General features: G+C 35.3%; 1 protein-coding gene across 1 annotated transcript; it reads left to right on the top strand.

Annotated features, from left to right (window-relative positions):
• Positions 1-30384: 30384 nt before the first annotated feature.
• LOC138338367 (uncharacterized) lies at positions 30385-31080 on the top strand. The gene has a single exon (XM_069289324.1). The coding sequence runs from the start codon at positions 30385-30387 to the stop codon at positions 31078-31080; it is 696 nt and encodes a 231-aa protein (XP_069145425.1).
• Positions 31081-72089: the final 41009 nt, after the last annotated feature.

Below are 72089 nucleotides of genomic sequence, written 5' to 3'. Positions count from 1 at the left end.
TAATTTAGCTCAAGCCTTGACTACTCATGTGAATAGAGGTATTGAACCTAGAGTGAATATTGTAGAAAGCACTATGACATCTAGATTGGGAGATTTTGTGAGGATGAATCATCCTATCTTTGTTGGATCTAAAGTGGGAGAGTATACCCATGAGTTTTTAGATTGTGTGTATAAGGTGTTAAGTGTCATGGGGGTGACTTCTAAGGAGAAGGTGGAGTTGGTTTCGTACCTATTAGGGAAGTTTCTTAAGTGTGGTGTACTCAATGGAAAGATAATAGGTCAGTTGAGTTAGGTCCTATTGAGTTGGAAGAGTTTAAGGAGGCTTTATTAGGAATGTACTTTCCCCGTGAGAGGTGGGACCTAAAGGTTTAGGAGTTCATTAATCTCAAGCAAGGAAATATAAGTGTTGCGGAGTATTCCTTGAAGTTCACTAGGTTGTCTAGGTATGCTCAATCCTTGGTGTCTAACCCTAGGGATGACAGAAGTAGGTTTTTGACAAGTTTTGCTCACCATGTGAAAGAAGAATGTTGTACGGCCATGTTCCCTGATGATATTATTCTATCTAGCCTTATGGTTTATGATCAAGCCATATAGAAGTCCAAACTTAAAGGGATCCATAGAAACTGAAAGAGAAGTACACCAAGTGAGCAAAACGAACCTATGATAAATAAGAGGGCTCATACTCAAGATGAACCTACAAATCTGAAGGTCAAATTTGATAAGGGAAGTGGTTCTCAAAATGGTAAGCCTACTTATTCTACTTGTTGGAAGTAGCACTATGGAGAGTGTCTAAAGGGTACTACTAATTGCTTTGGTTTTGGTAAGGGTGGACATAATGTGAGGGATATTCCTCGTATTTCTTCTAGAGAAAAAGAAGGTAATAAAGTTACTTAAAGTGTTCCGGGTAATGATGCTAAAAAAAAGAATTATTTCTATGCACTTCGGGCAAGAGGAGCAAAGTGGGATGATGATAAGAATGTTGATAAGTAATTGTTCTTTATTTTAGTTGATATGAGTTCCTCATAAGTGGGGGAGTATGGTGAGTAGTGGAGTTTTGATTTATTGTCTCATCTCTTCTATTCAACAAAAGATTGAGAGTCGAAAGTCATATTAGCATGTTGCATGTGAATTGTGTTTGGGAGTCTTGTTGAAATTGAATTTCATTGATTACTTGAATTGTGCATTTCATGAGGTTATTATTTTGTTATAAAATGAGTTTATATGTTTATATATCTTATATTAAAAAGTCTCGATCACTAATTGCCTAAAAGTTGCATGTGTGAAAATTGTTGCTTAGTTCACTGTGAAATATTTTAAAATTGGATAATTCGTTATTTGGTGAAAAATTGTTGTATTGTGTATAGAACTGATGTATATGAGAATTATAATGAATATAAAAATAATTCGTGCTATTTGGAATAAAGGATGTGAGTCTTATAGCATATGAGTTATAGATTAGTTCTAGTTTCATGTTGTGTTGTCAGTCTCTTGATTGTATGAAATTGATGTTTCTTCTAGATGATTATATTGTATAATGGATTATGTGGTATGGTTATGCGCTCTTAATCTAAGTCTCTCCTATTGGAAGTTTTTTGGAGAGTGGCAAGTACCATTCGAGGACGAATATTGTCAAACTAGGGGGGATTGTAATACTTCTAAAACGACTTAGGTGAAAGTAGAACCTAACAAGGTCGTAATAAAGTTCTAAGGTCCTATAATGGTTTATAATGTTGTAGGTAGTGTCTAAAGATTTAGGTGATTTTTAAGTGAAACATCAAGGGACGACAAAGTCACCTATAGATTCCTTATGTGTTTTTATGTGCTTATGTGTGTTTCATGAGCTTATGAGATCTTTATAAAAGAAATAATAGTGTTTATAGGCCGGCTGTCAAGTTTCATGATGTTTGGAACGTCCATAACGTTCGAAAGATTTGCCTTGAAATGACCTTGTGTGTTTTATTATGTTTCTCGTGTTTTGTGTGTTCATTATTTATAAAATTGATGTGAGAGGTCGTAAAATCGTAGGAAATATTAGGGTTGGGAAATTCTGGGACAACATCCCCAAGGACCAACAAGCGTCCTTGAGGAAGGACCTATCATGGTGGCAAAAATTGCCTAAGGTTGTCCCACCAATGGATGGAAATCGACAGCTAGTAGCCTTGTTGACGCCCCACAGGTGGAGGGAGTAGGTCATGAATTAGGCGTGGGAGGAAGATCTTCCAAGGAAAAGCCTCCTAACAAAACCAGAGACCAGAAGGATGGTCCGCTTGTTGAGAGATGGACCGCTGATGGCTATGCATCGATGGTCTTTGTCCCCTTCGAACCTTTACTGTAAAATGCAAGCGTGAATTAGTAAATTCACCCAACGTTCAATTAATATTATTGGAGGTTTCCTAATGGTATTCTAGGTATTTTTTAAGGCTTATAAGTCCTAAACACCTAGATGAATTCATAATTCTAAATAAAAACCCCAAACCTCTAAAGAGATCTCTAGAACTCCACTGTAGCTTGAAGGAATATTGAATCTTGAAGGTTGATTTCTCCACCAATTTCTCTCAAATTTTGTTGATTGAAATCATTTAAGTTTTTTTCTTCATCCTTGAAACTTCTTTTATCATATAGCCTATCTTCAAAATGTTTTTGAAAGACTTCTAAAAACATAAGTTTTTTAAATGTAAATATATCCATAGGGTCTTGCATTTAAGGTTTTGAATCATTGAATATTGATTTCATTGTGGTGAATTAGATGATTTTAAGAAAACATCATCATGAACACGTGCAAAAACCTAAGTTCTTCAAATTGTCTACATTATGGGTAGTATGATCATGACTCAATGTTGAAGAATTCCAGTGTAGTTTACGTTGGGTTATTGAATAATGTAAGAATTGTATTAGATAGATGTATTAGATTGATAAATCTTTACTGAATTTACTTGGATTCTTTGAAAATTATAATTTTTGTATTGAATTGTTGATCATGGCCATGGGTAAAGGACTTTTGGTATTGTATTGGATTATATAGCTATGGATTGAAGTGGTGAGAATTGTTTTGTGGTAGGCTGCCCTAATTCTCCTTATACTATGAAAATTAGTTCTTGAGTATTATTGTAATTGGTATGGTTTACATTTGGTGGCGGTCCTATGTGTTTTACCTGTGAATAATGTGGCCTCCTCGGTGTATATGTAATCTAATGATCATGTCCTTGTCATAAATACTTGATATATTATGATGATTTGTGTAATTATTTATGTGAATTATGATCCTATCCATCTACTTGCGGGTAAAGTGAAAGTATGTGTTCCTTCTATTGACATTAGGTGATCCTGTTAAACTAGGACTATGTCCTTAGGTGTGTGTAGTCTTAGAGTGAACGCATGACTTTTTGTAATTGGCTATGTGATTCTTGTGATTTTTATGTTGATGATTCTATGGTAGTATCAAGGGTAACTTATAGTTTACTTGGTCGTTCTTATGTGCTACTTGGAAGAGATGCTATATGTTATATGTGAAGTATGAGGTGACCTATTTTTGTAGACTTGTGTCCCTTACTTGAAACATGTAATATGAGAATATGAGTTATTGACTGAAGATCCTTTATGTGGAGCCTTCAACCTAGTTTTAAGGTTATGATATCCTTGAAGTCGAAAAGTTAATGGTATCCATTTGTGTAAATGGTGGACTTAGGGATTAATTTGCTTGAAAGACATGAAATCATCCTGAGGAAAGTCACTAAGATATCCTATAGACCATTATAAGTGAACCCTAGGGGACCTCTTTGGTAAGGTGAATATGATTCAGTTACGAACTAGATATGGAACCTCTTTATGTAGTCCTTTATCTAATTAGTCTATTAAAACAAAGGATAGTTCCGAATTAGTATGGTTAGGGGAATTGATATATTTGAATCATGATCATAAGGCCAGACATTCCGTATTCGCGATGCTAAGCCATGGGAGTGATTGGAGAACATGACCTCCGCACCTTTTTGAATTACGAAGATATTTTTGTAGAATGACATGTAATTATGTTTCTTTCGAAAATCGATGGTAGACTGGAATGTAAGTCCTCAAATGACTTAGGTGAACTGGAGACTACAATGTTTATCATGATGGCATAATTTTCTTAATTGATATATAATTTTGTATTAAGGCAGTGCCTAAGAGTTTAGGTGATTTTGAAACAAAACGTAAAGGGATGGCCAAGACGTTCGATGACTAAGTCAATTATGTGTCTCATATGTGGTTCTAAGTGTTTATGTGGGATTAATGAGGTTATAAGGTCTTTAAATTGGTTACTATAGCATACATAGGCAGTGTGTCATTTTTTTTGTAGTTTGGAGGTCAAACGTCCAAGAACGTCTATGACGTTTGAAAGTGTTGCCTTGAAACTACCTTGTGTGTCTAGGCATGTTTCATCAAGTTTTACATGTTCATTTTGAATGAAATTCATGGGAGAGATCCTAAACTCGTTTAAAATCATGTTTGGGTTGGAAACACTCAGACCAACATTCCCAAGTACCATCCAAGTGTCCTCGAGGAAGGACCCAAAACTTGGTGCCAAGACTGTCCAAGGCAGCCCCAAACAACTGAGGCTATTAACGGATCGTGGTCTACTCAAAGTCACGTCCATGGGTTTTATTGGTGGATACTTAGTATTGGGATATAAGAAACCAATTTCTAGTCTTTGAACCCAACGATTGAAGGATAGGATTTTCCGTGGACTGCCAACTATCGATGGGGTCTATCTCTTGCACAGGTTCACTGCCAAGTGAGGGGTGAACTTGTAATTTAATGCACTTTCAAATAAGAGGTTTGGAGGTTCCTAAGGGGTATTTTGGGTATTTTGAACATGAATATAAGTCTTTAACACATAGAAAAATTGATTTTTCCAAATGAAAACCCCAAATCTCCTAGAAATTCCTGTGAACTTTATTGGAGTTAAAACTCAAGGTAGGGATTGGATTAAAGAACTTTGGAGATCCTTCATCAAATTTAAGAATTAAATTCATTGATGTATGGTTTTTGATACTTAAAATTATCTTCATCAAGGAGCTCAACTTTTAATGATGGTTTCTAAACATTGAATAATGTTAAAATTGTTATTGTATTGATGATTTCAAATAACCTATGAATCCATGAATTTGATGAATCATTATTTTTTACTAAGTTATGGGTTACTTGACATTGACCTAATGTTGAGGATTTCTAATGTAGTTTTATGTAGGCTATTGATTGATATAATAAATGTAGAAAATTGATATACATATTGTATTAGATTGATCAAAATGTAGTATTTTGACCTAGTTTCTTGAATATTGTTATAATTATGTTGAATGTTGGCTATAGCCATGGGTAAGGGCCTTGTGATATCGAATATGGTGATTTGACATTGGATTGAGGTGTTGAGGATAATGTGGTTGTAATTTTCCCTATTTCCTTTATTTTATGTTTATTAGACTTTAATTATGTTGTAATTTGTATGGTCCACTTGTGGTGGAAGTGTTATGTGCTTTCCTTGCAATTGATGTGGCCTTGTTGGTGTTATTTTATGCAATATGATGATTATGACCTTGTCTACAAACTACTTAAAGTAATGTGATTATTTGTGCAGTTGATTATGTGAAGTATGATAACTTCTATCTATAGAAAAACTAATGTGAAGGCATATGTGTTCTTATATTGATGTTATTTGGGAAATCATGTTAGTCTATGACTATGGATTTGTGTGTATAGTCTTAGGGGTGTCTTATCTTGGTTGACTTGTGTCCCTTGATTTATATATATATATATATATATATATATATATATATATATATATATATATATATATGAATATGTGATATCTTAGATTAGGATTCTCAAGTCTCTTAGTGTTGAATGTATGAATGACATGTGACCTTAAAAGAAGTTAGGAGGATCTCTCATGTGAAACCTTAAACCTAGTTGTAAGGTTATGAATGTTGAAGTCTTAAACCATTATAGTATCCTTCAAAGTAATGGAATGAAAAACATATGGTTAATTTGATGGAAGGATATCTTATTTAATCCTTAGAAAAGTCATGATTAGATTCTTGTAGCCATTGTGAGGTAGACCTAGTGGACCTTTCTTTGGTAAGGTAAATGTGATTGTGTTATGAACTTTATACGGAACCCTTTTATATGAACCTTAGTTGTAAATTATTCTATGAGAAAGAAGTCTATAACCTAGTGAGTATGGTAAGAGAAGTACTTGTAGTTAAAGAATAAGACTACATTACAAAGCATGCTATTCATATTTCTTAACCATGTTCCTAGATGAGATGTGCCAAAGTTCTACCATTGGCAAGTAGAAGACCCTCATTAGAGTAGGTTAGAACTTTTGATTCCATGTTTTTCTATCATGGTGTAGCTCGGTTGTTTCCTATTTTCATCATATGGATTACATATTAGCATTAGAGATGTTCTATGAAGTTTAGGTGGTGGTATGAGACGCTATGAAGGCATTGCACATTAGGTTTTGAAGGTTTTCATTGGAGTTCGTAGATATTGTCAAAGACCACTACATTAATGTCCTTTATGATTTAATGTCCTCTAAATGATCTAATGAATGTAATGAGTTAATTTAAGAAGGTATGGTAATGGAATAACTACTTATGTAGTAGTTAAGGGTTATCTAGTGAAGCTGTGAAGGGGGCATTGGAATGGTCACTTGGTATCTTGCCTAGATGAGTCTTAACAATGACTCTAGTTGGGGAAGACGTTAATTATGTGGACATGATCTAAACTTAGAAGTCTTAAGGCTTATTGAGGTATTCTTGAAGGGGTCAATCATGGATGTTATCTTCTTGATTTACTTAACTAAGTCTTTTAATAACCTTTGGTAATCTAATGTCATAATATCTATATGTTGATGTGTTTGATTTCTTGTAAAGTATGTATTTTAATTATTATAAGTACTCTCGAGGATTATTTACTTTTTCTTAGGGAGGTTGTATGGGCGGTCGCTCTTTGTGTTGATTAAGTGTGTCTTAGGATAGATTTTAGGGGGATGATTACATGATATAAAGTGTCTAAGGAAGAAGTAAGTAACTTTATTGTAATAGTGAATTTCTTCATTATACATTGAGTTGAGCTCACTGTTAAGTTGGTCGAAAAATGTGACGAATCTCTTAAAGGTTATCTTATGTTTTTCTATGTTGATAAATATTGTTGTTATAATTATAATATGATTTCTAAATGAAAAGATTCATATTTCTAATAAATGTCTATTTTCATTATTTTTATGCATTATGTCATACTTAGTATATGTGATTGAACTAATCTATGATTTTATCTATCTGTATTGTTGTTACTTTGTGAGAAGCATTTCAAAAGTAAAGAATTGGATCATACAATCATTCAAGTGAAGTAGATGTATGTCCACATTTGATTAGAGAACATAGATATCTTTTATGTTTCTTATTGATGTATTATAATATACTAAGTATTTCTAATTAGTAATATGTCTGGGTCGTATCCCAAAAGTAATCTCGTGTCTTAAGTGTTATGAGATTGAGACTTAATATTTCCTATGACTTTATATGAAAGAGTTTTTTAAATATTATGAAATTTTTTGTTAAAATTTTTAATTTTGCACTACTTTTCTTTTTGTATATGCGACGAATGATATACAAGGGATTGTACAAGACCTCCAACAGGTAAATTACACCGGGCGCAATACAAGATTTACCCTTACTTCTAAGGTGTGGTTTCAGGATCTAACAAACTTGGTATTAGAGCATAGGTTATGAAAGTAGTATTATGTGGTGGCGGTGATGATATCCTAGAGTTGACTAATAGGGATATTAGAGAGGCTTTGCTTGCTTAAGCTCGAGCCGTGACTACTCAAGTGAATTTGAGTATGGTGACTAGGGTGAATGTTGCGGAGAGAACCAAGAGATCTAGGTTGAGAGATATTATTAGAAGGAATCCTTCTATCTTTCTTTGCTCTATGGTAGGAGAGGATCCCCAAGAGTTCGTAGATGGAGTGTACATGGTGTTGAGTGCTATGGGGGTTATATGTAGGGAGATGGCGGAGTTGTCTTCCTACCAATTGAGAGATGTTTGTATCATATGGTACACTCAATGGAAGGTTAATAAGACTGAGGAGTCAGGTTCTATTGAGTGGGAATAATTTAAAGAAGATTTTCTTTGTAAGTACTTTCCCCGTGAGAGGATGGAAGTTAAGATAGAGGAGTTTATCAATCTCAAGCAAGGCAATATGAGTGTTGAGGAATACTCTTTGAAGTTCTCAATGTTATCTAGATATTCCCCATATCTTGTGTCTAATCCAAGAGATGAAATGAGTCATTTTGTGATCAGTGTGGCCGATCTCGTGAGGGAGGAATGTCATATGGCAATGCTACATGATGATATGATCCTAGATAGACTCATGGTGTATCCCCAATCGATTGAAGATTCCAAATTTAAGAGGATGTGTAGAAACTTGAAAAGGAGTGGTTCTAGTGACCAAGAGCAATCTAAGTTTATGAAGAGGGCTAAAACTCAAGCAGAACCTAGAAGAGTTAAGGCAAAAATTTAAAAATGAGGTCGTTATCAAAATATAAAATATGTATGTGTCACTTGTGGAAAAAGGCATTATGGTGAGTGTTTAAGGGGTACCGATAGTTGTTATGGTTGTGGGAAAGAAGGAAATAGAGTGAGATATTGTCCTAACATTGTTTCTAGATAAAAAAAAAGGATAAGCACGTTGCTCCTAGTGTTCCAAAGGATGATGCTTCATCAAAAAGATGTTTCTATGTTCTCTAGACTAGAGGAGAGAGGTCGTGTGGTGATGGTGATGAGGGTAAGTATTTGCATTTATTTTTAGTGATATGATTTCCTTCAAAGTGGAGGAGTATATTTAGTAGAAGCGATAGAAATTCATAGAAGCATGTTGCATGTGCATGATGTTTAGGAGTTTTGTTGAAATTGAATTTCATTAGCTTATTGCATTCTGCATTTTAGGAAGCCATGATTATGATGTAAAGTGTGTTTATATGATCCTACTTTGCATATTACTATGTTTCTATCATGAATTGCCAAAAAGTTGTATTTTATAAAAATTTGCTCAAAATCACTGTAGCATTGAAAATGCTCAATGTAAAATTTATGGATATTTGGCTAATTGATTCTATTGTATGAATTTGTTTCAATATTGTTAGAACTGATGTATATGAGTATAATATTGAAGATAAAATGAGTTTTCGTTACTTGTAATGGAGCATGTGACTTTTATACAATAATAAGTTATAGAATGATTTCAAGTTTCTTTTTGTGTTGTGAACCTATTGAATATGTCAAATTGATGTTTTATTTTTGATAATTTGTTGTATAGTATTGTAATGAGCTTCTAGTTGAATCTCTATTATTAGAAGTATTTCAGAGAGTGGCAAGTGCCATTTGAGAACGAATGTTGTCCAAGTGGGAGAGAATATATAACCTCAAAAATTCTAAGGTGAAAGAGATCCTAACATCATTATCATGATGGTATAAGGTCCTAAATTGATCTAAAATGTGGTATTAAAGAAGTTTCTAAGAGTTTAGGTGATTTGGAAGTAAAACCTTAAGGGACGATCAAGACGTTCGATGACTAACTTACCTATGTGTCTCATATGTGGTTCTACGTGAATCATAAGATTATAAAGTAATTGAATGATATATTATCGCATACATGTGCAGTGTGTCGACTTTCGTGATGAGTTGAGGTCAAACGTCCACGACGATCGTAAGTGTTGCCTTGAACAACCTAGTGTGCCTAAGCATGTTACATCGAGTTTTATGTGTTCGTTTTGGATGAAATTTGAGTGAGAGGTCCTAAACTCGTATAGTAGTAATTTTGGGTTTTAAAATATAACCAAACATCCCCAAGGACGATCAAAGGGTCCTTGAGGAAGGACAACAAAGTTGGGACCAAGACAGTCCAAGGTAGCCCAAAACAACCGAGGCAATCGACGACTTATGGGCCAGTCGACACCCCATCAATGGGTGCCGTTGATCCAGAATTAGGATTGGGAGAGGGACCACTGTTGAGTCTCTGAACCCAACGACGGAAGCACAAGACGTTCTATTTGTGGAAAAACAGTTTGTCGACTGCCAACCGTCAATGGGGTCTTTCTCCTGCACAAGTTAACGTCCAAGTGAGGGGTGAACTTGTAATTTTACCCCACTTCCAAATAACAGGTTTGGAGGTTCCTAAGAGGTCTTTTAGGTATTTTAAACATTTATATAAGTCTTAAACACTTAGAAGATTTCATTCTTCCAAATAAAATCGCCAAATCTCTTTGAAATTCCCTGAAACCCCATTGGAGTCCAAACACAAGGAAGGGTTTGGATTGAAGAACTTTGTGGAGATTCTTCATCAAATTTAAGAATAAGCCTCATTGAGGTACTTTTTTTTATCCTTCAAACACTCTTCATCAAGGATCCCAACTTTCAAAGATGTTTTCAAAAGTTTTGAATGTTTAATTGTCCAATTTTATAATCTATTTTATAGGTTCTTGCATTAATAGTTTCTAAACATTGAATATTGTTTGAATCGTTATTGTATTGATGATTTCAAACTAAAATTACCGACCCATGAATTTCGGATGAACCCTAGTTTTTTACTAGACTATGGGTTACTTGATACTAATCTAATGTTGAGGAATTTTAATGTAGTTTTATGTAGGCTATAGATTGATGTTTAATTGTAGTAAATTAAGATATATTTTGTATTATATGGATGAATATGTAGTAATTTGACCTAGTTTCATGAATATTGTTATAATTATGTTGAATTGTTGACTATGGTCATGGGTAACGGCCTTGTAATATCGAATGTGGTTATTTTACATTGGATTGAGGTGATGAGGGTGAAGTGGTGGTAAGATGACTATTTATTTTATTTTATGTTAATAAAACTTCAATTATGTTGTGATTGGTATGGTCCACTTACGGTGGTGGTGTTATGTGCTTTACTTGAAATTGATGTGGACTTGTCGATGTTATTTTAAGTAATATGATGATCATGGCCTTGTCAGCAAACTACTTGAAGCAATCTAATTATTTGTGCAGTTGACTATGTGAAGTATGATAATATTTATCTATTGGATAAGTAAGGTAAAAGTATAATTGTTCTTCTATTGATGTTATTTTGGAAATCATGTTAGTCTATGAATATGGCTTTATGTGTATAGTCTTAGGGTTGATGTATGTTATTCCTACTTGACTTTATAAGTCTATGATGGTCATATTTATTTTGATATGATAGTATATAGGACGACTTAAAAGATGATAATTTGTTGTTTCTTTGTGTTTCATGAATGACAAGTATTATCAGTTAAAGTGGAGTATGTGGTGTCTTGTCTTGGTTGAATTGTGTCCCTTGCTTGACGTATGTATGAAAGAAAATATTTGATGTCGTGACTTAGTATTCTAATGTCTCTTTGTATTGAATTTATTAATGACATGTGACCTTAAATTAACTTAAGAAGGTATCTTATGTGAAACCTTGAACCTAGTGGTAAGGTTATTAATGTTGGAGTCGTATTTTGTAATGATATCCTTCAAAGTGAAGGAATGATAGAATTAAAGTTAATTTTCCAGAGCAGCATCATATCAATCCTTGTGAGAGTCATGATGATCTTTTTATCACCATTGTGAGGTAGCCCTAGTGGACCTTTCTTTTGCAGGGTGAATGTGATTGGATTTTGAACTAGATATGGAACCTTTTTATATGTACCTTAGGTGTAAATTAATTTCAGAGAAAGAAGGATATTACCGAGTTAGTATTGTAAAGGAAGTAGTTCTAGTTAAAGAATGAGACTAGATTACAATGCATGCCCTTCATATTCCTTAACCATGTGCCTACATTTAATGTGTCTAAGTTCTACAATTGACAAGTAGAACACCCTCATTGTTGTAGGTAAGACTTTCGGATTCCATGTTTTTCTATCATGGTCTATATCTTTTATTTCCTATTCTCATCATATGGAATACCTATCAGCCTTAGAGAAGTTCTATGAAGTATAGGTGTGGGTATGAGACGCTATCTTGACATTGTACAATAATCTTTGAAGGTATTACTTGGATTTACTAAGTCTTGACCATTACTTGAATGTCCTTAATGTGTTGAATGTCTTCAAAATAAACTAATGAATGTAATGACTTACGTTAAGCAAGTAGGTTAATTGAATAAGTATCCAGAGTAGTTAAGGTTTGTCTATTTAAGGTGTGAAGGGGACATATGAATGGCTACTTCGTGCTTTACCTAGATGATTCTTAAGAATGACTCTAGTAAGGGAAGATGTTGATTATGTGGTAATGATCTAAACATAGGAAGTCTTAACGATTATTTATGTAGTCTTAAAGAGGTCAATCATGGATGTTATCTTCTTGATTTACTTAAGTAAGTCTTTTGATAGACTTTTGTAAGAGAATGTCATAGTATCTATATGTTGATGTGTTTGATGTCTTGTTAAGTATGTATCTGTCTTATAATAAGTATTCTTGAGGACCATTTAGGTATGCTTAGGGAGGTTGTATGAGCGGTCTCTCTTTGTGTTGGTTAAGTGAGTTTTAGGAAAGCTTTCAATGGGATGAATACATGATATAAACTGTCTAAGCAATAAGTAGGCAACTTTACTATAACAATGAATTCCTTCACTGTCCAGTGAGTTGAGCTCACTCTTTAGTTGGTCAAAAAATTTGATTAATCTCTTAAATGTTATTTTATGTGTTTCTTAGTTGATAAATGTTATTCTTATGATTATAATATGATTTCTAAATGAAAAGATGCATATTTCTAATAAATGTCCATTTTTATTATTTTTATGAATTATTCCATACATAGTTCATGTTGTTGTACTAATCAATGTTTTTATCTATCTCTATAGTTGTTTGTAGGTGAGGAGCATTTGGAAAGTGAAGACTTTGATCATAGAATCAGTCAAGGGAAGTCGAAGTCTGTCAACATTTGATTCGAGGAATAAATGTCTTTTATGTTTCTTATTGAAGTATTGCAATATACTAAGTATTTTTATATTAGTATTGTGTATGGGCCACGTCCCAAAGGAATTTTCGCGTCTTAAGATTTATTAGACTGAGACTTAGTATTTCCTATGACATTATATAAAAGAGTTTTTAAAGAGTATGAAATATTTTGTGAAATTTTTTAATTCCGCACTACTTTTTATTATGTATAAGCGATGAATGATATGTAAGAGCTTGTACAAGTCCTTCGAGAGGTCAAATCTGCCAGTTGCATTCCGAGATTGACCCTAACTTTTGTGGTGTGCTTTTGGGATGTGACATGGAAGAGGTCCAAGACACACCAATTTGCAATTTTAAATTCTTTACCTTTCTAAAATTCCCTTGTGATGTTTATAATGAAAAAATTGCTCTATGACAACGCCAAAGTTTTAACTTGTTTTTCCAGTTGAACAGAAGCCTCTTCTATCAAAACTTGTACATATTACTTATTTACTATATTTATTTTTCTAACTTTGTTTTTTTATGATTTCGATAATATTAATCTAAAAACTATCATTATCATGTCATGTACGAGCCCAAATACCAAATTGAGGCAGGTGAAGATTTAAAAATGGAAAATGAGGTACCAAAAAATGTTGTTGAGGACTTTTGATAAATTTAGAATCAGCATAAGCCAAATTTTGAAGAAGCTAAGACTGTAAATCTAGGAGAGGGGTAGTGCTTCAAAGAAGTCAAAATCAGTGTCCATTTGACAAAAGTTCAAAGAAGGGACCCAATTGTTTGCTTAGTGAGTACATTGATATATTTGTTTGGGTTTACGACGATATTCTAGGGTTGAATACAATAGTAGTGTCCTATAAATTGCTGATAAATCCTTGTTCCAGTCCAGTAAAACAGAAAACTCAGAAGTTAAAGCCAGAGTTGAACATAAAGATTAATTAAGAGATCACCAAGTAAATCAATTCTCAATTAGTGAAAGTCACGCAATATCAAACTTGGATGGCCGACGTTGTTCGATTTTCAAAGATATATGGGAAAGATCTGAATTTTTGTTGACCATAGAGATCTCAACAAAGCAAACCTAAAAGATAATTTTCCTTCGCTAAAAATTAACATTAATATCGATAACTTTGCTAAGCATGAAATGCAGTCCTTTATGGATTGTTATGTATGTGATTACAATAATTCTGATGGATTAAAAGCATATAGAAAAGACAACCTTCAATACCATTTGGGGTGTATATCATTATAGGGTGATGCCATTTGGTCTCAAAAATACATGTGCTACGTTTATGAGGTCTATGACAACATTCTTTCATGAAATAATTCATAAAGGGATTGAGGTGTATGTAGATGACTTCATAATAAAGTCCCACGAGAGTTCTTACCACTTGACTCAGTTATGAAAGTTCTTTGATCATTTTCCCAAATACATCTTGAAGTTAAATCTCGCAAAATATGCTTTACGGGTGCCAACTGGCAAGCTATTTGTATTTATAGACAACAAAGGGTGATTGACCTTGAACCTTCCAAGATCAAGACAATTAAGGAGTTACTTCCACCGAAGACAAAGAAAGAAGTTATTAGTTTCTTTGGAAGGTTGAAATACATTAGTCGGTTCACCTCTCAATCCACCATTCTGTTTGAGCCTATATTCAAGTTGTTGAAGAAACATAATTTGACAATGTGGACCAAAGAATGTCAGAATACTTTTGATGCCATCAAGAACTATTTTTCAACACATAATTTGTATTCCTCTACCAGAAGGAAGTCAATTGCTGCTGCTTTTGTCTATCTCATATAACTTGTTTGGATGTGTGCTTGGTCAACATGACGAGACAGGGAAGAAAGAGTGAAATATTTACTAACTTAGTAAAAAATTCACTCCATACAAGGCTTATTATACTCTTTTGGATAGAATGTGTTGTGATTTGACTCGAATTGCTTCAACGTTGAGACATTATTTGTGTTGTTATACGACATACCTCATTTCTAGAATGGACCAATTGAAGCATATTTTTCAGAAGGCGATGCCAACCGGAAATTTGGCTAAATGGTAAATAATCTTGAGTGAATTTAATATTGTGTATCTGTCTCAGAAGGTTATAACAGCACAAGCCTTAGCTGACCATCTTGTAGAAAATATAGTTGATGAAGAATATGAACCTCTCAAGACTTATTTCCTAGATGAAGATGTATTACTTGTCGGTGAAGCTATTTCTGAAACATACCTTGGTTGGATAGTATTATTTTATGGAGAAAAAATCACCAAGGGAAATGTATTGAAGCAGTCTTAGTGTCAGAATCAGGTTACAACTATCTTATGGTGGATAAACTCCGATTTGATTGCACTAATACTATGGTTGAATCTGAAGCATGCATTATTGGTTTGAAGATGGCCATTGACATGAACGTCAATATATACGGAAGTGAAGAACTGAAATATTACATTGTACGTGCCATATATACGGAAGTTGTGCAAGACATTTTGCATGATTGAGTTTAGACACTCCCAAAAGACAAAATGAGTTCAGTCTTAAACCCAAAAGACATAATGAGTTTGCAGATACTCTTGCCACCATCGCCTCAATGATTAAACATCCAGATACTGATTATATCAAATCTATGGATATACAAGTAAACGAGAAACCAAACCCTTGTTCACATGTTGAATTGAAATGAGACGGTTTGCCATAGTATCTTTATATTAAGGAGTATTTAGTGACAAGGACTTATCCTGAGAATGCAATATTAAACAAGAAGAAGTCGATACGTAGTATGACCCTCAACTTCTTTCTAAGTGGGGAAATTCTTTATAGGAGGACTCAACATTTATATATTCTCAAATTCATTGATGTTGCCGAAGATGCAAAAGATTCTTGAACAAAAACATGCTTGAATTTAAGGTACTCATATGAATGGACTCACTCTAGAAAGGAAGATCTTTAGAGCAGTTTATTTCTCGATTACTATGGAGCATGATTGTTGCAAATTTTTACAGAAATGTCATAAATGTAAAGTGTATGGTGTTTTTAATCCGACTACCGCCTCTCGAACTCAATGATATGAATTCTCCTTGGCCATCTGTAGTGTGGTAAAGGGATATTATTTATCCAATAGAGCTAGACAATTTTAACAGACACAAATTTATTTTATTTTCCATTGACTACTTCACCATGTGGGGTGCAGTAGCTTTTTACAAGTCAGTCACAAAGAAAGTTGTAATTGATTTTGTTCGCAACAATCTAATATGAAGGTTGAGCTTAGGAGAATCTATCATTACTTATAATGGTGTGAATCTCAGTAGTTACTTGATGAGAGATATTTGTGAGCAGTTTAAGGTTACTCACAAAAACTGAACCTCTTATCATCTTCAAATGAATGGAGTCGTAGAGGTCGTCATTAATAACAGCATGAGATTTTGAGAAATATGATTGAGAATCACCGTGTTTGGCATGAGATATTTTAATATGATTTGTTGGGTTATCAAACAAATGTCAGGACGTCGATAGGGGCTACTCCATACTTTGTAGTATATGGAACAACAAAAGTCATACCTGCTGATGTTGAAATATTGTCCTTTGAATCAACCATGAAGAAAATATAAGTAATCTAGAGCAGGTCTGCAGGATAATTAAGCAGTAAACATTCATTGATAAAAAGACAATGGTTCTTGTTTTTCATCGCAATTATTATCGATACAGAATTATTTGCACTTTCCACAATAGAGTGAGAGCTAGAATTTATGAAATTTGTCAATTGTTCCTTCAACACATTTTTCCTCATTTCGATGAGTACAAAGGTAAATTTCCATAAAATTTCAAGGGCCTTACATGCTTCGCAAAGTATTTTTTTGAGGTTTTTTGGTCCTATCACATATGGATGGCACCAAATGATTCAAACTAATTAACTCATATGCTTTCAAAGGTAATATGTGTTAATTTTCAGTTTGTATATATGTTATTTAATTGTAATTGTTCCATTGTTCTTGTAATCGTTCAACATTAAAGTCCTATCTCTCTTGTAACGAATAACGTCTGACTTGCACTTTAAAAAATGATATATGTAGGCGGCCTATGTCGGACTTGGTCACACAATTTTTCCATTTTAATGTTTCTTTTTATTTGAACTATGTTTTACATGAATTCTCAAGAATGAGATATGTAGGTCGCCTATGTCAGCCACAGTCAGTTTTTTTATAAATTTCATATTGTTGTTAACCTTTGAGGGGAAGTTATGTTTCACCTGATTCGTCCCTCAACGGGATACGTATGTGCTACAACGGTTTGGTCATATCTCCTTTAAGTTTTATATTTCATTTCAAAGTAGAAAATGAGACATAATTTTTTTTGAAAGACTCAAAACTTCTCGAGAAGAAAAGTTTTTCTTCAACAAGTTATGACTGAAGTTATTTTGAGAGATTTCCATCTGGGATAGAAATTTCGAGAGTATCGCAAAAATTTTGTGATTTGCTGACCGATAGTTTAAGATAATCCAAGACAGTTAACTAGGATAGAAGTTTTGAGGATAGCCTCCAAATTTCAACATAGTTCATCGATAGTTTAGAGTAACCTGAATGCTTCCCTATAACAATTCAAAAATATAAGACGTGTTCTAGAGCCTAGCATAAAACTAAATAAGTTTACACACTACTTAAGGGTCTATAAAAATGAATGCAAGTCATTTATGAAGTCTAGAAACCAAAACATCCAAGAACGTCGATGCACTAGTTCGATGAGGTACTAGTGTGAGCCTATTTGACTAGATTTTTGGAGTTGAAAAATAATGAAAATTGGTGGAATGGTGTCTAACACATATTAAAGTTAGTTCATAGTCAAAACGTCAAAGCATGACTTCCCTAGGATCAACCAAGGGCCCTTGAGGTGAACCCTTTAAATTTGAGGTCAACAGACTTCCTAAAGTACTGTGCATAGACGAGTTCCATCGACGGGGAATGTGACCATCGATGCGGCGTTGATATCCACCATAGGTGGTAACTTAGAAAAATTTGGAAGGGACATTTTGAAAACTCTAAGAACTTACAAAAAATTGTGCAGCACGGAAGGGGGACTGGTCGTCGATTGACCGACCATCCGTCGATCGTGGTGTCATTTGTGAGGACTGATATTCACTGCACATTTCCACCTAGGTTAATAAATTAATTGTTTTATTTAGGAAGTTAATTAGGGGTTAGGAGATATGTAATTAAGTTAGTTAACCCCTATATAAATCCCTAACCTAATTAGCCTAACCAAAACTCTCATAATATCTAAACCCAAAACTCTCTTCCTTCTCTTTTCTTTTTCTCTCCCATAAAAACCACCATTGAAGACCAAGATAGAGGAGTTTCAAGGGCTGAAAAAGGTCAATTTCCTCTATAAATGTGCATTAATTAGTAAGGTATAGGATCTCTTTCACCTTTAAGACCTCTTTACTCAGAGGGTTCAATCAAATTGATTTGAAAAGTTGGTTTTCAAGTTGGTTTTATCCAATCTCGAAATTTATATTATGAAATTTATTTGTTTATGATTTATTTTGGATATTATAAATATATTAACAGGTATTTTAACTCAATTATGTTATATCTTGATAAATTCGTCTAAATTGTAGAAGATGATGTATTACCCTTAACCCTAGGTTATGATGTTGATGTGATAGGAGTAATCTCGGTTCAATTTAATTGGTTATTTGTTGGATTACTATCGTATGATGTTGTTGTATCAATTAAGACTAAATTAGGATGAATTATAGTCCTATTATTCTAGATCTTCAGAAGTTCATCTAGCTTATGAAGTATGTTGTGAATTAACCTATATTCCATATCTTACGCTATGAACTAGTATTAGATTGTGATGTAGTGATTCTATTAGACTTATTATCATGTTGATTATGGTTATATGAGGATACTATATGCTAACTAATTTGAGTTATGTATTGATGGTAATACCTTGATGATGAATTGTTAAGGAGACTTGGTAAGTCTTTTGATCCCCTATTCTTTACATAAATTATGATTAATTGTTATTAACTCATGATGTTTTATTTGAGTATACCTTTTAATATGATTTATTAGGTTAGTGTGATGTTGAATTGAAATGTCTTGACTATGGTTTGTGAGGTGTTGGCTAAGTTATACATGTTATAAGGATAACGAATGATTTACCAATGTGCGTTAACATGAACTGATATGTAAATGTAGTAACCCCTTTAAGTTATGATGATTCTAAAGATGTCTATACAAGGGTTAAACCCTATGACCTACATTAAGGTATGATGATTAACAAAGAAACTAATGTTATTTTGAAATGGACTTATCTTAGCACCGAGTGAGCTGGACAATGGGAGTTGATGACTTTCCATAGAGGAAGATTAACCCTATTTTTCAACATTAGGTGTTTACTCCCCTATGAGGGATACTCATCCATTGGATTCCCATGAGAGGAGGCCCCAATTTCCAAGTGATATGTCGAAGGATTACATATTCATCTCAGTTCTTGAACTATCTTTCCCCCATAAGAAGACTAGCTAGTGGATCCACCTAGAAAGCTATATTTATGTTTGGTTTTACTTTTGCCGGTAGACTACCTTCCTAAAGTGGAATGTTTTACCACACCGATTTCCACACTTATCTCTTGTGGTCTATGTTGGTTAACGAAAGTTTTCCTATACTTAAATAAAGTAATGAAGTACAAACTTATAAGGGTGACTTGAGAGATTGACTGACCCTAGGTAGGGCTATAAGACTCAACCTATGCCTTGCATTAGTTTGTGTTGAAGGAAGACTTAGGAGGTTGTTATTATAAATGTGTATGCTTATAAAGGTTAATGATATGTATATGATGATCTTACATGTTAATGACACCATGTTATGTTAATTGCTTTTATGAATATGTATTTGGTCTATATTGCTAAAGTATGAAATTATGTAATCCTCATGTTATGATAATGTGATTATGGATAGTCGTTTTTTTTTCTTGATAGGTTTACTTTATTGGGTAAGGTTATGGGGATTTGCAAATCTACTGCACAAGTGGACTTAAGAGGTTCATGATTGATGGTCTTACTTTTGTTATGTTTAATTGAACTCATATTCATCCTTGTTGTTATTATCACTTGATGATAAAGTTACTAGACTATGTATCAAATCATATGATATACATGTTGACTTGACTGATGTTGTTGGTATTGATATGCGTATGACTTAATGAATATGTCTTATTTATTTGGTATTGTCTTGTTGAATGTGAATAAATGTTTTCAAAGAAAATTGCATACTTATTAAATGTCCCTTCTCAGCATTTTTTCATGATATGTGTACATATGGTCTCATATTTAGTACAAGTAATGTACTAACCCCATTTATTCCTTTACCCCAACATTTTAGGTTTCGGTCGTTGAAAAGCTTTTGGAGACGAGTTGAAGAAGACTTGTATTTCTTAATCATCCAAGTAGGGTAGGTACAAACTTGTTATGTCCAATTAGTGGGACAATGGGTCGTTACGGGGTGGACCGTTGAGTGGCGATGTTTTCAAGAAGGCTTTTTTTGATAGATGCATTCCTAGGGAAAAGCGAGAAGCTGAATTGGTGGAGTTCATGAACCGTTGTCAAGGAGGTCTGACTGTGCTTTAATACAGCTTGAAATTAAATAAATTGTCATAATACTCTCCTTCTTTAATTTCTAACCCTAGATATGAAATGAACCGCATTGTGACTATAGTGTCAGATGACTTGCAATAATAGTTTCATGCGGCTACCCTACATGAAAATACAAAAATTTCTCTTTTCATGGTTCATTATCAACAAGATGAAGAGTCCAGTTCTAAGAGAAAGAGTAGAGATGCCAAAGAGGGCAAGATCTTTTGATTGTGGTTCTTCAAAGGGTATGCTTGAGATTAAAGACAATCCTAGGTTCAAGAAGAGGTTGTCTAATAATGTTTCTTTCAAGTTATCTAAGGATAGTACTTCTACGGTGTCCAAACCTAGGCCAAAGAATGGAAGGGATACTAGTTCACCAAACAAGAATCTTATTTATGTCAAGGGTGCAAAGGGTCATATTTGTGACTGTCTTGTGGGGACGGGCAATTTCTTTTGTTGTGGTAAGACTAGACACAAGGTTAGGTATTTACCTAATGTGAATTGTCAAGACAAGAGTAGTTGGCATGCAAGTGGCTCTAACGATAATCTAAAGAAGAATTGTTTCTATGCTCTCAGCTCAAGGGGTGAGCAAGAGAGTTCTGTTGACGTGATGACCTCTATGTTGAAAGTCTTTTCCATTGATGTATATGATTTACTTGATCCGGATGATACATTATATTTTGTTAATCCCTTGATACCTAAAAAATTTGATATTTTACCCGACATTCTCAATGAAGGTTTTATGGTGTCTACCCCGATGGGTGAGTTGGTTGTTGCAAAAAAGGTGTTTAGAAATTTTCCTATAATATAGCCCGATAGTTTTAAGTATGTGGAAGTAGTAGAATTTTATATGTTTTATTTTCATGTCATATTGGATATGCATTGGTTGAGTGATTGCTTTGCCTCTATAGATTGTAGAACAAGGGTGATGAAGTTTAACTCTCCAAATGAGCCCTATTTTCAGTGGAAGGGGGCAAATTCTATTCTGAGAGGATATATTATTTCTTGTTTGAAAGCTTGTAAAATGATCTCTAAAGGGTGTTTATACTATATAGTAAGAGTCAAAGATTTAGACTCGGAAATTCCTCCCATTGAGTTAATCCCCGTACTGAGGAAATTTTCGGAGATCTGTGATCTTCCCGGTATTTCTCCCGAATGGGAAATTGATTTTTGTATCAACTTGTTACTGGATGCAAATCCCATTTAAATTCATCCTTATCAATTGGCTCCGTCCAAATTCAAAAATTGGAAGTCTTTACTCAAGGATTTACTAAACAAATGATTTATTAGACATAGTAATTCTCCATGGGGTGCTCCGATATTGTTTGTGAAGAAGAATGGGGGGTCCCTTAGCATGTGTATGGATTATCTGCAACTTAATATAGCTACTAGTAAGATTAAGTATCATCTCCCTTGGATTGACAACTTGTTTGATCAACTAAAAGGGGCAAGCTACTATTTTAAGATTGACTTGAGATCGGGGTCACATCAACTTAGAGTGATAGTTGAGGATATACCAAAGATGACATTTCAGACAAGATATGGTCACGATGTGTTCTTAGTAATATCGTTTTGTCTCACTAATGGAACGACTACATTAATAAAACCATGAATAAAGTGTTTTGAAGTTACCTAGATTTACACTTCATTATCTTCATTGAAGACATCTTTGTTTATTCAAAAAACAAGGGTTACATGGACCGTTTGAGGGTTTTTTTACAAGTGTGTATGGAGAAAAAATTATTTGCCAAGTATTTGGTTCAGGTCGGTGGCATTTCTTTCTCATATTATCTCTAGTGAGGGAGTTGAGGTTGATCCAATGAAAATTGAGGCGGTGAAGAATTGGCCTAGACCCTTGACTCCAACAAATATTAGGAGCTTCTTACGTTTAGTGAGTTATTATCTAAGGTTTGCGGATGGTTTTGCGTCCACTGAATCTCCCTTCACTACTTTTACCCAAAATAGTAAGAAATTTGAGTGGTTGTAGTCATGTGAGAGAAGATTCAAAATGTTTAAAGATAGTCTTACTTCCATATTAGTGATGACTTTACATGAGGGTACAAAGGTTTTCCTTGTATATTGTGATGCATCCCAAGTGGGCATAGAGTGTGTGCTTATGCAACATGGGAAAGTCGTAGCCTATGCTTCTAGACAACATAAGGCACATAAGATAAACTATCCAACTCATGATATTAATTTAGAAGTCGTGGTAATTTCCTTGAAAATATGGAGGCATTACGTTTATGGTGTTAATGTTGATGTGTATACCAACAATTAGAGTCTCCAACATGTGTTTACTCAAAAAGAGTTGAATCTCCGACAAGGAAGGTGGTTGAAATTGTTGAAAGATTACGACATTAGTGTTCTCTATCACCCCGGCAAAGGCAAATGCTTGTGCAGATTCTCTAAGACGTATGACCATGGATAGTGTGTCTCATATAGATGAAGGCAAGAAAGTCCTAGTGAAAGATGTTGATAGGTTGTCTAGGTTGTGTGTACGGTTAGAAAATTCTCCGAATGGTTGTTTTATAGTCCATCATAACTCCGAGTCATTTGTGGTGCTTGAGGTGAAGTCCAAAAAACACCATGACCAACAATTTATGGAGTTGAAGGAATCGGAGTCATTCTCCATTAGGGGGGGATGTTGTCTTGAGGTATCAAGGAAAGTTGTGTGTTCCCAATGTAGATGGTTTGAGGAACAAGATTCTAAAGGAAACTCATGGATCCCGCTACTCCATTCATCCGGGTTCAAATAAGATGTATCATGATCTGAGGGAAGTATTTTGGTGGGAAGTTTTAAAAATTACATAAGGGAATATGTTGCAAAGTGTCTTAACTGCCTACAAGTCAAAGTCGAATACCAAAAAATTTGGTGATTTACTTCAAGATATCCAAATTCCTACTTTGAGGTGGGAAGACATAAATATGGATTTCTTGGTAGATTTGTCGCACACAAAGGAAATATGACTCTAGATGGGTGGTTGTTGATAGGTTGACCATGTCCGCTCATTTTGTTCCCATCAAGTCTACTTTTTCCGTGGTGATTATTCAAGGAACTTCATAGATGAGATCTAGTATCTCCACGGTATTCCATTATCTAAAATATAAAATAGGGGTGTAAAATTCACATCTAGGTTTTGGAGATCATTCCAAGAAGGGTTTGGTACAAAAGTGAAGTGAAGAACCAATTTTCATCCCCAAACACATTGTCAAGCAGAGCATATTATTAAAAACCTTGAGAATATGCTTAGAGTTTGTATTATTTATTCAAAAGAAATTGGGATAAGCATTTTCCCTTGGTGGGGTTTTCTTACAATAATAGTTTCCATCCATCCATATCCATGACTCCTTATGAAGCCTTGTGTGGTAGGAGTTGTAGGTATCCTATTGATTTGGTCTGAATTGGGTGAGTCTTCACTTTGGGGTTCTAATTTTATTCATAAGACTTTGTAGAACGTTCATGTCATAAGGAATTGGTTGCAAACAGTCTATAGTCGGCAAAAGTCTTATGCCAATCATAGGAGAAGGGAATTAGAGTTTGAAGAAGGTGATAAAGTGTATTTGAAAATTTCTCCCATGAATGAGGTGACTAGGTTTGGCAAGAAAGGCATGTTGTGTCCTCGTTATATGGGTCCCAATAGTATAATACAAACGGTTGATAAGGTTGCCTATGAGTTAAGGCTGCCTAGTGAATTTGCTTCAGTTCATCCAATTTTCCATGTTTCTATGCTTAAGAAGTGTGTCAGTGATCCCGAGTCTAGTCTTCCTATTGAGGGTCTTGGTGTGAAGGATAAATTATTTTATTAGGAGGATTCCAGTTCTAATCCTTGATATGCAAGTAGAGAAATTGAGCAACAAGGAGGTAGCTTCCGCAAAGCTGTCATGGAAGAATCACGTAGTAGAGTGTGCGACATGGGAGGCCGAGCTAACATGAAGTCCCGTTACCCTCATCTATTTGACCACTAAGGTTAGTTGTTTTTATTAATCATTAAATTAATGACTAAAAATAGAAGTTCCTTGTTTTTTGGCTAAGTTTTGGAAAAATTTCATTTTTATGTCCTTACAATGAATAATACAGTGAAAAGTGCATTTGGACTGGAAAATTTGCAATTCTTCTTGTTTAAGTCATGTTGTGCATTTTTATATGGCGATTTTTTATGAAATAATACGTAGCATGTTGATAAGTTAAAATTTGGCATAATTGACTCATATATGATATGTTGAGCTCTTGTTGTTGTAATAAGAAAATTCCTCATAATGTTATTTTGATACTTATGTGTGGTAATTGAAGTTTCCAATTTCCTTGTGTAAATGTCATGATTGATAATGTTATGTATTTTTGTTTGTTGGGTTGCTAGTCTTGAGTCTATTTCTTCCTTCAAGAGATCTTAATGTCATTTGGGAACCAATGTTCCTAAAGGGGGATAATGTAACACTTCAAAAATATAAGATGTGTTCTAGAGCCTTACATACGTGTCAAAAAGGTTTATACACTGCTTGAAGATATATATTAATGAATATAAGTTGTTTAGGAAGTCTAGAAACCAAAACATCCAAGAACGTCCATAATGTCAAGAAACTAGTTGAATGAGTTACTAACGTCCCTTACCCTATTTGATTAAATTTAAGGTGTCTGAAAATGATGAAAATTGGTTGAAGGGTGTCTAACTTGTATTAGAGTTATTGTATAGTCAAAAGGTCGGGGTAAGACTCCCCAAGCACCAACCAAGGTGCCTTGAGGAGGAACCTTGCAATTTGGGTCAAAGGACTGCCAAAGGCAGTGTACACAAATTAGTGACATTGATGGGGCTTGTGCCAATCAACGCGGCGTCGATGGCCACCGTCAATGGTTACATAGAAAAACTCATGGAATGGTCTTTTTAACAACACTCTAAACTTACTAATGGATATACATAACACATATGTTGATAAACGCATGATCCGTCAAATCATGGTGTAGTTTGTGATGACTGTTTCCACTGCACATTTTAAGTTAGGTTAATTAATGATTTTTCTTAGTTAGGAATTTAATTAGGGATTAAGAGAGGTATTATTAAGTTATTTAAGACCCTATATAAAGCCCTAACCTAATAAGACTAACCAAAACTCTCCTAATTCCCCACCCCAAAACTCTCTCGCTTCTCTCTTCTTTCTCTCTCCCAAAGAATCCCTATTTAAGACCAATCTACAGTTGGGCTCACAGGCTGCAAAAGGTCAATTTACTCCATCACTATTCATAAATTAGTAAGGTATGTGATCTCTTTCACCTTTGAGACTCTTTCCTCAAATGGTTCCATCAAATTGATTTGAATTTATCCAATCTCGAAATTTATATTATGAATTGATTTGTTTATTATTTCTTTTGGATATTATGAATATATTAACATGTATTTTATCTCTATTATGTTATATATTGATGTTGCATTTCAGTATTCCTTGTATTAGGATTTATTGGGTTGGTATTATGTTGAATTGAAATATCTTGACAATGGTTTGTGAGGTGTTGGCTAAGATGTATATGTAATAAGGATGGTGAATGATTTACCAATTTTCCTTAACCTGATGTGACAGGAATTGTAACAAAATGACAATACTCATGCTATTCTTATTGAGCTATGATGATGATGATGATGTTTATACAAGGGTTAGACCCTATGACCAACATTAAGTTATGATCATTAATGAAAACATTAAGACATTTCAAAAGAGAATTATCTTAGAACCGATGGAACTTGACAATGGGAGGTCATGGCCTTCCATAAAGGAATATTTACCCTATAGTTCAACATGAGGTGCTTACTCCACTATGAGGGATACTCATCCATTGGGTTCCAATGAGAGAAGTCCCCAATTTCAAGTGATATGTAGAAAAGATTGAACCTATCTCTTAGTTCTTGAAATATATTTTCGCATAGGAAGACTAGCTAGTGGATCCACCTAGAAAGCTACATTAATGTTTAGTTTTACTTTGGTAGGTAGACCACCATCCTCCGTTCTATGTTTTTAGAACAACGGATTCCACACTTAGCTCTTGCGGTCTATGTCGTTTAAATAAAGTGTTCCCTAAACTAAAATGAAGTAATGAAGTACAAACTAACTGGGGTGACTTGTGAGGTTGACATAGCCTAGGTAGGGGTATCATACTCTATTTATACCTTGAACTAGTTTTCCTTGAAGAAAGCGTTAGGAGGTTGTTATTATGTATGTACATTCTTATAAAGGTAAATGATATGTATATGATGATCTTACATGTTAACAACACCATGTGATATTAATTACTCTTATGAATATGTGTTTTGTCTATATTGCTAATGTATGACATTATGTAATCCTAATGTTATGATTATGTGAGGATGGGCATTGGTTATGGTTTTTAATAGGTTTACTTGATCAAGTAAGCTTATGGGGCTTTTCTTAGTTATTGAACACATGGACTTAAAGAGGGTCACGATTGATGGTTTTACTCTGGTTATTATTGATGGTGAATTGTTGATGAAAGATCCATGTGGATTAATATATGAATATTTGATTAAGTCTAGCTTATGTCTCTATGTGTTCACTGTAACTATGCCTCTATTATTGTAAAACTTCGTAAATCCAAGACATGTTCTAGAACCTAACACGAATTGTCCTAATGTTTAGACACTATTTAAGGTCTATTTTAATGAATATAAGTAATTTAGGAAGTCCAGAATCCAAAATGTCCAAGAACGTCCATGATGTAAGGGAGCTAGTTCGGTGAGGTACAAGCGTGCCGTAGACTATTTGACTAGATTTTAGGAGTCATAAAATGATGAAAATTGTTCGAAGGGTGTTTAATGCGTATTAAAATTATCTCATAATAAAAACGTCTGTGCAAGACTACCCAAGGACCAACCAAGGGCTTTTAAGAAGGACCTATGCATTTGTGGTCAAAGAAGTTAATGCGCGCAGAGTGCCATCGAGGGGAGGTGTGCCAATCCACGGGGCGTTGATGTCCACCATCGAAAGACACTTATTCAATTTTTTTGAGGGGTCATTTTGAAAAATCTATAAACTTAGAGACGGATTTGAAACACGAAGGTAGCAGTGGTTGTCGATTGAGCCATAATCCATCGACCGTGGTGTCGTATGTGAGTCTTGTATTTTGCTTCCCGTTTTGGCTTATTTCATTTAATTTGTTTTCTTAGTTAGGAATTGAATAAGTTGTTAAGGTAGTTCTAATTAAGTTAGTTAACCCCCTATATAATTCCCTAACCTAATTAGACTAACCTAAAATCTCATAAATTTACAAAACCAAAACTCTCTTCCTTGTCTCTAAGGTTAAAGAATTCCATTGAAGGCCAAGCTAGGGGAGGGTTTAAGGGCTTCAAGGATTAATGTTTCTCCATCAATCTTTACCAATTAGTAAGTTATTGGATATATATCACCTTTGAGACCTCTTTTCTCAAAGGGTTCCATCAAATTGATTTCAAAAGTTGGGTTTTCAAGTGGGTCTTTTCCAATATCTAAATTTGTGTTGTGAATTCATGTTGTTATGAATTCTTTTGGATATTTTGAATATATTAACTAGTATTTTTACTAAATTATGTTATATATTATTAATTGACCTAGTTTTCATAACATGACCTATTCCCCTTAACCGTAGGTTATTATCTTGACGTGAATTGTGTAATGTTCGTTCAATTGACTTTATTATTAGTTGAATTACTACAAGGTGATGTAATTGTATCAATCATGAATAGTTTAGGGTTAATTTTATTCCTGTCATACTAGTTCTTATGTAATTTCTTTAGATAATGACTTTGATCTATGCCTCTTGTCTTAAGCTATGAGCTAGTTCTGGACTGTGATACATAACTTGCCACATTCCATGAAAGACACAAGGATAGAATTTTTATAGCTAGGATTTCCGCGTTATAAACCTATACGGAACACTTATACCGTAGTTACTCTCATCACTTGATAAACACCAAAGATGTAATCTTGCTACTTGTTTTAATTAGATACAATTGAACACTTTTGTTTAACAAAAATACACTTTAATTAATTGTTTTAAGAAAGGACTTGACTAAATATCCATAATCATAGACAAAAGTTAAGTCTAAACCTTTTTCTTCTTGGGATCGACCCCAACCTAACAATTGGGTTCTTTATTTAATACAACCGCTTATACTTCTTTAGGGAAGTATAATTTGAGTGAATCAAATTTTGGTGCCGCTGCTGGGAAAAGTGGATTTTAGATTAACTTTAAGCGTATTTATCAAACTTTAGTCAACAATTTCCTAATTTTACTTTTTTTTCTTTGTTTTTATGTATTTCAAGTCTAGATCTAGTGTATGCCAACTACATGGAGTCGAGGAGAACTAGTGGTTCCATTTGATCTAGAAGTGAACTGTTCATTCCTCCGAATGAATGATCCACACTATCTTTCTAATGTTTGTGATGACATCAACTGTCAACCTCCTCCACCGATTGACGATCATAACCAAGGGATCGTGGAGAACCCATGTGAGGGCGCTATGAGGAGACAACCTTCTTCCCCATACCCTCCTGGTGAATTGCCCAAACGCCTTCTCGGGTGGACCTCTTGTCCTACGTCCTCTACAACAAGGTCATTCATTCGTGGTAATTAGTAGCTTGATGTAGATGCTCATTACTAGAAGTTTATTTTTAGTTCTACCATTGGAGGATCCATATGCTTAGATTACCCAACTGAGGTCGGTGTGCAAGAGTTGTTTGTCCAGAGTTCGAAATAGATGTCATTGGGTTAAGGGTGTTCCCTCTCTCACTGACAAGAGAGGATGCAATTTGGTTTACTGAGTTGCCATATAATTTGATCTATACTTGGGAGTACTTTAGGGATCTGTTTCTACAAAGGTATTACCTAGTTTATAAAAAGCTATACAACAAAGATAGTGTAAACAACTTTGTGGAATTGCTTGGGAAGTCGGTAAGTATTAGAATAGGTTCACCAGATTTTTGAGAACTGTCCCAAACCACCACATTGATGATGAATCGTTGAAAATAGTACTTTTATAGGGGGCAGGATGATAACAATAAGGTGGTACCTGATACTATTGCGGGTGGTTCTTATGATGAGTTAACTTACGCAGAGATAGCAGAAAACTTGGAGAAAATTTCTTGAAAAATAACAACGCTTGGAGAACTACAAAATCAGACACTCGGAGAAACACCTTTGGAGTGCAAGCTACACACAACTCGGTTGTAGATGAGATTCATGAAGAGATGGATCAAAGGAGAACTGATCATGGGTTAGTATTGAAACATGTCACTGGGGGTGCAGAGTAAGTGAATGTAGTGAATTAATTGACTAAGACATCACCGCTGGTAGATGAATTTTATTATGAGGAAGACTCTTCTGCAGTTAATAGGCAGGGGGATTTTCGACCGAACTCCCAAGGCTCCAACAAGGAGAATTAAAGCCAAGGTCAAGGAAATAGAGGTCGTAACTATGGGAATTACAATAGAGAGGGTCACTATGTTGGAGATGGAAACTACAACCGCAACAACAACTTCAACCAGGGTAACTATGGTAACACAAACAATCGGAGTAGGCCCTATGTTCCACCTCAAAATGTGGAACTTGCTCCTAGGGATGGTAGAGGTAGTATGGCGCAAGTTGAGAATATGTTGCCAAAGATGATAATGAGGTTTGATGCTAGTGATGAGTAGGCCAAATAGTTGAGAGGTGATTTAGTGAATATTGGGCCAAAGGTTGATGCACATGCAATCTCAATCAAGCATCTTGAGTTGCAAATGGCCCAATTGTATTCTACTGTGAACCCACGCCAACCGAGTACTCTTCCTAGAAATACCGTCCAAGATCCCAAAAATGATGGACATTCTATGACTGTCACTACTCAAGGGGATAACAAAATAATTGACCCACCTATGCCATCTGGCGTAGAAGATTATATTAGAGGAGATGATGTAGTAGAGGAAGTTAATGGTGAGTTGGTGGAAAAATCAGGTAAAGAAGCTGAGATACCCCAAAAGGTGACTTCCATTCCTAGACCACCACCTACATTACCACAAAGATTGGTGAATAAGACCGAGGATGGTAAATACCAGCGTTTTATTAGTATGTTGAAACAACTTTCAATCAATGTCCCATTTATAGAAGCTCTTGAACAAATGCCCGGTTATGCTATGTTCATGAAATATATGGTCACTAAGAAGAGATCGGATAGTTTTGAGGATAATGATTGGATGCAAAACTGTAGTGCTATTGCTACAAGGTCTCTTGTGCAAAAGAAAGAAGATTCGGGTTCTTTCACTTTTCCATGCACAATCGGGTTGTTATACTTTGCTAAAGCATTATGTGATCTTAGGGCAAGCATAAATTTCATGCCTCTTTCTCTCTACAAGAAGATGGTTTTTGGTGATCCACAACTCACTGTTTTTACTTATGGCCTATCGAATGGTGAAGAGGCCTATTGGGATACTCCATGATGTGTTAGTGAAGGTGTACTCATTGATATTTTCAGCCAATTTCGTGATTCTTGACTGTGAAGTTAATTTTGTGGTGTCAATTATTCTTAGGAGGTTGTTCCTTGCTACCAGTTGCGCCTTAGTTGACATGGAGAAAGGGTTGATGAAGTTTCAGTTAAACAATGAAAAAGTGACTTTCAACATTTTTAGGTCCATGAGGCAGAGTGGTGAGCTCCAATCGGTATCTGTCATATCCTACGGAGTTGAGAGTCCGTCTGAGGTAGAAATAGATGAGCGCATTGGTGTAGATTCACTAGTGGCAGTGATCATGAATATTAAGAGTGATGGTATTGAAGAGTATGGTAATTGGTGGTTGAAATTGATCGAGGTGTTGTGCGGTTCAAATAAAAAAAGTTGGAGTTAGGTTTAAAGCGTGAGTCTCTACCAGCGAAACCATCTATTGAAGAGGACCCAAAATTGGAGCTTAAGGATTTACCACCTCATCTTAGGTATGTTTTGTTGGGAAAAGTTGACTCTCTGTCGGTTATCATTGCATCGGATTTGAATGTGGATCATATGGAGTGTCTTGTAGAGGTGTTGAAGAGGTTTAGATGAGCCATTGGTTGGATTATTGCGGACATTATTGGGATTCCACCCGGTATTCACTTACAGAAAATCCAACTCATTTCCGATCATAAGCAAAGTGTTGGATGTCCGCATCATATACCTCATTGCCGATAGTAGTTGGGTTTGTCATGTTCAGTGTGTGCCGTAAAAGGGGGGAATGATTTTGGTCCCTAATGAAATTAGTGAGCTTGTTCCAATGAGGCTGGTGACCGGATTGATATTTTGTATTGATTAGTGGAAGTTGAATGCATGGACTGCGAAGGACCATTTTCCAATGCCCTTCATGGATCAGATATTGGATAGGCTCGCAAAAAAGGGGTGGTATTGTTTTTTAATGGGTATTCAGGTTACAACAAAATCTCTATTACATTGGAGGATCAATAGAAAACCACCTTTACTTGTCCTTTCGCGTTCAAGAGGATTCCTTTTATGTTGTGTAATGCACCGGCTACTTTTCAATGATGTATGATGTCGATATTACAACCTTGTGCTAAAACTGGGAGAAATATCACTTTATGGTGAAAGATTCTATTGTATTGGGTCATCACATCTCAAAGAAGGGCATAGAGGTTGATCGAGCCAAAGTTGAAATGATAGAAAGACTTCCTCCACCCATATCTGTAAAAGGTGTGAGGAGTTTTCTTGGGCATGCGGGCATTGACCGGAGGTTTATCAAGGATTTTTCAAAAATTGCACATTCTTTGTGCAAATTACTTGAGAAAGAGTGTAAATTTTATTTTGATGAATCTCGTCTGAAAGCGTTTGATAAGATGAAGGAGAAGTTGGTGTGTACACCCATTATTATTTCCCCAGATTAGAGTAAGCCATTAGAGGTGAGGTGTGACGCTAGTGGGGTTGCTCTTGTTTATTTTTGGATCAAAGAAGGGATAAAATCTTTCACCCCATTTATTATGCTAGCACAACCCTTAATGAATCTCAAAACAACTATACTTTGATTGAGCAAGAGCTCCTTGCGGTGGGTTTTACTTTCGAGAAATTTCGCTCCTATTTGCTTGGTACGAGAGTCATTGTGCATACTGATCTTTCTGTTTTGAGATATTTGATGTCAAAGAAGGATGCGAAGCCAAGATTGATTAGATGGGTTTTATTGTTGCAAGAATTCGACTTTGAAGTGAAAGATAGAAAAGGGAGCGAAATCAAGATGCGATCACTTGTCCCAATTATAAGATGAAGTTATCCAAGAGTTGGGTTAAAAGGCTGAAATTGATGATACTTTCCCGAATTAGCATGTTTTGGGCTCTCCTAATGACTTGATTCTGTGGTTCACCGATTTTGAAAATTATTTTGAATAATGATATAGTACCATCAGACTTATCCTTTCATCAAACAAAAAAGTTCGTGCATGATGTGAAAGAATTCTTTTGGGATAAGCCATATTTATGTAGGAGTTGTGCTGATAGTCTTATTCGTCGTTGTGCGCCGGAAGTTGATATCTTAAGTATTATTGAGGCATGCCACTCCTCACTTGTGGGTGGGCATCATAGTGGATTCGGATAGCACATAAAATCTTGCAATGTGGCTACTATTAGCCAACCATCCACCAAGATGTTCATGAATTCTCTAGCGCATGTGACAGGTGACAAAGAGATGGAGGTATTTCTAGAAGGCAAGAGCTCCCTTTAAATACCATTCTTCTAATAAAGTTGTTTGATGTGTAGGGCATTGACTTTATGGGCCCTTTTTTGAGTTCTCCTAGGATGGAGTACATTCTTCTGGATATTGATTATGTGTCAAAATGAGTGGAAGCCGTAGCACTTTCAAACAATGAAGGGAAGAGTATCACCGCGTTCTTAAAAAAAAACATATTTTTTCAGATTTAGCACCCCTAGAGCCATTATTAATCCCTCTTTTGCAACTACTTGTTTAAAAGTTTGTTGGAGAAATATGGGGTTCGCCACAGTGTAGGCACTCCTTATCATCTTCAGACTAGTGGGCAAGTTGACGTGTCAATCATAGAAATCAGGCAAATTTTAGTGAAAATGGTTAATGCAAGAAGAACAAATTGGTCAAGGAGGCTTTAAGATGCTCTTTAGCCTACTTGACAGCATACAAGACTCCCAAAGCTATGTCACCATACTAACATGTATATGGGAAGACTTGTCACATGCCGGTTGAGTTAGAGAATAGGGCCGTGTTGGCAATGAAGAAACTGAAAATGGATTGGAATGAAGCAGCAGAATAGAGATTAAATGGGTTGAATGAGTTTGATGAGTTTCCCTTGAAGGCATATGAAAGTTTAGCCCTCTACAAAGAAAAGATGAAGAAGTACCATGACCAAAAGATTGAAAGGCGCGAATTTGGTGCTTTTGTTCAACTCTAGGTTGCGCTTGTGTTTGGTCAAAATCAAGTACAAATGGACTGGTCCATTCTTGATCACTCATGTGTTCCCTCATGGTGTAGTAGAGTTAGATAACAAGGAGGGTGCAAGGTTCAAGGTACATTGCAAAGAATCAAAATCTACCTCAAACATGCATAAAATGCAAATGAAGTGGTTGAGGCAGACCATATTAATGAAGTCTGGGTAATCAAAAGTCTTGTCTTGTGCCGCGACGTTAAAATAAGCCCTAATTGGGAGGCAACCCAATATGTATCCTCTAGAAAACTTTAGCTTTTTTCTTGTCTTTATAGGAATAGGTTCATTATTTTGGTTTTCATTTAATGTCATGTGTGGATTTAACTTTATTTCTTTTAGAGTTTTGGCTGGAAATTAGTCTATTGTCCATGTCTATAAGGTGTGCAGAAATTACAAAAAGAATGGCTTATTAGGTGCTAAATGTGCAGGGACCAAACCTAAGGAAATCAGCAGAAATTGGTTATGTTTATTGATCTATGGACCAATTAATGGGACATCATCCCATCGTGAGACGGTCGATGGCGTCCGGGATCCAATGTATGGTTTTAATTTTGTCTAAGTTAAGGATCAATCGACAGATTAGTGGACGGACCGTCGATTGACTTATTGTTCGTCGACGGGGAATCGATAGTTCCCTAAAACCCATAACCTAACCCGACCCGAACCGCTATATGTTAAAATAACATACTTTTAGTTACACCCACCTTTTATAATTCTCCCCAACTGTTTACTCCCCTTATATTCTTATCCCCCAATCACTCCCTCATTAAATTCATCATAATCCCATTCTGATATCCAATCTTCTCCGAAAATCCCTTAGTTTCCCAAACACTTCTTCCCAAATTCCAATCCTTTTCTTTAATTTTTCTAGTCGATATTTGAAGGCAGGCTTCATGTTATTATTGCAAAGTTCAGGTGCACCTTCACTATATTCGAGCGTATAGGTATGTGATTCTCATCCACTCAATGAATTCTCGTTCATTTGCATGCGAAAATTATGTAATTGTATGTGGGTCTTGACTAAGGACAAATTTGCATGATTAGCTTGTTTTAAATTAAGGCCTTTGTCGTTAGAATGATGGAAAGTGAATGGTTGTGGGTTCTAATGTCTAATTGAGCTCTACTATGTGTTTTGTTGGTTTCTTACTTACGGCTTGATGATCTCTTAGAATCAGGTATTGAAATTTGAATAATTGAAGCCCTAGGATTGATGAAATGGTGTGTTGATTGCTATATATAAATTATGTGTCTTGATATGCTTGAAATTGTCCTTTGCAGGGTGACAAAAATGGCTTAATAAAATCACTCTCTTCCCGATAGTATTAGACCTAGTCTACTGACCATCAGTGAATCAACAGACTGTCGATGGGGTCCGTCGATAGATGCACCCTACATTTATTTAAATAAGGGACAACGGAACTAGACTACGGTCCGTCGATTAATCGACATGTCGTGATCCACGTCCATTGTTCCTACCTGAAACCCTATTTTCTGGTGCATTCTTAATTTTTCTGAGTGTCCAACGATGGATATGGACTACAATCCAACGATTCATTGACGGAATGTTATGCACGTCCGTCGTTTCTAAATGCAAAAGCACTTTGGACATATATCTTTAGAATTTTGCTAAGTCTACACCGACGGACAATCGATAGTGCGTTGTCCTATTCTGTAGTTCTGCATTTCAATGTGCCTTTTGATAAAAATTTGTTTTTTCTTCTTCTTTATGTGTAGGATGATGACAATAAATGTAATAATTCTCACTTGCAGGTACCAATGGCCTCTAAGACAGATTTAGTCTATTCTAGAGGACGGTCCAATTTAGTGTCACCTTTACGTCAGATGGTGATTGAATCATCGAAAGATGAGCGTGACGCCAAATATGTTCCATGAGGGACCTAGACATCGACAAGTGTTACTAGGACCACGTGGAACATGCCTAAGAAGTTTGCGTCCGACGTAGTCACTGCCTCCCAGTCTGATGAGAAGGGAACATTGACCGACACACCCCTCTAGGTCTGCCTCGTGTTCTAAAAGAGATTCCGGCATTGAGGAGACTTCCGATGTTGTATCATCCCACTCTACATGGTCAAATGAGGCCGCTGCCTAAGGTTCTAGTTTTGAGGGTGTAACTATTTTGGATGCACTTACCCACTCTACATCGTCTGATGATGGAAACAGTTCGGAGGCTGCTCCGTCACCCCCACATGAGGATCGTTCACCGACTGTTGATTAGCCAAACTGGTGGTGTGTAGAGGATCAACACCAGGCGTACATGGACGCCAAGCTTCTCAATGATAATGGCGTCATGAATCAAACTCTAACAGTTGAGCAGCGGGTTCTTATAGGGAGTCTACACACGGTCTATGCCATACATAATCTCTTCACCCGCCACCAGCTCAACTGGATTGCTAGGTGTGGGGGACGCTATATTGAGGAGTTGGTGCAAGAGTTCTATGCTTCTTACGTAGAAACCCTTAAGGCTTCTTTGGATAGGAAGTCTAATCCCGCCTAACAGGCACAACTTACCTATGTTCAAGTCTTTGGATGTCGGTTGAACATATCATTTCCCAACATTTAACGTTGCTTATACATTGCTAATGGTGATGAAACCAGGGAGCCCTTACCCTCTAGTTTGACTATAGGTCAAAATTGATTAAAGAGGGCAATTTCCCGCAAGACAAGGATTTGAGAGAGACAACCAAGAGGTGGATCGCCTAGCACATTTCCGTAGAACGTGAGGGTGAAGACTAGTTGCTGGAGCCCCAAGGCCTTATCTAGAAGGCCAACCTCATATTTGCTGCCAAGTTCATATGGCTCTTGGTTTTCCATCGCCTATACCCCACAGCTGCTGGCAACATTCTTATATGGGATAGAGAGGCCTTGGTTGCTGCCATTGTCGAGGGTTCGAGGTTTATTTTCCAAGGTTTTTGCTGGCATTCATCCATTAGAGGGATTCTAAGTCCTCGACCACTTACTTCTTTCCGTTTATAACTTTTGAGTTGCGCAGGGCTGATGGAGTGCCCATTTGGCACATTGATGTTCTGCGGACTTCTACTGGGATAGTCAACATCGGTCTCATCAAGGATGAGGCCAATGCGGTGTCATCAAATAGGAAGTCCCAAGCGGAGGTGTAGTCGTTTGGTTAGAACCTTGAAAATACGGTAGAGCAATCCCAAGGGACAGATCATGTTGCTTCATAGCCTTTCTTCACCACCCTACTAGAGTCAGCCCAAGGAACTAGTGGAGCACCGAGTTCCTCTGGATCTCACCATCAGTAGCACTTGTCCCAATTACTAGGGTTCAGAAGCTAGAGGCCTAGATGACCACATTGCTGCATTATATCCAGCCTTGGATGCAAAAGTCCATTGGCGAGGCTGAGGATCAAATTGAGAACAAGGTTGCCCAGCAGACTGAGCGGAAGATTCTGGCGGTCAACCAGTGCTTCGATTTGTTTGAGTTGAGAGACCTCGCCCAGCCATCCCCCACTATTTATTTGATGACTATCCAGGTTTCTGTGGCAAGTCTAAGGGCTGATGTGGATGCCATTTTTGATGTGTGGGTGCCCGAGTCTGAGGCCACACTTGCAGAGCCTACTAAATATACGGTGCTTGCTGCATTATTCACTACCTCTACTGCACCACTGCCCCCACCACGTGAGCATGCCAAATGGCACCTGTCTAGAGAGAGTGAGGAGGCTTAGGCTATGAAGAAGTACCGTACTAAGTTGGAGGTTTTGACAAAAGCTTGTTTTGTAGATGAGGAGGCCCAACAGATGAGGGCGCGCGAGTTAGCTCCTAGCGCGTCTAGATCAAGACTTTATGATGTTGAGAGGAGCACCACTGTGGGTTCTGACATTGCTGTGAACACTATTGATGATGTCCCTACTAAAAGTGGAGCAGGTTCTGGGAAATCAGATCCACGAGCTTGGTTATCGTAGGCGCTATGTGCCTCAGGTTTTCTTCACCTACCACCTTGTTCTTATATTTCTTATGCTTTTGGGACAGTTGCATATTTTGTTGTTGGGTGTGGGGTAAATGTAATGTGAGTGCTAGGGTGAAGTCTGAGTATCCCAACTCACAATTCTCTCTTGAGGTTTTCTTACCGGTGTTCTTTTATTCCAAGAGACGAGTTATTTTACTGTTGAACCAGCATGTTATTATCTTGTACAAAGTATGAATGTGAAATATCAAGCATGATGGCTAAATAAAATTATATCATGTTTCTATATAGAATGCTTGCATGATTAGCAAAGTGAATGTTCAATGTGTTGTCTCTAAGCATGACATAGAGATACACTATTGCATGACCCTCAATGTAACATTCAAACTAGGTGTCCGATAATCTTGTAGGGTAATAAGGTTTTAAACGAGTGTAAGGAAAGTGGAATATTAAACTGTTGGTACCTATCTATATTTTTTTTGATTAGTCCTGCAAAAAGTAATGTGTTACACAATTAGGAATGGATCATAGAACCTTGTTCAAATTATCCAATCTTTAGCCTAAATAAAAGAAAACAAAATAAAATTGATCCCTTTTTTTATCCAAATATTTTGGCCTTACAATGGACTTTTCTTTTCTACCCCAACTCATCTTTTTTGGGTATAATGTGTTGACCCTTGCCCCGTTTTGGACATGTGCACCTCAACATAGGCCAAAAACATATGTTGAGGGTGGCTAATTAATAAAACAATCTCGTCTTGGCCCTGACCCAACCTTGGGTATTGTGTACCTCGACTCAAAGCCAAGAGTTGGGGGTGGCTATTATGAGTAATGTTCCGAAAAGTGGGGTTGAAAGAATTAATGTGAAAGGAAAAATAAATGAAATAGTGAAGAAGAGAGGTGAATCAATCAGTGTTTAATCAAGTGAGAGAAAATAAAAATAAAAGAAGAGTCATTTGCACAAAAGTAGGAATAAAGGAGAAAATAAGGCAAAGAATTCAAGACATGGAAGAAATTGGCATCATAGACATTGAAAAAGGTAGGACGCTTAGCCGTAATGTGAAAGGAGGGCACTATTCACTAAAATGAATCCATATGTACGATACGTGACACCGAGCCTACATTACAAGCATAGAAAGTCCTATCCTGATCCAAAAAGTCTAAATTGGTGAACTTAAAGCACTGAAAAATAAGGGCAAGCCTATGGCGAAAAGTATTATTTTTGTGTGAAGTTGTTCTGAGTGTGATTTTTGAATAATGATCCTCATACTTTAATTTCTAACAACCGAGTGAAAAAAGGAGGATATCTTTTCATGTGAGAACACTAGTTGCAATATTGGAGAGTTGGTGCCTTTGTGAGAGATAAAAGAGTAGAGGTGTCGATGTGGTAAGTCTATGTCATGGTTTGATTCACATGAGTGAGCCTAAGTGTGATATCATGGATGAAAGCAATGATAGTTATCGGGATTTACAGCCATATGATTGCGAAAGTTTAAATGAGGATACTTTTGTACAAAGGTGTTATGGTGAGTCATACTGTGTTGCTTTAGGACAAAGAATGAATTTAAGTCGAGCATGCAGATTTTTACTGTGGTTTCATGGTACTTTTAATCCTTTTTCGTTAAGATTAGTATGTATCTATGGCCTTTTGTAGTAATTTTGATGGTTTTTATCTATGTTTTGCAGGAAAGTCGTCCAAAACAAAAATGCAGAAGATTATGCAGAAGAGGTGATCGAAGATGCCATCGATGTCCGTCATTCCATCGAAGGTACGTAGGTTGTGGTCCTCGACTGGAGGTCCAAGAATCTGGATGCAAATCAAGAAATTCTGACCAAGTGTGGGGCTACGGAAGGATGGACGGTTCGTCGACTGACAGACAAACTGTCTTGGAAAACCGTCGATAAGATCAGAGATTAGTCCAGTACCCAAAGTTGAAGAAAAACTAAGTGTGGAACGAAAAAGGCATCAACTGACCATAAGTGTATCGATGGACAGTGTTGTTGGTCTGTTAATTGGATCAGAGAAGATACAAGGATGAAGGATGAAGAAGATGTTATGTATGGACCACAGAGGCAGTTGACGGTCAATCATTCCATCGACGTACCGTCAGTGGTGTCATTGATTGAAGACGCGTTTCTGGATAGACATTCCTTATTTAGAACTCCTTTTAATTTAGGCCTTTATTAGTTTAAAAAAGATTTAAAATCGGGTTTTTAGGGTTGGCTTTTTGTATTTTTTCATACTCTTGTTATTGGAAGTTTAACTTGGAATATTGGGAATTACTTCAAGTTTTCGGAATCAATTCTCAAGATATTTTCGTTAATTCAAGTTTTATTTAAGGATTTTCTTCAAACATGTCAAAGTAAGTACGCAAACACTTGTTTAAAAATCATGAATTGTTTATTTCTAGGCATGAGTAACTAAATACACACTAGGGTTGTGGGAACCATGGGTTATTAACAAGGTAAAACTAGCTAAATAACAATTCTAGAACAGGTTTTTGCGTGTATTGATAATTCTTTCATTTAGAAGTCTTTTTAACGAGTGCACACATTAGAACTTGCTCTATTTATACTTGCCGAACCCAGGTGGTAGTTGATAGGAAAAGAATTATCAATATAGATTTAGAATACACTATCTAATAGGCTAGTTTCGATTGGTGCAAATGAGTAACTACGCCATACATCGAATATGATGCTTTATGAGGTAAAAGGTAAGGGTTAGTAATTTAAACACACGTAGCCGGACAAAGTTACAGAGTGAAATTCTCTAGTTTACGGACCAATGAATTAAAGATACATAACATACCACTTTGCATGCAAGACACTAGGAAATAACTATTATAGGTGGGATTCCCGCGTTATAAACCTATGGGGAACACTTATACCCTAGGTACTCTCATCACTCGATAAACACCAAAATTTTAATCTTGCTACTTGTTTTACTTAGAAATAATTGAAAACTTTTGTTTCTTAAAAAAAACCTCTAATTAACTATTTTTGGAAAGGACTTGACTAAATAGACGTAATCATACACTAAAGATAAGTCTAAACCCTTTTCATTGTGTGATTGACCCCAACCTAACAATTGGGTTCTTTAGCTGATACGACCGCTTATACTTCTTTAGGGAATTATAATTTTAGCATATCAATAACAATAGTAACATAACCTAGATTCAGAACTCACTGCAATATTATAAGCCTAAGGCTACAATAAATCTAAGAAACATTCGTAAAGTGTTGCCTAAAACATTTTTGCGTAGACTTTTAAAGTGTAGCCTTAGTTTTTAGTTTTTGGCCACAATAATATTGAGATTACTTGTAGAAAGTGTCCTTTAGTGGTATAGGCTACTCTTTTTAAGCATTGTCATATAAGGATAGAATTGGCAACATCTATTTACACATAGGACTACACTTTTAAAATGTTTTATATTTATAAATATGAAACAAAATTTGACAAGTGTGACCTTTTAATTCTCCTAAAATTGTAACCATAATATTATTTTATTTCCAACATATTTAACTCTACCACCAATTTTTTATTTTCCAAAGAACAAACTTCTTTAAAAATCATAACACAATTTAACTCTAAAAATAAATATAAATTAATAAAAAAAACTCATTCCAAATAAATGTAATTGAAAGATACACCAGCCCATATCACTACCCTTAGATGAAAACCCTAATCTTAAAGCTCTCTTCTTCTAATTTCCACACAAAAATTTGATCCTTTTCCAGCTCTCTTTCCTCATCGCTTCCCTTTTCTCTCTCTCTTCCCTCTCGTTTCTCCAGTAAACGACAGTGGCACCCAGCTGCTCCATCAATCACAGGCGAGCTCTGGAAAGCAGCAGCTCAGCCAAAGGAGAACAATGGACTAGATCTTTCTCTCCCCGTCGTCTCAGCTCTTGTATTCTCCGGCTAGCAAAACAGTAGCAGTATCCAAATGAACCAGCAGCTAGCATCTCTGGCAAACTACAACTCTTGCCAAGTGAAAAGCTCCGACGTGGCTCGAGATTCTGGAAATTTGCACAAGAAGGGTCTCGCCAGATCGTTCAAGATTTGTCTTTGTTAAATTATGTTTTGATTTCTAAAAAATAGCTTAAATTGGACTACGATTTCCTCCTATATTTAATGAATATGTAATCATAATCGATAATAGTTGTGAACCTTGTTTAAGCATTAATCTTGTGTAAATCATGAACAATTGCGATTTTTGTTTTGATTCATGTGCGTGTTATCATAATATATATGGCGTGCTAAAAATAGATTCAGGTTAGTTCATGACTTAGCTATCGTAACTTTTAATGTGCTGCTTTTCCTAATATTAGAAGATCATTCACACAGTTCGTTATTCAATTGGAAACTTCTCCAATTTTCTTGATGTTACAGAAGCAACACATTTTTGAATATATCAAACTCATTGAAATCGATCTGGTTTGTAGTTTTAATAAGGAACTCATTGTTATAATCACCTAAAAGATAACAAGGCTGATCCATGTATTGATTACAAGTCTGCTCTTTTCATCTTTAAAAGGACTGCTAAGTAGAGCAGCCCTGAAAGTTTAACGCTACCGCGGAGTCACGAGGTACTCATTCAGCTCTTTGAGAAATTCTGCAATGATTTCTATAGGATAGTTATTTTTAAGGCTTCTATAAAACTGTAAACGTTATTAATTCTAAATCATTTTTGGATGATTTTTATTGAATGAAATGGAATTTGACCAAATTAAAAATCGGTTTACTGGATGATACGAGGCACATTTGTGGGATAATAGTTAGAAAGGAAGGTTAAACTAGGAAAGCAAGAGAAGGTATGTAGTACTGTTTCATTCTCTCACAGAACATTGTTAGTGTCTTAGTTGATACTCTACAACTAACTAGAGTTCAATGAAAAAAATACACTTAAATTAAATTTCAGCATTCTTACTCTTGGAATGTTTTTCTTCATTAATATACTGATTAACTGTTTTTAGCTTGTTTTCTTCTCCAATCTTTGGTTTCCTACAATATCTTGATCTATCAGTCTATCTAGGTAATTGAGATTCTCTATGTCTGTATATTTTTGTTTTCTTGGAGAACAGAAAATTAGCACCGGTGAGATTTTCTATTTGAAGAAACATTTGGGAAATCATTATCAATTTATATAATATTTTTAAAGGATTTAATATGTCTCCAACTATTCATTGTTCTCTCCCTTTGTTTTTGTGTGTTTCTTTTCTTTTGGGAACAAACAGAGCCTTAGATGATCATTTTTCTCATGATACTTGTCATTCAATAGTATTTGCCAGTTTGAATTTCTTGGATATGGCTTTTTACGTCTTGTCATTATTCTAGGTCTGATTAAGTAATATTTTTTTCGTCCACTAAGAGTTGATTCCTTAGCCTCATAGCGTGACTAGTATTTTATATTCTACATTTTTGTAGGGGTTTCACATAAAATATTAACATCCAAGCGAATGCAAGAATATATTTGTCAGTAGTCAATAGTGCATGTTGTTGAGGTTAATTTTATTTAGATATTTAGAGTCTGGTTAATTAATTGTTAATTTTGTAGATCTGATTCATCAAAGTCTATTTATGTTTTAGCAATGAAGTATGCATAATGTCAATTTCATTTTAGCAAATATGTCTCTAGAAATTTGATTCCCGAAAATCCATTCAGGCTACCCAATGACGTATAATGTTATTCTCCATCCGATTGGGCTAGGAGTTTCTACCTTACATTTTTTTCTTGTTGAATAAAGAGATGAAGGGAATGACTTAAACTTTTGAAAAATGTTCACTACTTTAATCTTCTTTATTGTAAGAATGACATTACGCAATAAATGAACTTTGAACATCTATTTTCTTTCTACTATTTTTATTCTAGAAATTGGAAGTAGTTAAACAAGATTTTGTTTTCTCCTCGAAATCATTTTCAAATGGATTAGAACTTGGTTTCATGCCACGTTATCATATGATCGTGAATTACATATGTTTATGTTTCAAATCATATTATAATGTTATTACTTAGTTTATCACATGAATATCAGAACCCTAGCTTTATATTTCGTTAGTTCTTGAATTACACATGCTAGGTCAGACATATAGGTTATTTAGTTATACATGCCTTAGTATTTAATGCATCACTACAAGATAAGTTGTTGCATTCTAAATTTGCATGTTCAGTTTTCATCCAGTTCGTATTACTGAAACTCAGTCATAATGTGTTAACAACTTAATTCATTAGAAATAGCATAATACCGAGTTGGGTTACGATTCAACATAGGCAAATAGTCCTAGAACTACTAGCCATGTAGGTTGTCCATCCCTTCTGTGGGCACCAGCTTAGTGATCATGCTTGTATCCATCTATACCTTTTTCGGGGTGTATTGGATTCTCTCATTATGGAGTATACAACAGACACTTTATTTAGCACATATGGTTTTATTGTAGGTTTTTAGTAGGTCCCAGAGTTTAATTACATTGTATTCCATTCACCATATTCACATTTTAATCATTTTTTCAGTCTCAGCATGTTATAAATTTTGGCATTGCATCTAGTTATTTCAGCATTTAGTATATCATGCTAAGAATATTACTTTTTTTTTCATGTTCTGTTATTTATCATTTCATCTTTATTCTATTCTTCATGCTCAGTACTTTCCATGTACAAACGCATATGTGCGCTACATCTTCTCTTGATGTAAGTTCAGGTTCTCCACATCCACATCACGCTTAGATCAATTCCCAATCTTAAGTTCAACAAAACTAGTGTTGAGTCCTCATTCTCCCAGGACAATAGTCATGAGTTTCTTTCACTATTTTTTAACCTTTAGTTTACTTTTACTAGACTTATTTGGGACATGTTCAAATATTTCTAGTCAGTTAGAGGATATTTTATGACATAATTATTTTAAGCTTAGTATTGAGTTAATATTTTATTTGTATTAAACTCATGAGTTTTCATTTATCTCATATTTCATATGGGTATTCCCCATTTTTTCATATTTTTATACAACTTCTTCATTAGTTTATTATATTTAGTATGCTCATGATCATATCAGCAGAGTTAGTTTGGTATCACTTGTAGTCGTAGGCCCCGTGTCCGCGTCTAGGGGGTATCTCGGGGCGTGACAAACTTTGTATCAGAGGATTAGGTTTAAGTCTCCAAGAAAGTCTGAAGCACCACATTAAGTTGTTTACCATTCATAGGTGTGAAGTTCACCAAATCTAGTGAGATGGAGGCTATGAGTGTTTCAGGAAAACTACACTTTATTGATATTTTTATCATGCGTTGGTATGATCTCCTTTAAAATCAATCGTTGTGCTCTTAAAATCATGCCTCCTCGTAGTGTTTACACATGTAATGCTAATTCAATTTTTCTAGTCCCATATAAGGATGTTTTAAATGCTCCGATTCATCTTTTAATCAAAGAATGGCAAACAAGAATAATTAACAGGTTTTAGTTCCTATTGATAGAATTGATGGATCAGTGGCAGATAGAGTTTGAGATTTTGTTAGGATGAGTAAAACTGGGGTTTAAGGGTCACAAGTTTGTGAGTACCAACAAAAATTCATTGATGAGTTTAGTAAAATATTTGTAGTGATGCAAGTGAATGTTAATGGTAGGGTTGAGTTTGCATTATACCATCTTTAGGATGTTGTTAACATATGGTACACATAGTTGTAAGTTAAAGGAGATGCACTTATCTCTATAACTCTCTTTATAACATTTAAGATTTTTGTCAGTCTAAAAACTATCTAAGAACCTTTATATGTCTCTACTACAATTAGTGACCCATTTATAGCGAGACGGGTATACAGAAATTTCTTTGTCACAGTCTCGAAGAAATTCACCTAACCAGATCTTGTAGAGTTAGAAATGGTAGACTTTGATTTAATTGTAGGCATGGATTTTTTACATTCCTTTTATGTCTTAGTTTATTGTAGAACTAGGATTGTTCGCTTTTACTTTCTAAATGAACAAATTTTAGGATGGAGAGGTCGTAGCTTAGATTCCATGGGTCGATTCCTTTCGTAGCTTAAAGCAAGAAAGATGATCTCTAAGGGTTATCTCTATACTCTAGTTCAGTATATGGATTTTTGCTTTGAAACCCCATTATATGAGTCATTTCTAATTGTCAATAAATTTGTAGAACTGTTTCAACAAGATCTTCTCGGAATTCCTCCCGAAATGGAAATTGATTTTGTACTAGATTTCCTTCCAGATACCTAGCCTATTTTTGTTCCTTCTAACATAATATCCCTATCTTAGCTTAAGGAATTGAAAGAGCAGTTGAAAGACCTTCTAGATTAGGGCTTCATTAGACCTAATAATTCCCAATGGGGTGCACCAGTATTGTTCGTAAAAATAAAGCATAATATCTTAGAATGTTCGTCGACTATAGATATTTGAACAAAGTCACAACAAAGAATAAGTATCCCCTCGCAAGTATTGATGAATTGTTCCACCAACTTCAGGGTGAAAGCTAGTTCAAAATGGTGTACCTTAGAGTGGGTTATCATCAACTCATAGTTAGCGATGTTGATATTCTGAAAAAAACCTTATGAACTCATTATAGTCATTATGTATTTTGTAGTAATGTCATTTTTATTAAAAAATGCCCCTACAAATTTCATGGATGTGATGAATAGATCTTTAAGCAGTACCTGGAATTCTTTGTTATAGTCTTTATTGATAATATCCTCATTTACGATAAGAATGAGGTAGAATATGTGAGTCATTAGAGTGTTGTTCTGCAAAATCTCAAGGATCGCCAGTTATTTAGAAAATTTAACAAGTACCAGTTTTAGTTGCAATTAGTTGCTTTCCTTGGGCATATTTTGTCTAGTGAAGGAATTTGACTACATTCCCAAAAGATGCAAGTAATGTATCCCAGACCTACCTCTTCTACTGATTCAGATGTTTCTTGGGTCTAGCAGTTTATTACAAAAATTTCATGGAATGATTTTCATGCTTAACATCATCATTGAATAGGTTGAATCAGAAGATGCTTGAGTTTCATTGGTCAAATGATTGCGAGAAAAGCTTTGCATTATTAAAAACATGATTGATTACAACTTTTGTCTTGACTCTACTAGAGGGTTTAGATTGTTAAGTGATCTATTGAGATGCATCAAGAGTTGGCCTAAGTTGTGTGTTGAGGCAACGAGTTAAATTTTTAGATTATCCTTCAAGACAACTTAAGGTACATGAGAAGAACTATATACTTCATGACCTCAAACGTGCAACAATGGTGTTATCACTCAAGATCTGAAGACACAACTTGTATGGTGTTCAAGCAGATGTGTTGAGTGACCATAAGAGTCTGCAATATGTGCTCACCCAGATACAGTTTAATCCTAGCAGGGAATTGGTCTTAAGTTTCTTAAGAATTATGATATGAGTGTGTTTTACCATCCTGGTAAGGCAAATATAATAGTAGATGCTCTAAGCATATTATCTACGGGTGTTTCCATACCTGAGAACAACTCTCGCACTACATAAGAGTTGGAATTTATTTTTTGAAATATTTGTTCCCAAAACATTGGACCACAAACATGTATTAGTCCTAAATCTCCACAAAAGATTTGAATACATGGACTATGAAACATCAAATAATGACCTGAAACCTAGACCTTCTGCTATCTTTGGGAGATATATCTTATCCCAAGATTACGAATGCTTGCTACTGCAAGATTCCGTATATACCCAAAAGAATTTGGAATAGAATCTATGGAGATCCCTGATGACACATTGAGGGAGTACTATTCATGAAAAAACATTTATAGGGATAAACTGTTATCAAAACCTACTTACCTCGCAGGATAAAATATAACATCTCCAAGATTTTTCCTACAGGCAGGGTAGGCTTTATGTAACGAAAAAATATATGTTGTACAGAAAGACATAGATTTATGTTGATTTATGGCACATATACATTCGGACATTTCAAATAATATTTTCATCGGGATAGAAGTAAGGAGGCAAATGAGGGTATGTAGCGACTATTTGTGCCTATTAAAACTATAGGGGTTCTTTTATGTTAGTACTTTTCGGGCGTATGGGGGCAAGGTCATGTTTTAGCTTATTATGTTCTTAATATTTATTGTTATAAAGAGATAACGTACTTTTTATATGTTTCAGCCCCGCCCTTTTCATTCAACATTTATAATCTAGTTTAAGCTATCAATTTACTACATGCTTAGGGCCCATTTGGATGGGATTAATAAAAGCAGCTTTAAAAAGGTACTTTTGAAAGTGCTGAAACTTATTTTTAAAATAAGCAATTATGCGTTTGGATAAAAGTGTTGAAGTTGTTATGTCAAACGTGAAAAGGGAAAAATGGAAAAAAGAGATGTTAGGGTTATATGGGTAATTTGGAGATTGTATAAAAATATTAAGGGCAAAAAGATAAAAATGTGGTCAACTTAAAATAGTTTATAAGCTAAAAAAAAAAAGCACCCTACCCCATCTTTTAACTTTTGACTTAAAATAAGTTTTTTTAACTTAAAATAAGTGATTTTGTGTATTGCCAAACAGTTAAATAAGTCAAAAACTAGCTTTTAAGTCAGTTTGACCAACTTTTAAGCTGAGCCAAACAGGCTCTTAGTATAGTATTTTGTACTGAAACCCCTTATCTAAATCTCTGCATTTATGCATGTAGGTATTAAGAGGAGACCAGATAAATCTATGGTGTGAGATAACTGCGGAGACAATAAAAAGGTGAACCGCTTCTTCAAGGGTTGCTAGGGACCAAAAGGTTTCATTGTTTTTCTTTTTAAATATTTTGTTACGCCCGGGACCTATCATATTCAAATGTTATATTCGTAACAGAGTTACAAACTAGTATGTTTTTCTTATAGTCTGTTATGGTCCATATTTTCCATGTCCTAATGTTGGCATATGATTGATAGTGTGTTGATGTATTGATTAATACGTAGTTATTTTCATGTATATAGATCATGGTGTCTTTGATCTCCCACAAAGATTTTATGCATCCTGATTACCATGGTGGCGTTGACGAGTGAAAAAACCTTACGTGGTTGGTTGTTATTTCTTTTGAATTAACATGTTGGGAGAACGCATATCCATTGTAGAGTTGTTGATAGGGGCCTTCTCGACAGAGGGCTTATTTTTACGTCAATATATACGAATCAAATGAATTAACTATGTGCTGGTGCCATAAAACATTAGCCAGTGGTTACGCAGGATTGGCTTATGCGTATGTTTTTTGGAATATAGTGATCGTTGCACCGCTCAAGTTTGATCCTGTGACATATGCGCTATCATTTTGGGAGAGGTCATGCTAAATTCAAAATTTTCTCTTCTTTTTAGGTGATCAAAAATGTATAGTTTGAACTTATCTTTTCTTTATTGTCCATTCTTTGAAACATCAATTCTTTCCTTGTCTATTTGCCTCAATAGCTGCAAATCATCAATATATATCATAAGAAGAAAAAGTTAGACAATAAAGATAATCATTGAGCTAAATAGTTCTAAAATGAGTGTAAATATACAATTCATTATAAAGGTGAGACTAATGTTACCGAATGTATTTTATAAATTATCAAAGTAGATTTAGCTTATTGATAATGACTAAAAAGTTATTACACATGATGATAAATTTGGTAGACTAAATGTAGTGTGCTTTCTATGATTGAGTGAATAATTAATTTGGTCTTTGATCGCCGAAGTTGACCGTAAAATTTTTCAAAATATTTCGCTCTAAGGGAGATAATGAAGATGAGTAGCCACTAATTTTCGCACATAACTGAGCATTTTCATCTATCAGGTTCTGGATTATTTTCCAATCTTTGACTTTAGTTTAAATTACACATAAACATCCATTAGTGAAAGTAGGAAAATATACTTGGCTTATCTCGCAGAATCTACATAGTTAATATTGTGTCTCAACATAGTTTTATATCATAACTTGTAATTTTGGGCATTTGGGTTGGTGTCACTAGGAAACTTTTTTTATTCTTAAGTTTAGACAGGCGGAGATCTGACACATTTGTGTTTCCAGCTAATTCATTCATAGTAAATAGGAAGTGGTGAAGTAATTTTGTAAATCCCTCAATACTTTGTCAGACCTTTAATCCTTCATGAAGATATTTGTTAGTATATCATGTTTACGGTTTCCCTATGGTCGGGCTATCGCTTTTAGTTTTCGGAAATAATCAGATGGAACACACCAGCCTTTCTAGCTTCTCTATCTGTTTGATGATCATTTCAATCTCTCTAACTATTATATCGATCCTTTTTCCAACAATGGTTCCCACTGGATCTTCAGTAGTTAGTATGAGAACCCCCCAAATGAATTCTTCAGTAATTCAACTCTTGATTGCACAATGCCTAAAACATTATATATACTAGGAGTTCCCACATCTTTGGTCATACTACATTTATGATTTTTGATCAACCTTCTATTACATTTTTAGATACCAAGTCAAATTCGGTCATCATTTTAGCAATGTTTTCAGCGTCCTCATGATACTTTACCATACATGGTTTACTTTAGTTATACTATTTAACAACAATGTTTGGACATCGAAATAGTTGTCGCAAAAAGTCCCCTTGAATTTGTTGATCAACAAATATCTTGTTGATTTAATCAAGGCTAGAATAAAAGTATTGCAGAAGCTAGTAGTCTGAAAAACTGTGTTGGAAATCATAGAAGCAATTTTCTGACCACTACCATTTATAATAATGATGTTTACCTCCCAACTCTTTTAAAGATCTTGATATTTTCCCTATGCCATACTATCATTATGGGTGGAAAGAAACTTTAAAGAAAATATACAGTGCCCTCTTACTATGATAGGATAGAACTATTCCTCAACCCAGTAAAACATCTAGTTGCTTCTTGTTAAGGAAAATGGGAATAATCTTAGGTTGATATATTCTTGTGAGATGTTCTTGAAGAAGAATGTACAACAAATATCTACAAAGTTTCGAAGGTGTTCATTAGGATCATCATGAACTAAAACATTCAACAATTTTCTCATTGGAGCAATTATAGCATTTTCCAGTTACATAGAACATCACCTTTTATGTTGCAGGCAGAAATTTGATACCTCCATTGGTTACAATGACATTTATGTGAACGTCTTTCAAGTAGCCGATCGGATCATTTTTCTTGTAGAGGATAGAGTCATTACTACCATTATAATTCGTGTATATACCTACAAATAGGCGACAAAAAACAGAAGATACAAATATACTAACAGTCAAAAAGTTTACCGACAAACTTAATTAAATTAATTCTTAGTCACCATTCCTTGGTAGAGGTACCATTGTTTAACTATACCCAAATTACCTTATGAATAATTATAAGAGTAACTGTTATTTGTCCATGAAAATACCCAAAAAATTTCATAGTAGAATATCATAAATAATGTTGTAACTATAGGAAATCAACTACGAAATTAAGAGTACTAACCTACTTATTGTAGTACTTTAGGGAAAAAGGGTTGATGATTCCACCAAATATACCTAATGAATATTCTTAAATTTACCCAATAAAGAAGTAATCAAGTGATGCAAGTATATCAATGGATGTTACATAGAGGTAGTTGTGTTTCTTAATAATGTTGAATAATTATGGCTAGGTTAGGTCAACTTTAATGAAACTAATGTTTTATCGATCTCATAGTACCAATTCTTAGTATCTATTTTTGGTCTCATATATGTGAATAGAAAATAAGCTAATTACCTAAAAGAAAAACTCTTTCGAGCGGATTTTTTACTACAAATTTTAAGTTTCATGAATTTAAATAATTACCACTCAAATTGATCTCTTTCGAGAATTAATATAGATCCAAAGCAACAAATTTGAAATCTTAACCCATGAATTAACCCCATTCTAATTATCTTAAATTCTTGAATTGACAACAATCAAACAGAGAAAAACACAATATCCACTATATTTACTCAATTACAAACACCATAATTGCACTTTTAGTATTGTAGTTTTAGCCACATATTATAAATAGTAGAGAAATTATACATATCATGATAGAGTCCATAGATGTAATAGTTCTAAGCAATTATAATCTTCCCATTGTTAATTTCATAATTAAAATTTAAAATCCCAAAACTAAAAATGTTTTCACAAGGTAAGCAGTCTCATACATAACTCAATGGAAAAAGATACAAAAAATCTCTTATTATAAAAACAAGACCTATTCAAAAATCTCTTTATTTTTTCTCTCATTTTAGATACTTATAGCTTCCATAAATTAACCCGATAATTCATTAGGTGAGAAACTCGACTTCATTGGTTTGGCTCGCTAAACAAGATTGGTAGGTCAATATCTGTTTCATAACTTGCCTTTCTTTTGCTTAGTGATTCGGATGTTAGAATCTTTTTTGGTGAATATGATAAATTTTTCCTTTCACATTTGAGGGATCAGGAACTACTACATTTATTCTACTATTAAGCCTTTAGTTTTAATAAAAGTCATGTCACCTTCACTAATGGTTCATATAACATTTAAAGCACACCTCATTTAGTTCAAGGCATCGACGAATCAAAATCACTATAAAATCAAACTACATGAGTTGGGGACGAATACCCATGGAGTGGTACAAGTTTAAAATTCACTTATGAAGTTCAAACGTTGTCTAATCAGCCATAAGAATAAAATTTATCGAAAAGAGTTTTGATAAATTTAAAAGGGTGGCACAAATTTTTTATGAATGTTTCGGAAATATCAACCACAAATTGTCCTAAACACATCAAACATACAATAGAGAGAAGGGTTCTAGAAATGTTATCTTTTTTAGGAAGTAATAGGCATATGAGTAATCTTAACTACAAGAATTAAAAAAATTTAGGTTATGAAAATATTTATATATCCGAGTTCAGTCGAATTGGATTTGGAAAATGAAGAAGGAAAAACTAGAGTAAGTTCATGAAACTAGTCCCCGTCATAAACTTGTTGCCCAAGATAAAAAATAATTAACCCCACGTTGCAGACAGGAGGTCGACTTGTCTATCTCAAAATTCACATTCGCAAGCATTCGTTTTAAAATATCTTCCCGTTGCGAACTTTCTCAAAGATGATGATTTCGTAAATTTTCTCCAATTTAGCAATTAGAAATCATTCCTAAACATCAAGAGACATTTCCTACAACAAATCATAATCCTTGAATCCATTATTTGATTCAAGGAAAGGTAAGAGTCAATTCAATAAAAGTTAATAGTCAATTCAAGTAAAGTTAAGACTCAAGTCAAGTGATGTTCATCAATGTTTTCTCGGTTCTTTTACAAATATTCTGACTCTGGTTTTAGATTAAAAGTTTCAAATTAAGCTAAGAGTAAAGATTTAAGTTTAGTTCTTAAACGGCTACAGAAAACTAAGTATTCCTAAAGAATATATAAATGTTTTCTCATTTGAGATAAGACGAAACTAATATTTCCAAATGAGTTTTGAAAATAATAGCAAACATCGATTCCAAGAGATTTTTTATGTTAAGTGTTGAGTAATTATCTCAACTTAAAGAATGAACTTATTTTTAAAACATGTAATTTAGGTATATTTTTGGGAGTAGTATTAAGCACCGATTTGGAGATGCTCGTTCATTTCAACTCAAGTCCCCATAAATAATGCAACCATCATGTGTATCAATGGGTCATACTTTTTAGAGATCACTTAATATAATCTAGTGGATCTACTTAGTTAAGAAGATTCTATATGATGGTTAAGTATAGGACAGTTCTTGCAGCATGGACAAGACTTTGTATCACAACTTAAGCTCAAAGTGGTGCTTAGAGAATCTCCCACAGAAACAGTAATAATTTCACATAAGAGTAAAGTTAACTTTGTTACTGTTTTATCTTTAACAAACTAAGTTGACATTCAATTGTATTATAAGCTATATACATATATATATACATATATATATATATATATATATATATATATATATATATATATATATATTACATGTGATTTATTGTTTTGTATTTGAGTTAACTTATTCAAATTTTGATAGGAAACAAGGTAAGTATTTCTTCATGATTCTTTCAAGTCTATATCTTATTTAGCAATTGAGCTCGCATACTTGTACATTCAATGAATCAATGATGAAACTTGAGAACTCACGCTCTTTTTGTGAGCCTCTTGCTTTCTTAAGGACTACTTTAATTTTGCTTTCAGTATTTCAGCATTACAACGATTGGGGATCTTGTCTTAACATCCCTCTTAGTATTCCAAGCTATAAAGACAGTAAATTAGTAATTCATTAGCTTTACATTATTATTATATGTTAACAACTTAGGTTGCCATTTTTTGCAAGGTTTAATGTTGATTCTAACATCCAAGTTTAATTATTAAGCTTTTCGAGTAAGTGCATTTGATCATTCGAATAATTCTTAGAGTCTTTCACTAAGTTAAATAAGTTAAGCCAAAGGTTTGTTTGGGGTCCAACGATGGTCTAGGATGCGAGCTATGTCCGGGGTGTAGGCTTGGGGTATCATTGGGGGTGGGTTGAGGTGTTAAAAATTAAAACAATTATTTGAATTATGATTCCAAAAGAAATTTTAATTTGTTTTCTTTTGGGGTGGACTATGTTCGGGGTTACACGCCAAAGGTCGGGTGGGGGTGCAGTTGGCGTATAAAATAACTTTTCTTGAATTTGAAATACCAAAACCATTTTTTCTTAACCAAAAAAATGACGGCAACGCCTAATGGAGGTTGAGGGGTAGGGATTAGTGGTGTATGAGAATTGAAAATTTTTAAAATTTTAATTTCTTTTGAAAATATTTTTCTTATGATAAATGATGATGTTACAAAGATATGGGCGGTATAGGGAGTGGTGACGTAAAAATTAAATTTTTTACACGAATGGCCTCATTATGTGTTGCGGTTTGTAGGTGGTAGGGTGAGGTAGGGGGTTGGCGCTAAAAGTGATTTTTTTTTAATTTTAATTATTTCCCAAAATTATTTTCTTAAACTAAATAGACGGGGGTGGCCTTATTGGGGAGGTGGGGTGGAAGGGGAGTGGTATAAAAGAATTTGATTTTTGACGGGTCAGAGTAGGGTTGTTAGGGGTTTGGTGAGGTAAAATAATCTTAAAATTTGAAAATTTTCATAAATGTTATAAAATATGGTAGTGTTGATGTCAAAAACACCAAGAAGTTACTCTAGCTCATTATCTCCATTACTTTTCTTTATTATGAAGATAATCATAACCGAAATAACCTATATCTTTCTATCCATTATTCATGTAACCTTTCACTTCGATAACCTCCTCCATTTATTCATGTTCATATCCTATATATGACTAACCTTTTGTATGTCTATGTTACACTATTATGAGTGGCATGAGGATTCATATTGTATACACTTGAAGATTTGGTGTACATTTGAATACATTAAAGAATAAGAAGTACTCTCATATTTTGTCTCTATGTTTAAAGTGTTTTACTCTTTTATATTTATTGTCTTATTTAGTTTTTGTTTTAAACAACATTATAATCACGAGTTGTTTATTCTCCACCAAAAATCAAAGGTAGTTATTTCTTGAATTTTATGAATTATCCTAGTAATTCTGCGGCTGCAAGGTATACTTCATATTCTATAAATTATTTTTTCTAACAAAGCTTATTTTGTTTTTATTTTAAAATGATTATTAAATATTGATAATCTTCATGACAATACTGAGAAATAGTAATACAACATGTCAATTTATTTTAATTTGAGACTTTTATGCGGTTCCAACATGTTGTCTAATTAATTAGTTTTTTTACTTTTTTTTTCAATATTAAGCTAAATTCATATTATATTTGTGGTATAATTTTTTTAAAGCATTTTATTTATTAAGACATTAATTTAGGGTAATATGGTAAATTAAAGTTTAACTACACCAAGTGGGTAAGATATCATGTAAAGTTGTCGCACCATGATAATAAGAATTTGGGTTGAAGTCCTCTTGATTTATGACCAAAGATGTTTGTATATGAGTAAGACGTTAGGTTTAAGTCATGATGCACTATAGTGATGATATAATGAATTTAATAAAGTTGTATAATTTTGACTAAATATCATTATATTTGCATGAGTAAATTGTTCCATTTTCTTATGTAAATGTGGTAGCAGCGCATAATATGTCAAAATAATTACAAGTGTTGAACGTATGAATATAAGTGCGGTAAAATATTTATTAATGATCATCATTGTTGTTATTGATAGGAATAACTTTATGAGTTCTTAAAATTGTCCTTGAATGTAAAGGGCATTTTGACCATCAAAGGGGTATGAAAGGTTATTGGGAACATTGTTCTTATTATGGTCTGTCAAATGTGGTGAAAATTTTTATCCATCAAAGTAGTATGAAAATATATTAAACACGTTTTTTTTGAGTCAGCCCAATTTATTTTTTTTTAAAATTCAACATCATAATAAGTAAATATAAGGTGGTAGTACATTTTTTAGATTTGACCTCTTAATGTGATGTTGAGGTGAGTGACATAAATTTGACAATGCCAAAGAATGAGAATGAATTCTAATAAAAATTTATGAAGCATGTACAAATGTTTATGGTCCATTTCTTGAAGAAAATATGACTTGTGTCCTTATGGATAAGAATGTGTTCAAGTATTGTTGGATAAATGTAATATCTCACATATACGTGAGGATTGAGAGATTGAAAAGAAATATCTTGACATAAATGATTATTTGTTCATAAAGTTCGAGTTTATCACAAATATTGTTGTATGTTCCATCATGAACTATTTCTAACAAAAGAAAAAATATTTTTTCTCATAAAGGTTTTGGCCATAACAAAAATAAGAATTATTGTGTGGCAAAAAAAAAATTTAAATTGTTGTCAAGGAATAAGTCACGCGTAATAATTTTAAATATAAAAATAATAATAATTTTCTCCTTTATGAAATATTCACCATAAGAGTGGTTTTGTGAAACTAGTGATACTAGACAGAATTAATTGAAAATATCGGTAGGACTTATTTGTTATTAGCTACAAAATGAAATAGTTCATACTATTGATGTTGTACTAAGTCTCAAAAGAAACTTTTTATATTTAAGGGGAATTTTAAATAAAAACTACTATATTGAGACAGTAAATATTGAAAGATTAAATATCTTCAGATTACTTTAATTATTAGTAGCAAATAGGCAGGTTTAGTCAAATTTAGGTTAGAAATTGGTAAACATAAAATGACCAATAATTCAAACCCCTAATATTTTATATGGATAAAAATGGTTTGGGTAACAAATGGGTTGGGAAAAATACTGGTTTACGCATAATTACCATATTCTCATGAGAAACAGAACTCTACATAAGATTTCAACATTGAGAAAATATTTTAATCTTTTTTATATGAAAAATATTGAATACACTTTATTTAGTTATTTTATATAATAAAACTAAAAACATAAAATACTATAACCCATTATGGTTGTTGTATTTATGTTATAAGATGAGTTTATATGGTTTTGTGTTTCTTATGTTTATGATTTATTAATAAATTGCTTAAAGGAAAACTTGTTGAGATTCATGCATGTTTCTCTGTCTGATAGTCATGCTCACTGTAAAATTTTCAATGTTTGAGAATCATTAAATTTTCATGGATTATGGTTTAAATGTGTTTAAAAAGTGATATATTTGAGTATGATTAATATTGGAGAAGGTAGTTCCTCCATAAATGTCACGACCCAAATTTGGGCCGCGACTGACACCCACACTTACCCTCCTATGTGAGCGAACCAACCAATCTAAACCTTAACATTTCAATGTAACATCAACAGAAAATAATGCGGAAGACTTAAAATCATTAATAAAAACCAATTCAATAAGTATCAATATTCAACATCTATTATTCCCAAAACCTGGAAGTCATCAACACAAGAAGATCTACTTTAAACTACTAATTCTAAGAGTTTCTAAAAGCTAAAAATACATAAGAAGCTAGTCCATGCCGGAGGTTCAAGGCATCAAGACATGAAGGAGAAGATCCAGTCCAAGCTAGACGCGTTAGCTCACCCTGAAGATCCGGTGTGACGAAGACTGGCTTGAGTTACTATTGAGTCGAAGATGACGGCACGTTTTCTGCACTCCACAAATAACAAGAAGAAAAACATAAAAGTAGGGGTCAGTACAAACCACGGGTACTGAGTAGATATCATCGGCCAACTCAAAATAGGGAACAGTATGTATTAAGCAATATCATAAAATCAACTAATATCCTTAACATGCAGCATTTATAGTTACCATAACCCTTGGTTACAACACCAAGCACATCAATGAGGACTCACACCTCCTCATCATACTCATTTGCGAATTTAGTTCATTAGATTGGATATATTATCATATTTCAAGATTCATTATCTTTATTCCCCTCGTGTCGGTACGTGACACTCCGCTCCTCAATATACTATCCTGGTACCGGAACGTGGCACCCGATCCATATTCTATCCTGGTGTCGGAACGTGACACTCCGATCCTCATATACTATCCTGGTACCGGAACGTGGCACCCGATCCATATATATTCTATCCTGGTGTCGGAACGTGACACCCGATCCATATTCTATCCTAGTACCAGAACGTGGCACCCGATCCATATTCTATCCTGGTGTCGGAACGTGACACCCGATCCATATTCTATCCTGGTACCGGAACGTGGCACCCGATCTCCTAATCTCACTACTTTCATTGATCAAGCCTTCTTTCATACCAAGGCATCATCATTATCAAAGTAGATTAGGGTTTCTTTTCAAGATTTGGGATTCAATAGCTTCATCATGCTTATTTATTCATAATTACATAATCACATCATTCATGCAAGCATACAATTAAGCATATAGAAGGGTTTACAATACTACTAACACATATCATTCACTATTAAGAGTTCACTACGAATCGCATGAAATAACCATAACCTACCTCCACTGAAGAATTGAAATCAACAAGCTATCTTCTCAGAATCCTTGCTATCCTCTTCGTTTCTCTCTCTTTCTACTCGTTCCCTTTCTTTTTCTGTCTCTTTTTGTTCTTTCTTATTTTTCTTATTCAAACCCTCTTTCTTTTACCCTAATTAGTATAAAATTAAGAATAAAAGATGGCGATAATACCCCACTAATTAACTTAGGGTTACCTCTTTTAACCCCCAAGAATTTGAGTTATTAATATAAACTCACGAAATCTATAATTAAGGAAAGAATAGTCCAAAAACGTCCCTTAAAACTTGTAAGGAAATCTGATTCTGCCTGGGATTTGCGCAACCTGTGACGGGCCGTCGTGCCTGCGGCGGTCCGTCCTGCAGGTCGTCGCAAAGTTCAGAGAGTGGATTTTCACTGAAGTCTCCATGACGGTCCGTCACGCCCGTGACGGTCCGTCCTGCCATTCCGTCACGAAGTTCAGAGAATCGATTTTCAGTACCCAATTTCAGATTTTCTAAGTGTTTTGAAATGAGACCCTGCGACGGTCCGTCGTGCCCTTGACGGTCCGTCGTGGGGTCCGTCGCTTCTGCCAGTTTTTCCAGAATTGAAGCCTGTTGCTCAAGACGACTAAACGGGTCGTTACATTAGATACCAATTTACCCATCGTTCGTCCCCGAACGATCAAAAGAAGGAAAACAAGGGCGAAAAGGAGTACCTGAATCTGTAAACAGATGTGGGTATTTTTCTTGCATATCCGCCTCCTTCTCCCAAGTGGCTTCTTGAACCGGTCGATTCTTCAATCACACCTTGATGGACGCAATCTCTCTTGACCTCAACTTGCGAACTTCTCTATCTAAAATAGCAACAGGCTCCTCCTCATAAGACAAGTTCTCATCAAGCAAAACTGAATCCCATCGGATAATGTAATTCCCATCCCCGTGGTATCTTTTCAACATCGACACATGGAATACCGCGTGTACTCCGGACAACCCTGGAGGCAAGGCTAACTCATATGCCACCTCTCCTACTCGCTTAAGTACTTCAAATGGTCCAATGTACCTTGGACTTAGTTTACCCTTTTTTCCGAACCGCATCACCTCTTTCATGGGCGAAACCTTCAACAAGACTTGTTCACCTTCCATGAACTCTAAGTCCCTAACCTTTCGATCTGCATATTCTTTTTTTCTACTTTGCGCCGCTAGAAGCTTTTCTTGAATAGACTTCACTTTCTCTATCGAATCTCTCAAAAGGTCAGTACCCCAAGGCCTAACCTCAAATGCATCAAACAAACCAATGGGAGACCTACATCTCCTATCATACAAGGCTTCGAATGGAGCCATGTCAATGCTTGAGTGATAGCTATTATTGTATGAAAACTCTGCTAAGGGTAGGAAGCTATCCCAATGACCACCAAACTCTATCACACACGCACGAAGCATATCCTTTAACACTTGAATCGTCCTTTCAGACTGACCATCGGTCTGAGGATGGAACGCAGTACTAAGGTCCAACCTAGTACCCAATTCCGCATGCAATGTTTTCCAAAACTTAGAAGTAAACTGAGTACCTCTATCTGATATGATGGAGAGTGGAACCCCATGCAACCGAACAATTTCTGAGACATAGATTTTGGCTAACTTCTCTGCATTGTAAGTCACCTTGACCGGAATGAAATGAGCAGACTTAGTTAACCTATCAACAATCACCCAAATAGAGTCATACTTACCCATTGTCTTTGGAAGACCAACCACAAAATCCATTGCAATCCTTTCCCACTTCCATTCCGGAATGGGCATTCTCTGAAGTGTTCCTCCGGGCCTTTGGTGTTCATACTTTACTTTTTGACAGTTTGGACATTTGGCAATAAAATCCACAATGTCACGCATCATTCTACTCCACCAAAAGTGTTGTTTTAGGTCACGATACATCTTGGTTGCACCCGGATGTATAGAATACCTTGAACTATGGGCCTCTGTCAGAATAGTGTTGATCAAATCATCGACGCGGGGTACACATACCCTTCCCTTGATTCTCAAAACACCTTCCTCATCGATTTGTGCTTCCTTAGCCTCTCCTCGCAATACCTTATCTTGGATTCTTCTTAGTTTCTCATCATCAAACTGGTTTCCCTTAATTTTATCAAGAAAAGAAGATCTTGACTCCACAAAAGCCAACAATCCTCCCTTCTCATTTACTTCTAATCTCATCAAGTCATTAGCTAGAGTCTGAACCTCTCTAGCCAAAGGGCGTCTAGAAGCTTGCAAGTGAGCTAGACTTCCCATGCTTCCCGCCTTTCTACTTAAAGCATCTGCTACAACATTCGCCTTTCCCGGATGATACAAGATAGTGATATCGTAGTCCTTTAGTAACTCCATCCATCTCCTCTGTCTTAAGTTCAAATCTTTCTGATTAAAGACATACTGTAGGCTACGACGATCCTTATAGATCTCACACTTAACCCCATACAAATAGTGTCTCCATTGCTTTAATGCAAACACCACCGCAGCCAATTCCAAATCGTGGGTCAGATAGTTACGTTCATGCACCTTTAGTTGCCTTGAGGCATAAGCAATCACACTCTTCTCTTGCATTAGTATTGCACCCAAATCAGAATAGGATGCATCACAATAAACAATGAAGTTCTTACCCTCTACTGGAAAGGTAAGGATAGGTGCGGTAGTCAACAAAGTCTTGAGCTTCTGAAAGCTTTCCTCACACTCATCCGACCATACAAATGGAACATTCTGCTTAGTCAAGTTTGTCAATTGGGAAGCAATAGAAGAGAATCCCTTGACAAATCGGCGGTAGTAGCTAGCTAACCCAACAAAGCTCCTTATTTCTAACACATTAGTGGGTCTTACCCAATTCTTCACTTTTTCAATCTTAGAAGGATCCACCATCACTCCTTCCTTAGAAACCACGTGCCCCAAGAAGGACACTGCATCTAGCCAAAACTCACACTTAGAGAACTTGGCATAAAGCTTTTTCTCCCTTAACATTTCCAATACCAATCTCAAATGCTCTTCATGCTCCTTCTTGCTCTTTGAGTATACCAATATATCATCAATAAATACGATCACGAAGAGGTCCAAATATGGCTTAAAAATCCCGTTCATCAAGCTCATGAACGCAGCAGGGGCATTCGTTAGACCAAAAGACATCACTACAAATTCGTAATGCCCATACCTCATTCGAAAAGCAGTCTTTGGCACATCCGTTGCCCGTATTTTCAATTGATGATAACCGGATCTCAAATCAATCTTAGAGAAGACACAAGCACCTTGTAACTGATCGAACAAGTCATCAATGCGGGGAAGAGGATACTTGTTCTTTATGGTTACCTTGTTTAGTTGTCTGTAGTCTATACACATTCGAAAACTACCATCCTTCTTCTTTACAAACAAAACCGGAGCACCCCAAGGAGATGCACTTGGTCTAATAAAGACTTTGTTCAATAACTCTTGAAGTTGTGCTTTTAACTCTCTTAACTCCGCGGGAGCCATTCTATAAGGGGGTATAGAAATGGGGCGTGTGCCCGGTTTGAGATCAATACAGAAGTCAATATCCCTATCCGGTGGCATACCAGGAATATCTACAGGGAACACATCCAGAAACTCACGAACTACTGAAACCGACTCAATCGAAGGTACTTGGGTAGTGTCATCCTTGAGATGTGCCAAGAAAGCTAAACACCCTTTACTAATCATTTTCTTAGCACGAAGAAAGGAGACGATGCGGACCGGATTGGAAGTGTAGTCACCCTCCCACACTAACGGGTCTGTCCTCTTGGCTAACATCACCGTTTTAGCATTACAATCCAAGATTACAAATTGCGGAGAAAGCCAAGTCATACCCAGAATCACATCAAAATCATCCATTTCTAAGATAACCAAATCTACATAAGTGTTGCTCCCCACAAAGTTTACCAAACAAGACCTATATACCTTTTCAACTACCACAGACTCACCCACCGGTGTAGAGACACGAATAGGCATATCAAGTAATTCACAATGTAAATTTAGACCATTAGCAAATGAGGAAGATACATAAGAAAACGTGGATCCAGGATCAAACAATACAGAAGCCATGCAATCACAAACCAGAAGATTACCTGTGATGACAGCATCAGATGCCTCCGCTTCAGACCGCCCAGGGAAAGCGTAACAATGGGCCCTATCGTTTGTCTGTCCGTTGCCCCTACCATGTTGTGATGTAGTGGCTCCAGGTTGCCCATCACCTCGGCCGTTCTAGTGACCACCATTACCTCGACCACCACGTCCTCCAGAATAACGGCCTCTGCCATGACAACCTCTACCTCTAACATTTGGAGGTCTGTAACTCTGTTTTGGACAATATCTCTTACTATGTCCAATCTCCCCACATCCATAGCACTCTCTGGGTTCATGCATAGGTCTCTCAGAGAAGTGTTGACCGGTCGGAGGTGGACCCCAACTACAGTCTGTAGTGAAGACTGAATTGGTCAGACTGAGTAACTTCCCGAACCCTGTCCTCTAGTGTAAGTATCGTTAAACTCAACTCCCTTTCGAAACCTTTTTGATGTCGATGTCGTAGTGAAGTCGTCTGGCTTCACTCCTTCCACTTCTATCACAAAGTCTACCACCTCTTGGAAGGATTTTGCCGTTGCCGCTATCTGTAAGGCCGAAATCCGCAATTCTGAACTCAACCCCTTCACAAACCGGCGAATTCGCTCTTGGGGACTGAAACATAATTGGGTGGCATATCTGGATAGTGCACGAAACCTAGCCTCGTAAGCATTTACCGACATCCTACCTTGCTCTAGGCTCAAGAACTCATCCCTTTTCCTATCCCTCAAAGTTCGGGGGATATACTTCTCCATAAACAAGCTAGAGAATGAGGCCCAAGTCATAGGTGGTGCCTCTGTTGGTTGACACTCAATATGTGACCGCCACCAGATTTTGGCGTTCCCTTGAAACTGATAACTCACGAACTCAACACCAAACCGTTCTACTATACCCATCTTGTGTAGTAGCTCATGACAGTCAACCAGAAAATCGTAAGCATCCTCAGATTTCGCACCCTTGAAGACTGGAGGTTTCAATTTCAAGAACTTACTGAAAAGTTCATGCTGATCATTTGTCATTATAGGCCTAGTAGTCAAACGTGGAAACGTGCCTATTTCCAATGGAACATCCATGCGGGGAGCCATAGTAGCTGCATGTTGTACCTCCGGAGCCTGAGGTGCTGGTGCAGAAAACACTGGGGGTGTCTGGCCCTGATCAGACAACCCGCTAAGATAAGCCAGAACCTGATTGATCATCTCTGGGGTAGGTTGGGGTGGCATTTCCTCATTTTGCACTTGTTCATTCACCCCATCTCCCCCTCTCTTATCACTTCCTCAGTCGGTGAGGGAGTCACTGCCCTAGTATCGGATAGGCTAGGTGCTCGTCCTCTTCCTCTAGAGGACGTCCTCCCACGACCTCTACCACGGCCTCTTGCCGCTGCTCTTTCTCGAGCTACAGCCCCAGTGGCTGGCTCAGACGCACCTTGTCTCGCTGGTGCTGGTGTTGGTGTTGACGTAGTCGTTGCTCTGGTTCTAACCATCTGCGAAAGAGAGTGAAGATGGTCAGATACCAATTCGTATCGCCTAGATACCAATTGGACTCAAGTAGTAGCACGAAAGAAAGAATGAAAGAGTGAAATTTTCCTAAAGTCTTATAGCCTCTCAAGGAAAAGTAAAGGCGTCCCCCTACCGTTCCTTAAGACTCTACTAGACCTGTTCTTGTGTGATGAGACCAACGAACCTAATGCTCTGATACCAAGTTTGTCAAGACCCAAATCCGGGCCGCGACTGGCACCCACACTTACCCTCCTATGTGAGCGAACCAACCAATCTAAACCTTAACATTTCAATGTAACATCAACAGAAAATAATGCGGAAGACTTAAACTCATTAATAAAAACCAATTCAATAACTATCAATATTAAACATCTATTATTCCCAAAACCCGGAAGTCATCATCACAAGAACATCTACTTTAAACTACTAATTCTATGAGTTTCTAAAAGCAAAAAATACATAAGAAGATAGTCCATGCCGGAGGTTCAAGGCATCAAGACATGAAGGAGAAGATCCAGTCCAAGCTAGACGCGTTAGCTCACCCTGAAGATCCGATGTGACGAAGACTGACTTGAGTTACTGTTGAGTCGAAGATGACGGCACGTTTGCTGCACTTCACAAATAACAAGAAGAAAAACATAAAAGTAGGGGTCAGTACAAACCACGGGTACTGAGTAGATATCATCGGCCAACTCAAAATAGGGAATAGTATGTATTAAGACATATCATAAAATCAACTAATATCCTTAGCATGCAGCATTTATAGTTACCATAACCCTTGGTTACAACACCAAGCACATCAATGAGAAGTCACACCTCCTCATCATACTCATTTGGGAATTTAGTTCATTAGATTGGATATATTATCATATTTCAAGATTCATTATCTTTATTCCCCTCGTGTCGGTACGTGACACTCCGCTCCTCAATATACTATCCTGGTACCGGAACGTGGCACCCGATCCATATTCTATCCTGGTGTCGGAACGTGACACTTCGATCCTTATATACTATCCTGGTACCGGAACGTGGCACCCGATCCATATATATTCTATCCTGGTGTCGGAACGTGACACCCGATCCATATTCTATCCTGGTACCGGAACGTGGCACCCGATCCATATTCTATTCTGGTGTCGGAACGTGACACCCGATCCATATTCTATCCTTGTACCGGAACGTGGCACCCGATCCCCTAATCTCACTACTTTCATTCATCAAGCCTTCTTTTGATACCAAGGCATCATCATTATCAAAGTAGATTAGAATTTCTTTTCAAGATTTGGGATTCAATAGCTTCATCATGCTTATTTATTCATAATTACATAATCACATCATTCATGCAAGCATACAATTAAGCATATAGAAGGGTTTACAATACTACTAACACATATCATTCACTATTAAGAGTTTACTACGAAAAACATGAAATAACCATAACCTACCTCCACCGAAGAATTGAAATCAACAAGCTATCTTCTCAGAATCCTTGCTATCCTTTTCGTTTCTCTCTCTTTCTACTCGTTCTCTTTCTTTTTCTGTCTCTTTTTGTTCTTTCTTATTTTTCTTATTCAAACCCTCTTTCTTTTACCCTAATTAGTATAAAATTAAGAATAAAAGATGGCGATAATACCCAACTAATTAACTTAGGGTTACCTCTTTTAACCCCCAAGAATTTGAGTTATTAATATAAACCCACGAAATCTATAATTAAGGAAAGAATAGTCCAAAAACGTCTCTTAAAACGTGTAAGGAAATCTGATTCTTCCTGGGATTTGCGCAACCTGTGACGGACCGTCGTGCCTGCGGCGGTCCGTCCTGCAGGTCGTCGCAAAGTTCATAGAGTGGATTTTCACTGAAGTCTCCGTGATGGTCCATCACGCCCGTGACGTTCAATCCTGCCATTCCGTCATGAAGTTCAGAGAATCGATTTTCAGTACCCAATTTCAAATTTTCTAAATGTTTTGAAACGAGACCCTGCGACGGTCCGTCGTGCCCTTGACGGTCCGTCGTGGGGTCCGTCGCTTTTTCCAGTTTTTCCAGAATTGAAGTTTGTTGCTCAAGACGACTAATCGGGTCGTTACAATAAATAAAGAATTAACTGTGTTTTGAAGTATGGAAGCTACTTCCAAAAAGTCGCCTGTGTTGCATAGCAAATGTTTGTGAATTTATAGGTTTTATTCGTTATAAGTTAGGTGTATTGATTATGAATTGGTTAATCGTGAATTAGAGTGTTATATGATTCTAGTAAGTCCTCAATATTCTTAAAACAGTTTAGTGTTGTTCGAGGAAGAATGTTGTTACTGGTGGGGGAGAATGTAACACCCTAAAACAAACCAAAGTGAACTAGAGATTCGTGAATGTTTCATAACTTAATTTTTTGTTAAAATGAATTATAATGATGTAATTAAGCTGTGTGTAAATTATGGTGACATTGGAGGTCAAACGTCTAAGAACATCCATGATGTTCGGAAGTTGTGCCCAAGAATTTGTTTGTGTGTCTTCATGTGTTTTAGTGAGTTTTACGTGTTCGTTTTAATAGAAATTGAGGTTGTAACTTTATATAAACTTGATGACTAAATATAGGGGTTAAACGTCCGGGTCTGACTCCACCTAGGACCCACAAATGGCCCTAGAAGAGGATCCCAATGCTAAGGCAAAACTGCCAAAAACACAGTCCATCAACGAACCAGTCGATGACTCGTTGAGCTGGCCTTTCGATTTTACATGAATGCCTGCATATTTTGGGAGTTTAATAGTATAACAAAAAACCTCATCGACGGGACGTCAAGGCATCGACTGCCATTCATTGATAGACGTCGATGGTTACCTACAAAAGGTTTCACGTCTGCTTCCTTGGCTTGGTATGTTTTGTAAATTCACCCCATGTATTTTATGAAACAAGGATGAATTTTTTAGTGTTTTTAATGTATACTTAGTTGATTTTATGTCCTAGTCCTAGAAAAGACCGCCCACTTAATTCAAAATCTCTCTCTCAAAATGAAAACTTTCTCAAGTCCCCATAGGAGCTAATACTCAAGGAAGAGGTAGGAGGGATGGTTGGGAACATTTGTTCATAAAAAAAATTAGTAGGTTTTATTCTCATTGAGGTATGGTAGTCATCCTTTAAATCACTTCCATTCAAGGAACAATTTCTAAAAGATTTCAAAAAGGGTTTCCAAACACTATCTTCTTCTATCGTTGACTCTAAGAACGGGTCTTCATATAAATGTACTTTAATGATTAAAATATGTTGTTTCTAGTATTAATTGACCATTTAAATAGGAAAACCATAATTAACCCATGCTTGTGCATATTTACAACTTCTAGCTCATGAAATGGGTTAAATGAATATGATTGTGTAGTATTTCAGTTTTTGTTTCATCATGTTGATAATTTGGTTTAGCTATTGAAATAAGGCTCATATTGTGATAAAATATTGAGGAATTGATTACAGGTGGTTAAATATTTGTCAAATGGTAAGTTTGTTATATTGTTAACTCTTATTATGAAATGCTCTTGAGTGGTATGGTCAACCTTCTTGGTAGTGGTGTTCACTTGATATATATGAATATGTATTTGTATCAGTTATGGTTATGGTTTGAATGACTAATATGTTTAATAAAGTTATAATATTTAGGTTTATGTTGGTATGCATTATGAAGCTTCTTGAATTGTATGTCTTGATTAGATTATTCATAAATGTAGTAAGTGTATATGTTGATCATGCTAGTGAGAGAGAAACGATGAATTAATTAATGAAATTAGTAAATGTTATAAAGGGGAGTTTTTTGGTGAAAACTGTTTTTGAATTGAGATGAAGTTTTTAGTAGCAAACTCACTATCTACCAAGAGCTTTCTATGATAGGTAGGAGGATGGATGACCTTCGTGAGAATTCGTTGGGAGTTATTCTTAGCAATGAGATTACATGAAGAAGCGGTGGTCACAATTCGTTATTTGAGATGTTGTATAACAATGTGCCTCCTGCAATGAGTACTCTTTGTTAGTAGAGAATGAGTTACTTATAGCAATAGATTTAACCCTTAATTATGCTCCCATATAGGTGTAGCTATTGTAAAAGGCATGTAGAAGCTAATATAATTACCCTACCCTAGGCAAGTGGTAATCCCTTATCCGTTAGGGGTAGTATAGGTATTCGATGTTTATCTCTCATGGTCTATGTAGGTTAAATCTGTCTCCCACGAAAGAATGAATGAATTAAGTCTTCTTAAAGAATGTACTATTTAGGGTAGGTGGTGGTATGATACACTATCTATCCATTGCACTAAATAGACCTTCCAATAGGGGAGTGTTGGTGTATATTATATGAAGTGTGTGAATAAGATATCATATGTATGAAATAAATTTAGATGACTTAAGGTCTACTGATAAAGAACAATGATAATATTAAGTTTTATATAATGAAGGTATAAGTGACTAATGTAGAGTTTTTGATCCAAGGGAATCCAGAAGGAGCACTATGTGGGAGTAGTATTATGGGATTCTACTCTCACATTCACTTAGTGTAACTTACAAATCTAATTTGAGTAGTGCACTTAAATGAATTCCTTAATGTAAGAATGTTCTTATAACTTCTAGTCTAGAGTGTGTACTTGTTTCCCGTGCGAGTTAAGCCTATGGTTGGAATCCTAAGGGTCACTTGAGTGTGTATTAAAGGTGGTGTATGGGCGGTTACTTCATATCTTACCATAGTGAGTCTTAGATAAACTTGGTTAGGGAAACTTCAAAGGAAATGAGTTCACTATGCTTGACATGAATTGCTTATTGTAATGTTTCACTTTTTCACTGTGGAGTTGCTTGAGTTTACTGTAAATTGATATTTTGGTTGTAAAATTATGGGAGTTCTATTTTATGTGATTAATGATGATTCTTCAAGTATTTTTACTCTAAAATCATGAAGGTTTTACTCATTTTGTATGAAAGTTTGTTTTTACTAAAATGTCCGTTTTTGCATATGTCATACTTAGTTAGTTTTTTGTACCAACCCCATACTTAGTAAATTTTTTTGTTCCAACCCCATACTTTTCTAGACTCTATAAGTATTGGTTAGAGGCAAAGAATAAGTTTAAAAGGCAAAGGTGTCGAATCTATCCTCTCAAGATTAAGTATGTCCTTTTATATTCGAGGGCATAGTTCTATTTCATAGATTCTAGCATTATGACTTATTATATATTTTCATTTAATGTAAAGGGTCGTGTCCCTAATATATTTATATCGTGTCTTTAAGTTGTCTTGTGAAAACAAGATCACTCCTTAGCTATTATTACAGATGTTTTGTTTTCATTAATTTATTCGTGAAAAGTTTTAATTCCGTACTTCTTTTCATGTCTTATGGAATGAATGATAGCTAAGGCTTTTCCAAAACCTCTGAAAGGTCAAGGAAACAATTATTCTAACCTTAGGGTCTCTTTTATTCTAGGGAGTACTTTCAGGTCATGGCAAAAGAGTAATTAGTTTTATACAAGACATATTAAAAGGAAGAAAAGCTAAAGAATTTTAATGATATAATGAATTTTGAGTGGATAAAAGTCTGAAACTTAATCCATTTGGCTAATCCATATTTTACCCATATGTGTATGTGTATCAACACATTTTTATCTATAAAAAAATCACTCACCCAAGCCTTTAAAATATTGTCGAGTTACCAAAAGGTGAGCTCATTTTGTGAGCACTAGTTACAACCAAAGCGGGTTATGATTATTTACATAAAAGATTTCTCGTCTTTCTCTTGTTTTTAGTGTACATATATGACTATGATGAATGGTCACATGAAAAAGTAAAATAGAATTTTACTAGATTGAATATCACTTGGCATAAATAGTTGACCATTTTTATTAAGATGCGAAGCAAATGAAATTAAAAATTCACATGACTATATGTTTTAACAAATAAGAGATTCTTCAAGAATTCTCTTATGTTTCTTGTTGTCATGATGAAATGATCATTTTACTACCTAAGGTTGGTATTATATCCATAAAATTAATGGACCATATAAAATGTGAATGTGGGGTCATTCACCTTCCATGTGGACTGCTTACTATTTTAATTTTCTAGATGCATCTGCGTTATGATCACATGTGCATTTATACAAACATATAAATTGGTTTTGTAAGGTTGATGATACAATTTTTAAATAACAGAACAATTCCTATAAGGCACATTCATATTCATGTTCAAGAGTAACATCAGAATAAATCCATAGTTAACCTTTCATGTTAAGAGTATATTTCATCTATACATAAAATAAATTTAGTCACTACCCCAATCCATGTCTACTAATTTAATGTTAATGTGCAGCCCCATAACTCCACATAAACCAATTAAATTACAAAATAAACCGTTAGCGTTGTCTGTCATCTCTTACATCAGAGTGTGGTAAACATCGTGCATAACAATTTAGACCAATATCATGCACTTCATATATAATTTAAAGAACCCAACATAGAATTCCCCGTAACGTCCACTTGTGAAATGCATATGTAAACTCACATACCCTTACCTACACAAAGTAATTGTCATATGTAATCTTATATATTTTTCAACTTATTAGTTTTATTAATTTATTTTAACATTCGCGGCACTTCTCGAAAATGACATTGAGCATATGAGCTAACATGTAACCCTCTGTCATCCCTTCACATAGAAAGGAGGGTATCCTACTTGCCTAGGTAAAACATATACATTCATATAGCGTCTCGGTGGCTGCACTAGCTAGGTTTCCTATGGGGGAACATAGTTAAGGATCTAGGATGTTGTTACTTGAAACCCTTGTTATGTTAACTAGCATGGTAGTTTCCACCTCATGAGGGAACATACTGTGAACCTTCCCTCCTTTGTGAAGGAACACTCCTCAATGTCAAGTTCATTCGGTGTTAATCTAAAATTTCCTTTTTAAGTATATTTAAGTCCTCCTTAACATAAATTTATAGCATTTTCATATATCATAGGTTTTAGGATTATAAAACCCTTTAATCACAAACCCAACATCAAGTGAGAACATTACTTCATAACATAGTCATAAGATGTACATGAGGAGTACCTTAAACCACTGATAATACATCTCACAACCATCATAATCAGACATTCATAACTTCATCATTCACACTTTAATTAACAAAAATTACCAAAGATAATCTAACATACTACTACAACATGTTCATGACCTTCAAGATCTTTTCAATGGACTCCAAGACACTGCTTCAAGATTATATCCCATATAAATGTTATTTACCAATCAAATCAACTATCATCATCACAAAATAGTAAATTATACAAGAACATACTCAATTACATCATCTCTTATCATTAGTCAACTTAATTAAAGATTTAAGGTTAAGAGACTAGGTCAAGGGGTTCTTTATGAATTATATGAAAAGACAAACTACATAATATAAGAAAGTCGATAAAATAATAACACAATTACCATAAATATAACTATTGATATATTCATCATCTTCATCCAATTAACCAAACAAGATCCAAGATTTATGAATTTGGGGAAAAACATGGGTCCAAGGAAATTTTAAGTCTACAACACCATTGATCCATAGTTTATAATCCTAAAGAACCCT

This window comes from Solanum lycopersicum, chromosome 9 (genome assembly GCF_036512215.1).
Source record: "Solanum lycopersicum chromosome 9, SLM_r2.1".
NCBI lineage: Eukaryota > Viridiplantae > Streptophyta > Magnoliopsida > Solanales > Solanaceae > Solanum > Solanum lycopersicum.
The sequence above is the reverse complement of the archived record's forward strand: the minus strand, read 5'-3'. Positions and strand labels throughout refer to the sequence as shown.

What these genes read in the sequence shown, in the direction of transcription:
- LOC138338367 (XM_069289324.1), top strand. Translation starts at nt 30,385, where the DNA reads ATGGCCCAATTGTATTCTACTGTGAACCCACGCCAACCGAGTACTCTT.